We start from the raw sequence: 72,089 nt of genomic DNA on the forward strand, positions 1-72,089 counted from the left end.
GTGCTCCGGTGGAGCTTGGGGAATTCGGCTAAGGTATGGTTTCGGTTTCCCGTATCTAATATGTAATGTGGTAGGAAATACTTAGGCTAGAGGCCCTAAGATAGGCATTAAATTATTGATGTTGTTGAATGATTGAGATATATGATGTGGTCATATATGTGATGATGATTATTGATGCCTTGGTGGTATGATGTATGAGAAATATGCATGTTGTGATATATGCTTGATGATTGGTTATGGTTGAATTGTGGATTGAACCATGTTGATGGTGAGTATGATGTTGATTGTGTACAATAATGATTTATTGGAATTGGTGTTGTTGAGAATTGGCATGAGGAATAGTATATGATATGTCAATGTGTTTGAGTTTGAGCCACTTGGGTGAAGTGGGGTAACATGATGAGATTGTGATTTTGGTAAGTTGTGGTAATGTGTCAATGTGTGAGTTGAGGAGGCTTGATGTTGAATTTGATATATTTTGATTGATTTCAAAGAAAAGGGATGAAGTTGGCATGTTTTGATAGATTTTGAAAAGAGTTGGAAATGGCTTGTTTTGAAAATGGCACTTTGTGGTTTTGTATGAAAAATATGGTTTTTGGGCATACTTTGACGGGACATAACTTGGACTACGGATCTCTGTTTTGTACCAAATCTGTTTAGAAATGAAATTTGATCCGGGATGTCCATGCCGTTCGAAGAACGGGTGAAAAACGATTTAAAATGAGGAAGTTATGTCCGTTGGAAGATCGGGGTTTAAATCTGTGAATTCTGCAACTTTTAACATAGAAAATTTTTAGCAGGATGACCCCTTGCGCGTGGGCGCACTTGGCGCGTACGCGCCGATCTTCCAGAAAACGCCATCCACGCGTGCGCGTGGTGTGCGCGGGCGCACCGATGGTGCTGCACCCAATGCCCAGACATTTTCCAGAGAGTTATGCCAGAATTGTGCCGGTGTTGTGCCTGGGGCACGAGAACACCCGCGCGTACGCGTGGTTGACGCGTGCGCGTCGATTGGCAAATTTGTAATCCACGCGTTAGCGTGCATGACGCTTGCGCGTCGATGAGTTTTTGAGGCCATCCACGCGTGCGCGTACGCGTGGCCCTGTTTTCATCCCAAAGTTGATTTTTGAGTTTTAAAAGCCAAATCTCATACTTCTAAGCCTCCGATCTCACCATTTATGTCTTAAATCATTATGGCATGCCTAGCTATTAAAAAGGGGCTAGTGAATGAGGTAACTTGCAAGTGAAGCAAGGGAAAATGAATGATCAATGAGGATCAAAGATGATTAAGTGAGATGCGGAGGATGGTGGTGGAAGTGCTTGTTATGCCATTGGCCGAAGGGCCATGATTATTTGTGAATTGGCTGGTTCTGGATTGAACCATGAGCCGGAATAGCTGTGTATGCTATGAATATTGGCTGGTTATGGATTTAACCATGAGCCGGAATGGCTGATATGGATGTTGATCCATGGATGAGAATTCATGCATGTTTATGCTGAATTATTGATAATTGAGATTTGCACTTCCACTATCAGAGGCACGAGATCCCTGGGAGAAAGCAGTGGCTAGCCACCACGTGCTCCAGGTGGAGGCTCGAGACTCTGTTGACCCTATGTCGTAAGTGTGGCCGGGCACTGTGAAAGACCCGGATGAGCTCGCCCCCGAAATATTCACCAGTGAGGGTGATGGATATGGATCATGTTTATGATCAAGTTTATAACGAGTATAACTCGAGTTGGGGATGCGTGACAGAGGGACAGTCCAATGGTTAGCGACCAGGACTTGTCGGGTTGGCTCTATAACCGACAAGATGATATCATCAGCCACTAGGAACAGGCATTCATCATATGCATACTATGTGAATTGTTTGAGATTGCCTATTTGACTGCATATTACTTGCTAATTGTCTAAATGCCTTATCTGCTCCTATTTGTATATTCCTTGTTTGATATAATTGTGTTTGCTACTTTATACTCTTGCTGGTGGTTGGGAGGTTTGAAGGAATTGGAAAGGGAAGTATTAGTTAGACTGAAGAATCTTTAGTCAGATGCCCTTATACGGTTTAGCTTGTTTATAAGCTTGATATTATCTGGAGGAAGTTCTAGGATTGCCTTTGGCTTTCCTCTATTATTATATATTATATATGTGGAAGCTGTTACCATGCTGGGGACCTTTGGTTCTCACCCATGCGGATTTTGTGGTTTTCAGATGCAGGACGTACGGTTTCCCGCTGAAGCATGCTGGAGACTTCTAGTTTCGCGAAGATTCCTTGTTCTTGGGGACTCTGTTTAGTTTATATGTTTTGCTTAGATACTTTTATCTCCAATAAATAATACATGCTGTGATGACTCCTCTTATGGGAGATTTTTGGAGAATAGGTTTTATGTATTTGTGTCCCTTTGGGTTTCCTTTGGGGTTTTCCTTATTTTATCATATGTATATATTGTTATGCTCGGACCGGTTATCTTCGCAGCTGGATTTTGAGCCTTGATATTCCTGTTTTTGACACTCTCTTGTATATATATAATCTCGCGGTTTTTGTTTACCCCTTTTTCTACAAAGGCTCCTAGTTATAATCAATCATTCACACTACTATACGTACTAAATTTTTATTTTAGATGTCGTAATACCTTGCCATCTCTGAATTATGACTTAAGCATAAGACTCTGTATGGTAGGGTGTTACAGTTATTGTCATCATCACCAATAACACCAACATTTTGTTAATATTTTTATTGGTTCTAATTATCTCTGGTGCCATCATTAAATAATTTCAGTTCATTTTTTAGTTTATTTCAATTCATTTTTGTGTTAATTGAGGTTCATTTAATGTTACTGATAAGTATTAACTAAATTTTTTATTTCTTAAGTAATTTTGGTTCATTCCTTAGTTTAATTGAAGTTCATTTTGATCCAAAAATAAAATTGATGTGTGTTATGTTGATAATTGAGTCTTTTTGACTACTTGTTTAAAATTGAACTAATTTCAGTTCATTTATGTATTAATTGAGGTCCACTTGATGCTGTTGATAAGTATTGACTAAATTTTTTAACAAAGAAGAATGAAATTATTCATTATCACTTTATTCAATTGCATTAGATTCCATTTCATTCTATTCAATTAGTTCAGTTTTGAACAAGCAGTCAAAAAGACTCAATCATCAACAAAAATACATCGAATTTTTATCCAAATGAATCTCAAATAAACTAATAAATGAACCAAAATTACTCAAGAAATAAAAAATTCGGTCAATACTTAACAACGGCATCAAGTAAACTTTAATTAACACACAAATGAACGGAAATTAGTTCAATTTTGAACAAGTAGTAAAAAAGACTCAATTATCAACAAAAACACATCCAATCTATTTCTGGATCCAAATGAACCTCAATTAAACTAAGAAATGAACCGAAATTACTTTTAAGGAATACAAAATTTAGTTAATACTTATCAGTAGTATCAGGTGAACCTCAATTAACACACAAATGAGTTGAAATTAGTTTAGTTTTGAACAAGCAATAAAAAAGACTCAATCATCAACAGAAATATATCGAATTCATTTCTGAATCCATATGAATTTCAATTAAAGTAAGGAGGAAAAGAAAAAAATGTAGCAACATATAATAGCAGTAATAAAAGAATAACGATTGAGAGAAAATACGTGAAGAAGAAAAAAGAAGGCAGTGAAAAAAGAGGTGGAATGCAGAGAAGAATGAGGAATAACACAAAGAAGAAGAAAGATATGATTGCATACGTGAAACGCGTATGTACATATTGGTGTAATAAAAGTGACTTTTCTTGAGTTTAGGCCAACTTAATTAGATTTAATTATCAAAAAATTTGGATGTGTAATTGATCTGTTTTATCCCTTTGTTTTTTTATTTTTTTTATTATGGATTATATTCTTAAAAGATATAAATATTTATATCCGTCTTGTTATTAACTTAATTTTTTAGAATTAGTAATTTTATGATATAATATTTAAAAAATCTATAATTTGAAGGTTTAGACGTTAATTTTTGTAATTCTCAACAAAAAAATTAAGACAAAAGGCTAATAATAAAAAGAACGTCTATACAAAAAGATATATATATATATATATAAACTTAGAAAGAGATTTTTTTGTGAGAGAATATATTATAAATATAATTTTTTATGTATATTTTTTTATTAATTTAAATTTTTTAAATAAATAATTTTATAATATGATATCAGAATTCTATAACTTAAAAGATTTTAGAATTCAATTCTTAGTTAATAAAAAAAATATAAAACAAATAAGAAAAACACATACAAAAAATTCATAACCCCATAAATGCCATTAAAAGAAAAGGAAAGAGTAACACATAGGTACGGGTTCTGTTTTAACTTTTAAATACAGAATATACATACAATAAATATGTAAGAACTAAGAAGAATGGTGGATGAATGAAACAGTACAGTCGCTGTGAAATGAAGAAGGTAGCCAGCTATGGTATGATTAGTATTATGAAGCAAGAAGTCAGGGAAGTTGAGAAGATATAATAGTTTTGAGAATATCAAAGCAACGTGGAATCTGGACGAGGACAAATAAACAAACAGGAAAGGAAGTTGCTGCATAAAGCGGAATCAAGAAGGAGCGACCATGGTGACTAAGGAGAGAGTATTGGCTGGAGCTGAAGGAAATAATCATTGCTGCAACTGAGAGGAACAGGAAGATTAAACCCAGAAGAAGTTTCAGTGGCAAGGATCTCCGAAAATCGTCGGCTAGTTTTCGAGAATTGTAAAGAGAAAGGAACATTATGATTGAAGATACGGACAAGCAAAGCCCAACAAGAGAAGCAACGGCCAGTGTATCGTCGGACTCGAGTTTGCCTACTTCCAGTCCTTTGTTGTCGCTACCGTTACCGCCGCCGCCGCTGGTGCTGCTGGTGGAAGCAAAGGCAACACTGGCAATGATACCAGCTACAGCACTACAAGCTACTGATGTCTCCTTCAGCTCTGTGATACTATTCTTAATAAGATCTCTGTGTGATTTGATGAAGATTTGCTTTGCTGTTTTCCTATGGTGATTGATTCTCAAGTAGTTCTCCTCAGGCATTATGCCCCTAATATACTGCAACCACAAGCACGCAAAATTATTATATTTATTAGAGTAATGTTAGGAAATTGTTATTTTTTAATTAATTCATTTTTCTTAAATTTTGGATTTTAAATTTTAAACTTATCTGTTGTTCTTCATCCAAAGTTTATATTCTTGCATGCCAGATGTTGGTTTGTTACGTGGTTACTAGTATAGAAGTTAGTTGTCAGTTTGAACATTATTATTGATTTCAAATGGTACAACATCCAAGAACCGACATGCTTCGGTGCTTGTTCTACAAGGAAATGGGGAGTTGTTAATATCGGATAATTTGAAGTTTAGTATTTAAAATTTATGAGTAACTAAGGTTGAATATTTAATATTTAGAATTTAAATTTGAAATAAAAATAATTTAAAAAATGATTTATATTAAATTAAAAGAAGTTTTCTGTAATTATTTTTTTATTGAAATTTTAGAAAGCCAAAGAGATCAGTGCACAGTGCACGTATATGTGGAGTGTACATATCAAGATGAGTGTAATTTGGTCAAACTTCAATAAAATTAAAATAAGTGTAATTTTTTTTTAAATTAAAAGTTTCCGTACCTCATGCCATTTCGTATCCCACATCATTTGCAAGGTCGAGTTAGCTATGGTCCAAGAGTTCACTTCTAAAGCAGCTGCTGCCAAGTGCAACATTGTGTTCTCCTCATCATCTGTCGCTCCCACCATGTTCTTCCAAATGTTTGGTTTCAAAGGCCATATTATCTTCCTCAATTTCTCAATAACAAGGGGTTGCCTATTTATCACTGCCACCAGCAACACGTTTTGCTTCTTTGAGTTGGTGTTGTAGATGGCACTTGGTATCCTGGACTGAATCTCTTCCACCAATTCAACTATGCCATACTTTGCTGCCACTAAGAACGGTGTCATTTTCTCCTGCTCATCGTCGTCATCATCATCATCATGTTCATGGGCTTCGGTTTTCTTCTTTGATGACGAGTCCTTTTCATTATCGGAAGCCATCTCTGTTTTTTGGTTATTAGATTGGTTATCAGCTGATGAATAAATTGAAATAAAATAAATCGGTATGAATGCTATCAATTATATATCGTCATAAAATTAAAATACTTGTAGAATAAATTTTTGGAAAAAAAAAACATAATATGTATACAACAGAGTATAAATTATAACTATTTCTTAATAAAAAAATAAAAATTTTGACTATGTGTTTGTGCTTGCAACTTTTAAAAGATGAAGTACTTTTGAAAGCACTTAAAATAGAACTTTTTAAATTTAAAAGTCTAATATAATCTTATATGTTAACTAATTTTTAAATTTAATGTTTACATTTATATCTATTATAGTATTTTTAAATTTTAAAAACTATTTTACCAAATACCATTGATGTTGCTTATGTTTATTAAAAGTTATTTTTTATTTGATTTACCAATTAACTTTTATAAGCTACTTTTAAAAAATAAAAATTTTATCAAACTAAACCTAAGTGACACTCAAGTATATACCTAAAAGTTTTAATTGATTATTAATATAATAAATGTTGGTGGGTCTCTAACCAAGTGGGCCATGAACTTAAGAAAGTGGGGTACAGGTTACGAGAGAGGATGAGAAGCTTTCTTTGAAATTCCAAAAAGAAAGCATCGAAGAAAACAAGGTTTCCGCGTCGAGAGAAGAAGAAAATTGGAGGAAAAGAGCATTGTCATTTTGATTACATTGATCTGGTAAATTCGCTCTATTTCTTATAAAATTTTAGTATGTTATTCCTGATGTAGAGATGAACATTAGGATATAACTTGCTAGTTATATTACATTCTCTTTTGCCTGATTTGAGATGCCCACTTTGTGGAGGGTTTATATTAATTCCATCAGTTTTGATGATGTATTTTGTTGATTGTTGAGATGCCCTAGTGTCACTAGGAAGACTGTTTGTGTACCCATTATTCTGATAGTGGAAGATTTTACTGGATTAGGTCCCGTGGGTTTTTGTTCCTCTTTTGGGAGTTTTTCCACATTAAAATTCTGGTGTCTGATTATTTAATTTCTGCCATTATATTTGCTGCTTGGAGTATCTTTGGTATTGCCCATTTAATTACACAGGTTGTGGAAAAATTATTTTTGGTGCTTTCGCTGTTAGACAGGTTCTTGTTTTTTAACCTTTATTGAGTTTTTCCCAACAAAGTGGTATCAGAGCCTGGTTGTTTATCTCTGTGCTGATTAAATGGAGGAAAATACTCATAGACCGAATATGGCCAAATTAAATTCCTAAAATTATTCAATTTGGAAGACCCTCATGGAAGATATATTGTATAGCAAGGACTTGTATAATCCTGTGGAGGGAGATAAATCCAAATGTATTAAATCTGATGCTGAATGAAAGAAGCTGAATCGAAAGGCAGTTGCTTTGATTAGGCAATGGCTTGATCTTAGCATGTATCCACATGTTGACACTGAAATGAATACCGAGAAGATGTGAAAGAAATTGAAGGAGTTATATGAGAGAAAGAATGTGCAAAATAAAGCATTCTTGATTAGGAAGCTTGTCAATATGAAGTATGTTGAAGGTAAATCAATACCGGAGCACTTGAGCATAGACGGTAAACCAACTGACAAATAATGAAATCACTTTGAATGATGAGTTGCAAGCCTTGTTGTTGATGAGCTCTTTGCCTAATAGTTGGGAAGTTCTGGTTGTAACACTGACTAACTCAGCTCCAAATGGAAAGTTGACGTTAGCAATGGTTAAAGAGAGCATGTTGAATGAAGAAGCCAGAAGAAGAGAGCGAGGTTTGACTAATGCCTCCTCCCAGTCAGAAGCACTTGTTTCAGAGTCACGGGAGAGAAGTCAAAGTAGAAAACCTCACAGTTCTGACAGGTCAGAGAGTCAAAGCAAGTCAAGAGGAAAGTACAAGCCAAGAAAAGAGTTCATTTGTCACCATTGTGGCAAGTTGGGGCATATCAAGAGGTATTGTAGGTTCTTGAAAAGAGAACAATCAAGGGAAAGAAATGAAGACAAAAGTAAAGATAGTGATAAAGAAACTACTGCTATTGTTTATGAAGATGTTCTTATCACATATGATAAAAATTATGTGAATCTTGTCTGTGATTATTTCACTTGGATTATGGATTCTGGTGCCTCATGTCATGTCACTCCGAAGCGTAAAATTTTCACTTCCTATACTGATGGAAATTTTGGCAAGATCAAATTGGGAGATAAAGGAGTGTGTGATATCATTGATATGTGTGATATGTGGCTTGAAACCAACATGGGATGCAAGTTGCAGTTGAAAAATGTTAGGCATGCGCCAGATATGCAGTTCAATCTCATTTTAGTGAAGGCATTGGATCTAGAGGGGTATTGTACTTCCTTTGGTAGTGAAAAATGCAAGATTAACAAAGGGGCTCTCATTGTTGCTAGAGAAGATAATAGTCTCACTACTCTCTATCGGTTGCAAGCAAAGTTGTGCAAAGAAGATGCAAATGTAGCTGATGATTCTTCTTCTAATTTGTGGCACATATGTCTTGGTCACTTGAGCGAGAAAGGACTAAGCGTCTTGGCCAAGAAGCACTCACTTCTAGTGAAAGGTACAACTTTAAATACTTGTACTCATTATTTTGTTGGAAAGCATCTAGAGTATCATTTCATAATTCGGGACCTCATAGGAGATCACATGTTCTAGATTTAGTTCACACTGATGTTTACACTATGGATGCTAAGACATTAGGTGGTGCATCATATTTTGTTACTTTTATTGATGATTATTCTCGAAAAGTGTGGGCTTTTGTTTTGAAATCTAAAGACCAGGTGCTCAGTATCTTCAAACACTTTCATGCAAGTGTTGAAAGAGAAACAGGAAAAAAATTGAAATGTGTTCGAGTAGATAATAGTGGTGAATACAGGGGTCCGTTTGAAGAGTATTTTAAAGAATATGGGATCAAGCTTGAGAAGACGGTTCCTAAGACTCCTCAACATAATGGAGTTGCAAAGAGAATGAATCGCACTATCAATGATAGAGTCAGGTGTATGCTCTCTCATGCAAAGTTGCCTAAATCCTTTTGGGGTGAAGCGATGAGGACTGAAGTAGATCTGATCAATCTTTCTCCTTCAGTTCCACTAAATGGTGATGTTCCAGAGAAATTTTGGAGAGGGAAAGATGTCTCCTATAGTCACTTGCGAGTGTTCGGCTGCATGGCTTTTGTTCACATTCCAAGAGATGAAAGGTCTAAACTCGATAAAAAGTCAAAGCAGTGTATCTTCATGGGTTATGGTTACAAAGACTTTGGTTACAGATTATGGATCCGGTGAGCAAGAAGATAATTAGAAGCCGAGATGTAATTTTTCTTGAAGACCAAACTATTAAAGATCTTGAGAAGACAAATAAGCCAACAATAATTGTTAGACGTTCTGCTAATGATGAACCTGGTCCTTCCACTAGACCTTCTGTTTATGGGGGAGATGTACAAGTTGATAATGATGGTGATGATTTACATGATGAACCTACCCATCAATCTGAGGTGCCAGATGCAAAAATTTCACCAGATGTTGAGGTTTCACCTGAACCACCAGTTGAGCCTAAATTGAGAAGATCTACTAGAGAGCGTCATCTTTCTCAAAAATACTCTCCTCAAGAGTATATGATGAACACTGATACTAGGGAGCCAGAGAGCTACCAGGAAGCTATATCTGATGAGTATAAGAAAGATTGGTTGAAGGCCATGCAAGAAGAAATGAAATCCTTGCATGAGAATCATACTTTTGAATTGGTGAAGTTGCCGAATGGTAAGAGAGCATTCAAGAATAAATGGGTGTTCAAATTGAAAGCGGATGAAAATATCTCACGGACAAGGTACAAAACTCGATTGGTTGTGAAAGATTTTGAGCAAAAGAAAGGTATTGATTTTGAGGAGATTTTCTCTCCAGTTGTGAAGATGTCCTCTATTCGAGTTGTGTTTGGATTGGTGGCTAGCTTGAATTTAGAGGTTGAGCAGCTTGATATGAAGATTACATTCCTTCACGGTGACATAGATAAAGACATCTATATGGAGCAACCAGAGGGTTTTGAGGTCAAAGGAAATTAGCACCTTGTATGCAAGTTGAAGAAGAGCTTATATGGGTTGAAGCAAGTGCCAAGGCAGTGGTACACAAAGTTTGATTCCTTCATGGAAGGTCATGGGTATAGTAAGACTTCTTCTGATTATTGTGTGTATATTAAGAAATTCTCTGATGGTGATTTTATAATTCTCTTGTTTTATGTTGATAACATGTTGATTGTTGGTCATGACACTAAGAAGATTGAAAGTCTTAAGAAAGACTTGAACATATCCTTTGCTATGAAGGATTTGGGTCCTACAAAGAAAATCCTTGGCATGAGTATCACTCGTGACAGGAAGAATGAAAAACTGTGGTTGTCGCAGCAGAAGTACATTGAGAAGGTTTTAAAGAGGTTTAGCATGAGTAGTTCCAAACCTATTAGTACTCCACTTGCTAGTCATTTCAAGTTGAGTTCGCAGCAATGTCCTACAAGTGAGAAAGAGAAAGCAGAAATGAAGAAGATTTCATATGCATCTGCAGTTGGCAGTTTGATGTATGCTATGGTTTGCACCAGGCCGGATATTGCTCATGCCGTTAGAGTTGTTAGTCGGTTTCTCTCTGATCTTGTCAAGGAATACTGGTAAGTAGTGAAGTGGATTCTCAGATACCTTAATGGTACTTCCAGAGTTTGTTTAGGCTTTGGAAGTGGCCAACCTATGTTGGATGGTTACACAGATGCGGATATGTCTGGGGATCTTGATTCAAGGAAGTCTACTTTTGGTTATATGATGACTTTTGCAGGGGGAGCTGTGTCGTGGTAATCTCGACTTCAGAAATGTGTTGCTTTATCTACTATAGAGGCAGAATACATTGCTGTTGTTGAAGCTTCTAAGGAACTCTTGTGGATGAAAAAATTTCTACAAGAGTTAGGCATCAATCAAGAGAAGTTTGTGTTATTCTGTGACAGTCAGAGTACTATTCATCTCAGCAAGAATCCAATGTTTCATTCCAGATCAAAGCACATAGAGGTAAGGTATCATTGGATATGTCAAGTGCTTTAGATGAAGTCATATGTACTTGAGAAGATCTATACTGATGATAATGGTTCAAATATGATGACTAAGAATTTACCTGCAGTGAAGTTTGATTCCTATAAAGAGAAGACAGGTTTGGTGAAGCCGCCTATCCCTATTTGAGTTGGTGAAGGAAAGATTTGTTGGTGGATCCTCAACCAAATGGGACCCACAAACTTTAAAAAAATAAATAAAAAGAATGAAAAAAGTGGCGTACAGGCCACAAGAGAGGATGAGAAGCTTTCTTTTAAACTAGCGTGATAACCCGTGCAATGCACGGGATTCACGAAATTTAAACTTTTTTAAAAAGAAATACTAAGAATATAATTAAAATATATTCTATACAAATAGATATGTTGTATTAAATTTGAATAATTACAAAATTATTATTAGACTAAAATAAAAAATAGATTACAACAATTATTCAATATGTCAATAAATATATAACATATTTTGTAAGATAATAAAAGTTAATAAAATATTCAAACAATTTCTAAACACTAAAAAACAGAACAGAAAAAAAAAAGTACAATAGAGATGTAGTTTACTATTACATATTATCTTAAGAACAAATAACATTAGGATACTTACTATTACCAAAACAAAATATATATAACATATATAAATTTGTTCATTAAACAAAAAATAAAATATCTTCAAGACAACTTAACATATAATTTACAATATCCATCAAATAGAGTTATACATAGGAGGCCTAACAACGCTGAATCGATAACTCTATCTGGCGGTTAGCTATCGAGCTAAGTTTCAAAGTAATGGTATCACCTTCCTTTAAATTATATGTTCTACAACATTCACTCCACCCGACCCCAAATTTCCATTCTGTACGTCTTCCTCGACTCTTCAGTAAGTGAAAAAAAAACTCATTCTTCTCAACATTGGAATCTGGACCAATGATCGTCCAAATCGAACCATCTCCATATGGTTTAAGATACACAGCAAATTTTGAAGCCAAATACTGCAACAAATAATTCATAGTTAACATAAACATAATATTTTTATACACAATGAATAACAGATTTAGGAAGAACATCCAATAAGTTTGTAGAAAAAAAAAGAAAACACTCTTTAACATCAACTTACCAATCTAGACTGTCCAACATCCCAAACTGTGATCTTCTTTTCATAAGAAATCTCTGGAGCATATCTAATTCAAGATAATATGAACTTAATCATGAGAGTAAAAAATAAAAAGTTATCAAATGATATTAAAATACAAAAGAAAGGAAAATAGTTACATGTACCATTACCTAGGATCAGGCAATTGGTTTGACACATTAATGTGTTCATCAACTTCCAATGATAAACTGCTGCCACTAGACAAATTTATGGCATTATCTGGATTATCCCCAACCAGTGACCCATGTTGATCATTGTCTTCATCACCATCCGATGAAAACCGTTCATCCGATGGTTCAGACCCAGACAGAACAATGACATCAGCTGATGAGTCTTCTTCCATCCTGGTATACTTTATGTGGAAGACTCTTGACACATTATCAAGTGTCTCAGGGTCCATTAGCTCAGGAACATAGCAATCAGCATCAAGGTGAACTTGGATGGGTTGGTTGTCTTTATCAAACAATGAAATAAAAAAAATTCCAAAACCAACGTACCTAAATTGAACACATGCCGGTTTATCGCTAAGATAGAAAGTTCTAATCATTTCAAATGAGTACTCAGTTATCAGCAACTGATCATTCTTTTTGATCACCTCCAAGGACAAACAATTATCTAACTCGTCAACCACATAGAATATTGGCCCGAATCCTTTCCCATTAGTTGAAACAAAATTTGAGGGAAGAGCTCTATCACCCTATATTCAAATTTGTTAACAAAGTTAACTCTTGTAACTAAACATGCTAAAAAAGCTTCACATAATCTTACCTAATTATTTAGCAAATAGAGGTATTTTAAATCTACTATTATTACCAACTGAGCAACACAAGAGTGGCATTTGGAATTTCAAGAGTGGCAAGTATAGGAAGCACTTAATTCACCAACCAATACATGAATGAAAAATAAGAATTAAGGAAAGTGAATTTAAATTAATGAATCAATTAATTTTAATAGAAAAAAAAGAGCATGGACAGCAACACATGCATGCCTAATACCTTTAACTTTTAACGCGTATGTAATTATAAGTGCAGTCAGCCTTATATTATAGGACCACTTCCAAAAGCAACTACTCCCTTCTCCAACACTCAATTTCATTATGATTCCTTCCCTTTTCTTCTAACTTCTAACTCTCAGCCATTTATATATAAGTTTTAACATCCATAGGTATATAAAGTTAAAACAAAAAATGGTCCAACATGATGAAATTTATATTACATCTTTTCTAACATGTGTTTGCTAGAATATATATTACGAAAATTTGTGGGAACTGTTAATTAAATAAAATGAAGTGATGATAAGGGTATAGATGGCCATTCTTTAAAAAGTCTATAGCTTGTGAATTAAAAAAAGAAATATGAAAATATTTAGTAATTAAAATAAATTAACCAACAAAATTATGAATGAAAAGTTCAAAAAAATTTAGTGCTGATTATTATCTCATTAAGTCATTAAGATTAATATGACACTCAACTAAATTCAAAACCATCGATTTAAAAATAAAGAACCTTTTTTTGTCTACTGTATTTTTTAGTTCATCCGATTAAAAATTAATTCATTATGAATTTAAATTTTATTTAAGAATTGACCATTAATCAATAAATTATTATATACACAGAAAAAATCAAATTCTAGTTCAGTAAATGAACTAACATTATAATGAGAAGAAAACTTTAGAATAAATAATTGAGTAAATTCTAGTTCAGTAAATATCTCAATGAATTTAAAAAAAAATACATAGAAAAACAACAAAGGGGCAAAGCAATCAGTCTCACAAATGAAGAAAAGAATAGAAAATAACAAATTAAAGAACATAAAACCAAATCAGTAATCTAATTAATTGAGATTGACACTACTCTACAAAACTGCACATTGGCCATTATATCTCATTACCTGCTGATTGAGATCACAAAATCTGAAAACCAGTTCTTTTTCGCTAGGCCAATATACCTGGGTTGCTAAAAACCTCCTATTAACATATAAAGGCACGATTAGAATTTAAGACTGAGACTTATAACCAAGAAAACAACTAACTAAGTATAGAAAAAAAATTGTAACAAACTAAAAGCACAATAATGAAAAATACCCAAGAGACCACATTAGAAAACTAACAAAGATATTGTATAAATTACAACAACTTCTGAAATCTAGCCCACATACAAATGAGAGGCCAATAAAATTAAATTAAAACATGAAAAATATCTGAATAAGAATTTAAAAAAAAACACTATAGATGGCATTACATCGATATTGAATTCACATTAAAATTTTCATAACTTAATATGAAATATATTTAATGGAAAAACAAATGAGAGTTCAATTGAATTGAAAATGCAGCAAAGAGAACATCTTCTCTAATGCTCAGCACCATACCTGTTTGGATCTTCTCTATTAGCATCCATGGCCATTCAGACTTGTCAAATAGAGAGGCTTGATATAAAGATTTAAGAAGAAATAAAGGACCCTGTCTCGTACTACAAAAGAGAGCATTATAATAAAGTAAACCCTAACAGAAAATTTCAACAAATTCAAGAAAAACAAGCGATAAAATTGAATAAAGAAACTTAAAGAACAAAACATAAAGCATGTCATTTGTAGCACCTTAAATCATGTAGGAAAGTGAAGATATTTAAGAATTTTCACATAGAAACAAAAGCCACAATAAAACATTAAAACTGATAACAAATAAGACAAGAAAATAGCAACACTAACACTCAGGACATGCGAATTACTAAACTCAATTTATGTTTCTAGTCAACATCATATAAAACTTTTAATTTAAGCAAAGTTCAAAAAGCATCTAAACCAGCATGATTAAATTTATCCATTGAACAGTTAAATCCAAGCAATCAAGCATTGTCTGGGCATTCGAGCAAAAGAAAGAATCAAAAAGAACATTTAAATCACACCAACAACACAATAACACCAATTGAAACATTTAAAAAGAAAACAACCAAAAAGAATATCTAAAAATCACCAAGGCTGAAAACAATAATTTGATATCAACGAATTAAAAGATAAGGTTTCAGGAAAGTGAAAAATACCCAAACCAAAGAACATTCAATCACAGTTTAAACCAAAATTCAGAATCTCCTCAAATTGAAGCGACAAGCACCCTAAAAATCAAAGAACCAAAAAATAATTTTCAAATAAAGATTCAGATCAGTTGAATCAGTGTTCACAGAGGTTCACTATTTCAGTAACACAGTTTCACTATATAAGAGTTAACAGAGTTTCACTATACCAGACTTCAATCATAAATTGATAGTTAACAAAAAAAGCTTACCTAGAGAACATGCAAGAGACTGTGGTCGCGGAGAGAGAGAGAGACACCGAGAGACAGAGACAGAGACACCGAGTGACCAAGGGAGACAGAAACACCGAGGTAGACAGAGCATGCAAGAGTGCTCGAGTAGACGATGGCTTCGAAAGTTACGATGGCTACCGCGCGATCGAGGCTTCCAAGGTTGCGATGGCTGCTTCGCGATCGAGGGGAAGTGAGCCCGCAGACGGTAGCTGTTCGAACGAACAATGGCGGCGGCAGGAGGTGGTTGCTGAACGAAGCTGAGGGGCTCTCTGGAGCTCGATGAGATTGAAACGGCGCCCTGGACTCTGGAATGCTAGGTCTTGGACGGGAGCATGAAGTTAGGGCTTGCTACTTGTCTCATTGAGTAGAACGGCAGCGTTTTGCTGCCTAGAAAGTTTTATCCTTTTTTTTTATGAAAAAAATATCTAACTATACACTATTAAAGTACTAACATAGATAATTTAGATATATCAATAAAAAATTAATAAAACCAACTAAGTATTTGAGTATTGGATCACTACTAAATCGAAAAAATAAAAAAGGATGAATAACATATTTTTATTTACTTTTTAGTAGAGTTGATATATTTTAAATAATAAAAGTAAAATTACTAAAGAATTCATTAGATTTTTTTTTTTAATAATTGAAATTTATGTTTTAAAATTTTGTTTGAAATATATATTTTCACATGATAAATAAATAAAAAATACACATAACCAATTTCACTAAAAAATATCCTTTTACATGAGATATCTAAATCTAAATATAAAATTATAACACAATTTAAAAAAATACATTTTTAAATGATTTTGGAATTCATTATCTAAATTATGGAATACATTTTAATAAGTTGTAACAACATATATATATATATATATATATACACCAAACAAACCCCACATCTATATACAATAACGATACATACAAATTTAAGCACAAGAAAGAGAACAATACCTTTTATAAATATCACAACTCCAAAGAATGAGTTGATAATTACATACCAAAATAGATCCATTGACAATATAGTTTACCAATTTCCCAAGTACTTAACACAACTAAGCAAAATTATAACAATTCTTCAGAGTCTTGCAATGATATTATAGATATCTATATAATTATATATTGTAATGTAAGAAACAATTAGCCACTACACTCATCCATCCTTTCCACAGCATCGCTAGTATTTTCACAATCTCCAAACGCCCTCCGAAGCTCCTCCCTAATAGTGAGAGGCTGATGATTGCCAACTAAATTGGAACCTTGTGAGGAGCAGATTCTTGCATGAAAAGCATGGTTAACAGTCTACAGAGAACACAGCAAAATATAAGAACAATAATAACACAGAAAAAAAAAAAAAAAAAATAAATAAATAAATAAAACAAATTGAGATAATAAAGAAATCAGGTATGATAAAAATTTGGAAAGTAATAACAGAGATATTAAACAAATAAAGAAACCAAAGGTAACCAACATACATGTATCCATATATGTATTAGTGTAAACATAGTTTACTAATAGATAAAGAATCAAAGCCCATTAGATAAAGAAATACCCAACAATTCCAGTTCAGAACGGAAATCGGTGAAGCATGATGCACTGGAGCACCTGAGCTCGAGGAACATTGAACGGTTGCATTGGAGTGAAACTCAACAGGATTCTTAAATTCGAAAGGAAAATGAGGAACAAAGGGATCGAGAGGAAATTTCTAAATGGAACAAGAGAGAAATAACATCAGTAACACTTAATACATCGCCCATGAAAAAACACATAACAATATAGGCAATTGAGGCTAACTTGAAAAAAAAAAAAAAGAGACTGGACTAACGCAACATCAGATTGACATAACAATGGTACCACCTGCTGTTGATTATCATGGATGGAGTCCTCCAAAAAGCTCACAATATCAACATCATCACATATTGCACGAACAACATGAAGAGATTTATTCAAATCATATCCAATGGGTCTAGGATCCACTATGAAGACAATTTTCTTGTTCATCAACTGAGAAATCATGGTATTCGGAATAGTGTAATCATCCGTTGACTAAGAAAAAGGAAAAAAAATAGGTACATTAGCAAAATTCACATACCTGAACCATAAACAGTCAACTGAAAACAAGGACAATTAAATTAAATTAAAAACAAAATGATTACTTGGGACGAATTTACTTGGTCCATCAAAAAATCTATGCAACTCTTTTTCAGTATTTGCATCACCTCATCATCTTCAAGTATGAAAATATTGCTCCCATTTGAATGGGAAACAATAATTTTGATGCGATACCTAAATAATGTAAACAAAAGAAAAAATATACACTAAGAGACAGTTGTAGAAGATGAAATTAAACAAAAAGAAAAACTGGTACCAAGAACTCCAAGAGATAAAATAGATACCTTCTTATGACATCAAAACACTCAACTTTACACAGATAACAATAAAATAAATTTCCAACATGAGAAACAGGTGCATTACACAAACAGCAATAGTACCACCACTTCTGATGTTTTGGCACATCAATAATTTCACCGATCAAAATACAAATCTGATCCTGTAGAGAAACAGTAATTGGCATATTATGATACATGTTTCTATCATACTACACATGTTGAAATACATTTGAGACGGTTGAAAACATAAACATAAATACTAACATTTCTTGATGCAGAAGAATATATTTTAGCACAAAGAATGTCAGCAAGCATCTCTTTAACACTATGCAGTTCTATTGGAACACCAGAAACAACTTGGTTGTGATAACTTCTAAGCTGTCCACACTGAGAGAAGTCTTCAACTATTGGGCTAAAGCCCGAATCAGAAGTAACATCCTTAAAGTTTGGAAACAAAAACATGAATCACAAATGGAAGCCAACTTTGTAAAGTATGCGGCAAAATCATATTGGCATGTAAAGGATAGCATTCAAAAGAACAGCCAAAGAATTAGAAACTGGCGATCAGGAAACTATATCTGAAAACAACTCCTCTAATTCACTAGTATCTAACTTAAAGAGACCGCACTAACCTTGATGCAATGATCAGACTGAACTTTCCTGAAAAAACGTGCATCACTAATGACATTGATGATTTTAAAGGTACCACAATAACCGGGACTGTTAATCCGCTTTGCCTGAACATTGAAAACAATCTCTTTCCCAATGAGTTGATGAAAAAATTTTGGACAGTATGGGTGCTCAATTTTCTGACATAGATATTCAAAAATGATCACTAATTAATGAATGAAATTGAAGAATAACAAATACTTATTGATAAAGTATACAGAAATAAAACTTAAGAACATTAACCATACCTCCATTCCATCTTCTAACAACAAAAACACATCAGAACAGGTTCTCCCTAATAGCTTAGTCGCCGCACTGTCTAACAACACAAACATTCCACAAGAAGTACCATCTTCAACAAGTATCTTAATCCTGTAACTATAACCAAGAAACTAAACATCAGATTAATCTATTTGTGAGAGTCACAAGAAGGTGATAAGTGAAGCTAACTTATATTATTGAATCATAACAGATCGAAAAAAGTTTTCTAAATCATAAACTGGATTTACCTGGTCATAAAATGCAGGACCTCTTTGCTGCACAGCTGACAATGAAACACATTATCATCACCAACAATTGGATGACCACAAACACAACAAAAGACCCACCACTCTGGATCTTCAACAATCTCTTTAATTTTTCCAACCACAAAGAATTGTCCATCCTATTAAAATAAAAAATTTCAGAATCGAATGCACAAGCCCTGTCTACAACATCGAAAAATCAATTAACGTGAGTACTTCTTACATAGCCCTAGAACATGTAAAAAACCTAATAGTACACACCTCATTGTTTCCTTTAAGATTAGCAATAGTCCGCATTAGCTTCCAGTCAAAAGATTCATCATCGATTACACATACTAAATCCCCATTCTCATCACTACACAGTCTACTGAAATCATGGCTTGCGATATGGTATCTATGAAAAAAAATATATTACAGTAAAACGATTTCAGAAAAACACATATAGAGACAGAGTGAGAAAGACAGAGAGAAAGAGAAAAAGAGAGAGAGGAACAGAGTGAGTGAGAAATATAGAGAAAGAGCGAGAATAAGAAACTGAGAAATAGCGAGACAGAGTAAGCGACTGAGGGATAGAGACAAAGACAGAAATTGTCAGTTGATTGGGACAAAATTTCACGAGTTTGAATGCAACTAACCCATTCAGAAAATCCACTGTTTCCTGCATATCACGGTTGATTGAAACCCGAGAAACATTGATGACATTTTGAAGACTAACTTTATCTAAAAAATCATGAAACACAATAAGAAGAAACTAAGTGAGAAAGAAACAATTAATTGGTAAACAAAAATATATCAAGAAATCAAACTCAGACATATGTGCAACATGGACAACTTCTCACCTCCATTGACTTGGATCTTGAAAGATTCCAGAATAAGAACTGGTGCTCTCTGATACTTTTTCAAACTATTGATATCCAAAAGAGCAGAACACTCACCAACAAGAATACAGGGGATTTTCTTCCTGTGTAATCATTATAAAAAATGAGCAACAACAATAGAATAATCCAACAATAATAAAAGATATGAAAAACAGGCATAACATGATTTAAAAATAGAATAGAATAAAAAAAAGAAAGGGAAGCGATACCCATCTGCAAAAACTGCAAGGACAATAACTCTGAATATCTTTCCATTAAACTCAACATCACATTTCCTTTTCAATCCGCACAGAACACCAACAAAATCTGTTTAGTCATAATATAGCAGAAAGGATTCAACCACAGGATACAATAACACAAGACATTTTATTCAGCTGTTATTAATCTCACTTTAAAACACCTTTATTCCAGCTCAGATCTCAAAAAGGGAAACTTACCTATTAGGTACTCATAATCAGAGCGCTTTTGAAGAATCTCGTCCACAGAGGTTAAACATAAACCAGGATTAGGTATGTCTCTATCTTCAGCTGCAACAACAGAGGTACTACACTTGAAAAGGATCCGGAATCGATGTCTTGTAACCCTAACCAATCCACCATTAGGTATCACTTTGAAATCAGAAATAATGAATACATGTCCTTCTTTTAACTGATGAATAAAAGTTGTGATCAAATCATGGTCAACAGTTGCTTGAACCTTGTGGTGCTGCAAATTAAAAAAGAGGAAAAAGATCACATCACCATTTCTAAATATCATACCATGACATGTTACATCCTAAAACTGATCAGATACACGATTTACTTAAGTAAAAACTGATTTTTTGATACAACATCGGGACACACAAACACACATACACAGGATATTTAAAATACAATACTGACCTGCTTATCCATCAACACCATATGTAACATTTTCTGCATATTTTTCTTAACAATGCTAGCATCTTCCCAAATGGTCAAGATCTTAGCCTCAATACTCCAAGTTTCCTTCCATGGAGAGATTTTCTGAACAGGATCAATAGGAAGATTCATCTTATCTTATCAAATAAATAAATAAATACTAAAGATCAAAGAATGTGGATGAAAAAAAAGAAATTAAAGAACAAAATAGCAGCAACAGAAAACTGTGTGGGATCTCAGATTTATCTCAAGAGAAAGGAATGCAAGAGAAAAAAGACAAGTAAGGAACAAGTGATAGCCCTTGAAAAATCAACACAATACTCCATCACCTCATTACTACTTATACAAGAGGAATGACCAAGTTTCCAAGGCAAAGCTTGTAGAATACGTTTCTCTTACACTCCTTGGCTACATTGATTGATTGATTGACATATGACATTCAATGTGTCCATAGGTAATTAAATTAGATTTACCCATACCTCTATATAATATAGATAGATATCTCATATCAACTTATCTATGAATCTATATACATCGATCTACCTATCTATCTATATATCTATAAATCTATAAAGAAACCATACCTACTGATTGATCCTATCTTTGACTATATAATAATACTATTCCCAATAAGTATGACTGCTAAAATAGAAGACATGTATACTTATTCCCATCAGAAACATAGATTCCATAATTGAAACTGAAAATTGATAATCAACCGTTGAGCCGAATCATTAAATGAAGAAGAACACAATAACAAACTAAGAAGATTAGCTCAGATAAAGAACAAAAGTAAAATATTTTTTCCAAACCAAATAATTAAACCTACAAAATGACACCAAATTAGCACTGAATTAGAGAATCTACAAAATTAACTAACAGGTCCGACGTACAACCATAAGTAATTGGAACATTAGGAATTTCACAAACCGTAGAGAATAAAATGTGCATTAACCATATAACAGATACCAGTAATCATCAGAATTTGAAAAATTAGGGATTTCAGAAACCATAGACAAAATCATCAGAATTTGAAAAATTAGGGATTTCAGAAACCATAGACAAAATCATCAGAATTTGAAAAATTAGGGATTTCAGAAACCATAAACAATAAAACCCATGCCTAAAGTGGAACAAAATTTGAAAGATTAAGAATTTCACAAAGCCTAGAGAATAAAATGCCGCTTAACGACAGAAGAGAAACCAAAAAACCTCAGAATTTGTTCAATTAAGGATTTCAGAAACAATAGACAATAAAACCTGGTTCAATCGCGGAACAGATGCCAAAATTCATCACAAGAATCTGAGATGGTGAATCTGAGCAGAAAATTGAGAAATCCATAAATAAGATGAACGGCGAGGAACAAACTCCCAGGAGAACACGGCTCGTAGAAACAGTTTGGTAGGGAACACGAAACGAAACTCGGAGAAGAAAGCAAAGATCCTAGGGTTGAAATAAATCAGTAGCGTTCCGAGCTCTGGGTAGTTCGCTTTCTGATTCTGGAAACGGCGAGCAAGAGGAGCGATTGATCAGCTGACGGAAAGGAATTCCGGTTTCATAGCGAGAAAGAAAAGGAGAAGAAAGAACCCGTAAATGAACAAAATTAAGAAAAGGGACAACATGAGTTATGTGTTAATGGGAGTATGGCACCGTTGAATTGACATTTTTTGGCCAAAAAAGAAAATTAAAAATATTGATAAGATATATATCTTTTAATAACAATTAAATTGAATGTTAGCTTATATATACTTAATAATAGTCATGAAAACAACTTTATTGACCAGTATATTTTTCTATTTATCATTTCTTTTAATATTGATTAATAATAATTTTATTATTTCATCCGTTTATTTGAAACTGGTAAAATAAACGCATATTATTTTTTTTGAAATTAAAAAGGAATTTGATTAAATACAAAAAAAAAGAGAGATATATTTTTTAATAACAATTAAATTCAACTTTAGCTTGAATAAATTTAAATCGTAATGAAAAGCAATGTATTAAAAACTATCTATTTTTTTTTCACAATTATCATTTCTTTTTTAATACTGATTAATAATTGATTAATTATTTCACCAGATTATTTGAAACTCATAAAAAAAACACATTTTTTCTGCTGTAATTAAAAAATGAATTTCATTAAATATATAAATATCACAGATATATCCATATTGGAATTGAGAAAAGACTACCATTATATTACAAATTAAACAACAATTTAAAGTAGTATCTGAGCATAATACACTAAAAAGCATCAAGATCATGCATAACAACAACTCAAACTACTATCTTAACATATTAAACTAAAATGCATCTAGATCTTCAACAGCCTCATGATCACTTCCACATTGGCTAAAAGCATCTTCAATCTCAGGGATAGAATCAACCAGAACATGAATCTGAAAAAAATTGAAAACCTCTAAGTTATTGATATTTTTAAATACTAATAATTGAACAAATTACAAAAACTATGCAACCAAACCTTATGCTCATTCATCTCAGCAGCGGACTCAAAAACATTAATAACAGAGGCATCATCCCAGATTTGTTGAACAATATACACAGATCGATTCATCTCATAACCCACAGGCCTAGCATCAACCATGAACACAACTTTTTTGTGCAAAAGACTTGAAATGAGTTTCAATGGAACAACTTTGCAATAAGATTCCTAAAAACAAAAAAAAATAAAAAATAGGATAATAATAATTGAGGCTTTCTTTAAGAATGCCAATAAATACAAACTAACTGTATCTATATCTATATCTATATACTAATTAAAACCACAGCTAGATAACAACCTGATTCAACTCTGGGTGTCTATCCAAAAAGCTGGAGCATCTTGTCTTTATCAGTTGCACAACCTCACGATCTTTGAGAACAAATATATTGTTGCCATTTGCATGAGAAGCTACAATCTTCAAGCAGAATCTTGAAAACCAAGAAAAAACAAGGAAAATTTGAGTTAACATGAAATGATAATCAGTTAGGAAAACAGAACAAAACTAAAGAACAAAACACCTTGGAACAGCATCAATGCATTGAAGCTGACATAGATCACATGATAAAATTTGTTTATTAGTTGACACAAGAGAACCACATAAACAAGTTGAGAACCACCACTTATGATTCTTGAAAACAGATGATATAGTTCCAAGAATGAAAACAAAACCACCCTGCCAGCAAAGAAAAAATTAATACAGCATTTCAAATTTCAAATAATTTACAAAACTATCAATTACTGACTTTTTAGCAAAAAATGTAAGAAGAATAACAAAAAGAAATAACCAACAGATTTTATAAGAAATGAGGCAAAAAAAACATACATTCTCAACATCAGAATAACAGCGATTAGGTGAAATAAGATCAGTAATAATATCTTCAATAGCTTCTGATTGAATAGAATTATCACAAACTACTTGAGTCTTGTAATCTTCCCCAATTCCATACTGCAAACAGGCATCGTAGATTGGTGGAAAAATCGGATCATGAAGCCTTGCCTGGGATAATTTGGTTAGAATAAGCATCGAATCCATTGATTCAGAAAAAAGAAAAATGAATGAACATGTTGTAACATAGAGTGAGAAATCATACATTCATATAATCATCACTTGTAGCTGGTTCCGAATTATCACTAAACACATTTACAATTTTAAAGGACCCGGAGTAATCTGGATCAACCGCAGGAAGAATTTCAACCTTGAAAACTTTATGCTCTCCAACAACATCACCAAACATTTGTGGAGAATATGACCGACAGACCTTGAGAGTTCAGTATAAAAGAGTCAATAAACTTGAAAAAAAAATATATAATAAGTATTAAATGAGGTTCAATATGAAGGAGTTGATACTGCAAGCACACTAGGATCAAGAGGGAATTCTTCGTCTATCCCGAGAAATGCTTCAGAACAGGTTTTTCCAAATAGTTTTGTTGCCGCATTATCAAGCAGAACAAACAAAACATCACACCCAGCATGGTGAATCTTTACCCGAATCCTATACCTAACACAATTAACAACCAAGAATGATAACTAAAACCAATAAATTAAAGCTGCTTAACAACACATAGAATGACACATAAGAGAAAACCAACCAAAAATCCAAAAGATTCAGAATTAATGCATTGAATAGTAGAGTTACATATGAACCTTACTTGAGCATAACATGTTCAACACATGAACAACAAGCATCACAAAGGTAGAGATCCTCATGGTCAACAACAGGATGACCACATACACATGAGTAGTACCACCAATCTGGTTCATCCATAACTTCCTTAATTGTCCCCATTACAAAGTAATGAGCATCCTGTAAAATTAAAAAAACAATTATATAAACACAAACACACATCTTTAAGAAATTGAAGTTTAAGTATTAAATGCAGAGTTTGCCAATCTAAAACAGTACCCTGTTATCTACATCAAGATCTTGAATACTACTGATCTCTTTGGGATTGAAATAATCACCATCAACTTTAGAAATTAAGTATCCAAGGTCATTGGTCACAAGTCTTGAGAATCCATAACTGGCTACACTAAATCTACATAAAAGACACAATAACTAATATTCATAACACAAAACATATACATGAATACCAACTAAATAACCAAAGCAGCTTGTAGATCTACAAAACTCTTATCAAAACTAACCTGCTTAGGAACTCAACAGACTCAGGAATGTCTGGATTAATGAATAATCTAGAGATATTGATCACATTCTGTAGAATTACTCCACCTGCATTAAAGAATACTACTCTATTAGCCTCAAACCATATTAAGCTGAAAACATCAGATTTCAGAAAAGTAAATATTAGAGTAAAAATTCCCTGAATATGCCTGAAACTAACCTTCAATTGCTTTGATTTTAAAGGACTCAAGGACAATCAGTGGAGATCTTGGATATTTTTGTAAGTTTTCATATTCCAAGAGATCACAAGCATTTCCAAACACATTGCATTGGACCTTTTTCCTAGAGAAATAACTCTCAAAAGATCAAAAGGATGTAACTATATATTTATTGTTATAAACATAAAGCCTGGAACACAAAAAAAAAAAAAATTGAATGCATAGAACATAACTACTGATATAGGAGAAACTCAAAGACATATTACCCATGACTAAAAACTTCTAGCACAACTGCTTTGATGAGCTTCCCATATGATGCTACATCTCTTTCTTTTCGAACACCAGTAATGATCCCAACAAAGTCTAATAATTAAATTGAAATATATACAATTTTGAATCAGAAAGCACACTTGCTAAAACAGAATACTATCATACTAAAAGAGTAGAGCAAGAAACTTGTACAAACCAATAAGGAAATTGTGGTCCTTTGTCATTTGATCAATTTCATCTATTGATGTAAAACACAACCCGGAATGAGTTATCCTTGGAGACACCACAGAAACAACAGAGGTCTTGTATTGGAACAAAAGCCTGAACCGATGTTTGGTAACTCTGTTCAAACCACTGTTTGGCAAAACTGTAAAATTGGTTATCAAATACAGATCACCTTCATTTAGAGACACAGCAAACTTTGGTATAAGCTCATCTCTAATGGTAGCTTGGATCTTGTGTAACTGCAATTAAAAAAAAATGGTTATTATTTTGAATTTATTAACAAATTTCAGTATACGAACAGCATACTAAGAATTCATAAAAAAATTAAAACAAGAAAAACATATCAGTTTGCAACAAAGAATAAAAATTCCCTTCAACATAACTAAAAAAAAATGAAAAGAGCATAGTAACAATTCATAAAAAATTTAAAACAACAAAAACATATCAGTTTGCAACAAAGAATAAAAATTCCCTTCAGCATATTTAAAAAAAATGAAAACTGGCAACAACTTAAGGAAACCCTAAAATAAAATAAAACTGACCTTCTCATCCATTAAGACCATATGCAACAGATTTTGAGAAGGATCCAAAGCAGTATTCTTCTGGTACCACAACTTCACAACTTTAACATGCACCTTCCATGATTCCCTCCAGGGAGTGATTTTCTCCACCAAATCAACAGGATTATTCATTCCCAACATATATAGAACAACAACACCAAAAGAAGAAAATATAAAGAGAGGTTTTCAGAACCAACACTACAAGAAAAAGTCACATTTGTAACAAAAAATATTGTTACAAAACGTCGAAATTTTGAAACAAAAGTTTTTTGTAACAAAAAAAGGGTCCATTGCAGTAAGTCCCGTTACAAAAAATTTTTGTAACGAAAAATAGAACTGTTACAATTCAATACCATATTTTGTAACAATTTTTTCTGATACAAAAAACCAGAAGCCGTTACAAAAGTGGTAACAAATTTTGATCTTGAAGGTATTTTTCGTGACAGTCAATTTTTTTTCCTATCAAAAGATTTTGTTACAAAATGTAACATGATTTTGTAACATTTTTTTTCTTTAGTTACGAAAGCAAATTAATTTGTAACAACTTTTTTTAATTACAAATTACATGCATAATTTACTAAATTATTTTTTAAATTAACTAATATATTAACGATTTTAATAAGCAAGTTTACATGTATATAATATGCAAAAACATACATAAGTCAAACAAGATCCTTTTAGCTAAAATTGTCTTGAAACAAAATAACATTAACTAGTGAGTACATTAAGTAGTTCAACCAAAACATAAAAGTTCAACCAAAAGTTAAAAGTTCTAACATAGATTAGTGTCACTATGAATCAAAATATTCTTGAACTCTCAAAGTAGCATGTGGTCACCATTTCAGCACTCCTGTAAATAAGAAAACCGAAACAAAAAGTTAGGTGCATAGTCAAAAGTTCCTTAAGTTCAAAAAGTTTCTAAATTTTCAAAACAAGCAAGTTTGTATTCACTTCTCAACAATTCAAAATGCCGAAACAAGTGATACACATGTATGTGTAGAGCACATAATCAAGTAAATATGAATCACAAGTAAGTGGCATAAATTAAAGGGTTTGTTCATCAAGTAACGCAAGATAAATCATAAATGTGATGTGATGACTAGTTTCATGAAACTGCACTAGGAATCACAAGATATTATATGCGAACAGTAGCATGCCTCCAAAAAGTAGAAAAGCAAGCAAGCCCTTAATAGTGTGATACAAATTTACTAAGTCTAAATCCCAGTATATACCCGTGTAGCCCCATCAACCAGGTATATTTGTAACTAATCTGTCACGGGGAAAAAACTGCGGCTTTTAGACTTGCCACTGGTTTGGCAGACTTCATTAGGACCTGCAAGTGATCAATTACATCTTACAAGACCATGAATCAAAATAGTTACCTATATATGCATACCACAAAATGAATCATATCTTAGAGCAGTTTAGAAACAAAACACCAACTTGTAAGTTCTAGACCCTTTGTATTCACTTTTTATATATCTAACAGGCCAGATAGTAATAGCATACTGAAAAAAGGAAGCATTTCTATTACTTATCAACTAACGGGAATATATTATCATCCATTGCTGTACCTCAGACCAAAATGGGACAGCCAACACTCTGTAGTAGAATAAGAAATTATCCATCTGAAACCAGCGGTAAATTAGGTGATAGATGACTTGCACACCGGGCATGATGTTTTCCTATGGAGCCAAGGATCGATACACTGCACATCACAGGTTTAGGACAGATTAGCATTTGAGATTGATAGGGTCCAGCAGAAAATAGGAAATTTTCACAATCCCTTATTGAAGTACACTGTTGGATCACACCTATTCATTCCACTATGTTGACAATGCAGAGAACAGAAACAATTCCTTACACAGCTCCCAGTAAGCCAATTAGCAAACAAATCATGCTTTATCTTACATTTCAAAACTGACAGTGAGGAGTCACTTGCACTAAAACCACAACACAGCACTTGAAATAATTTATTTTGATATTTGTATTGTATAATGTCATCAATTTCATTTCTGTCTTCTAAACATTTATTTCTTTGTTTTAAATTAGGTTCAAACTCATACACTGATTAAATATCAGGTCAACAAATCTGAACCAGACATCTTTCATGTTACCATCAAGTTGTGCCCAGGTATTAAAAAATGGCTTCATAAGAAAAGATTGGGCCAGGTTTGAATCTAGCTCATCCATCCCAACCAACCCATACCATCTACACCCATAAATGGAAGAGAGAGTGAACTGAGACAGAGGAATGCCACTTGAAAGGATGCCATAATGATAAACTCTAATTGGTAACTATATTCAAATTAAAATTGACATGAAACAAGATTAGAAGGTTTGATCTAACTAACATACGTAGCATTACGATATCGAAGTGATAACCAAGAAGAGTATTCAAACTCAGTACAGGACTCTAGCAAAGTGCTCCAAAATCTAAACTCCAGTCCTAGTAAACCAAAACAAAGGATGCATGCGACAATGATATGCAGAGGGAACAACAAGGATAGTGCTTCTTACCCCCACCAACCAAAAATAAACAAATAAACAAAAATGATGAAAAATTTGTTTTGTATTTCAGTGATAGTTGATGTGGCATTGTAAGAGAACTAAATCCTATTATTTTAAGTACAGTGTATCGTTCAATTTACCTTAAAACACAATAAAGATAAGAATAGAACAATGCACAGTGACTAGGGATACCATCTCTTCGTGGTAGCATAACAAAGTTTAATGGTACTCAGTGGCACGTTAACTAATTTTCAATTTCACGATAATCTTGGCTAGTTGGCTTCAGTTTTCTTAAGCATGAAAACTTGAAGCTAAAACTAGTTACTTGGACATTATTCATGTGTGTTCAGAATTATATACCAAGCAATAATGATACAACTTTGCTGTTTATGGCAGTGACCATCCCTCTCTAAACTTTATTTCCATTAAATCAAATCATCACAATGCTTCTTTCAGTTTCTAATTCTTGATAACCTTCTTTCTTTCTATTATTTTTCTTCTAGGAGATAAGAAAGGGAACACTTTTGTTCAAAACAAACTCAAATGCACCTGATAATCATATAAAATAATTCGTGCGTACGGTGTGCCTGGGATTATGGCAACACTAATAATTAGCTAGCGATCATGTTTGAGGTCCTCCCATCCAAATACATGAACCCCAAATATGATAAATTACATCAATAACCTGCTAAACTAGCTTAAAGGAGCTAACCAGCAGCCAACCAGCAACAATTATGAACTAAGTAGTGAAAGCAGTGAAAATTCTTTTTATCTACTCCTTACCTCTCCTCCTATAGACCAATCAAAACCTGTTCTTATCAGAGATCTATCAGAAACCAATAATTTCTCAAATTAACATATCCAGTAACCAATAATTTCTCAAACAATCTTGCAACAATATCCACCATCATCAAATAAATCTCAATTTCACAACTAAATCAAGAAATCAGTGTAACCAGGAATTCGAGTAATTAGTCACTTTCAAACAATTAAATCATTATTCACAAATCACAGCCTCAAATCAAAATAGTCTCAACACCACACCAATCATATTTTCACAACCTCAATCCAAGCTTAAATCTACCAATTAATCTCTCATAACAACAAAATCAGTCACATTCACAGCAATAATCCAAACTTAATAACATTACGATTATTAATAACAGCAAAATGGAGAATTCAAACTCAATGGAATCGAAAACAGAAATGAATTCAATGGAACTGAAAACAGAGATCGCTTACGATAAAAGAACGAAGCAGCAGCAATAGGAGAGGCAACCCCTTTTCTCTAGTCCGTGATTCCAGTGACAAGAGGCACGTCGGTAGTTCCCCAGTGACAATCGACGGCGGCGGCTCCGCGGAAGGCAGCTGGGCACAGCAACTCGAACAGCGCCTCTTTCTTCTCCATGCATCTTCCTCCCTCTATGCGTCTGCTCGCGATTCTCGGCAGCGGCAGAAGCTTCATTGACGGTGACTTGGCAGAGGCTTGAACGGAGAACAGCGGCGACTGGGTGACATTGGCTCCGACGGTGCACGGGTCTCCTTCCTCCTCCTCTCTTCAATGTGTTACTCCCTCTCTTCGCGGTGACAACGCCTGCGGCAGTTCGATGGCAGACCGGCAGCAAGGTGCAGCTCCAAGGAGTGGCGATGCGTGCGACAGCGGCGGCGGCGAGGCAGCAGCCCTCTACCTTCTCCTCTGTTCTCTCGGATCCTCACTATCTCTTTCTCTCTTCTCCGCTGTAAGGGTTATGTGTGTTGAAGGTTGTTATGCGAAGCCGAAAGGGGGATTTTAGGGTTAAGTTTCTTAATTTGAGAATTAGGTTTCTAATTTTTAATTTGGAAATTAGGATTAGAAATTAGAAATTTTATAAAAGAATAAAGGATAGATATGAATAGATATTTTGATAAAATTAAAGAGTAGAAATGTAGAATAATTTTTAAAATAAAATATAATTTTATAAAAGAATAAAAGATAGATATAAATAAATATTTTAATAAAATTAGAGGATAGAATAATTTTAAAATTAAATATACTCTATTAAAAATATTTAAGAACATTATTTATCAACATATTGTTAAGTTCAATTAATTATTTTTAATTTAAATTATAAAATAAACATATTATCATATTTTATAAAATATAATTTAAACTCAAAATATTATTTATTCCAATTAAATAATATAACTTTTTATTATTTTTCTATAACTGAAACTTTAATTTCAATTTATAAAATAACTAATTATAATAAAAATTACATATAAATATTAATTGACTTAAACTTAAAATATTTATAAAAATTAATCTAATCATTTCTAATAAATTAATCTCTAAGAGTGTAAATGAATAAAATAAAACATAATTTATTTATAATAGAAATTACTTAAATTGAATGGTACAATTCTTTTTTATTTTTCAATTACAAAAAAGATAATTTCTCCTAATTATTTTTAACTTCAAAGTATCATAAAGTTTTTATTTAATTACTTTCAATAAAATAATTTTTTTAAAATAAAATCATCAACAAATATAATAAATTTAATTATCCAAAAACTCGGGATGTTAGGGAATGGAGTATGTGAGTTGTATTACAATTAGGGATTGGGTAATTTAAGTATTTTCAATAAAAATAAAGGTAGTATAATAACTGAAAATTAATTTTAATTTAATAATTATATACAGATATTATTTAACTATAAATTTTTAAATTATTTTTAAATAAATATTTTAATTTTAAAAATTATAGTAATTAAATTAATTATTCTTAAAATATTATTTTATTATTATTTTATAATTATTTTTAAATAATTACTAATTAAGATAAAATTACAGATAATCAAATTAATTTTTTTATTCATAAAATTTAAATTATTAAATGCAAAAATCTTAAACATTTAAATTAAATTATATAAAATTTTTATATTTTTTTTAATTACTAAAATTTTAAATTATAAATAAGAAAATATTATATTTAATATATAAATCTCTAAAAATTTATTTTGAATAAATATAATAAATCATAAATGACTTATTATTTAATTTTTAAAATAATTTTAAATTTAAAGTATCATTAATTTGACTTAAATATTTTTAGTAAAATAAATTTTTGAATATAAAATATTAAATAAATATAATAAATTATTATATTAATTTATAAAAATTTGAAATCTTACATTTAATATGTTGAAACAAAATTTTTTATCAGTTACAAAAAATCTTTGAATTTTGTGACAAATAAATAACTTGTTACAAAAATATAGTATTTTGTGACAAATTAATTTTTTGTTACAAAATATTTAGAGCTTTTGAAATATATAGATATTTTGTTACAAAATGTTATGAATTTTTGCAACAATATAATCTTTTGTTACAAAATATTATAACATTTTGCAACAAAACAACGATTTGATACGAAAGCCAACATAATTTGTAACAAAAGAAATCACGTTGTTACAAAATATTGAAATATTTTGTAACAAATTTTTTTGTGGTTACAAAATATTGTTATTTTGTAACAATAATTAATTATTGTTACGAAAAAACTATAATTTGTAACAATTTTAAATTTGATACAAATTTTTTGTTACAAATGTTCCATTTTCTTGTAGTGCAATAAGAGAAGATAAACACAGGAGTTGGAGTTATAAACTCCCAAAGTTAACAAACACTAAAGCTTACAATGAAAGCTTCACATATGGGACAGAGATAGACTAATAGGCATATATAGATTGATATCCCTACACACATCATTTAAGACGATATCACAAGTAACCAAATACTGATAGGAAAAGAGCAAAAACAATGTGGGAAGAGACATTTTACAAATTAGCAAGTACCTACCACATATTGCTGATTTGACAATTCACAATAAAGCAAGAACAGAATTTCAGGAGTCAAGTATACCTAACACTACAGTAAACTTCAGTCCAATAGAAGTAAGAACATCATATAAATTATACTCAGCAAAACCCCCAAGAAAAAATTTATTTTCCCGAAACACGAAACCCACAAACATATGACAGAACCGTTGATTTGAAAAAAAAAAGTAACAATCACCATGATTATATCAGAAACCAAACAACTAAAAAACTAAACGATGCATAAGAAAAACAGTAACAATTATCAGGAAAAAAGGAATTGAAACTGGAGAAGGAAACCCTAACGCTTCAAAAGGAGGAGAATAGAATCTAGACGACATATACCTCTTGAATCGCGGTGCCGACATCTGCTATCTAAATCAAAGAAATGGAGTAGGAGAAATGCCGTATGACCAAGACAGAGACAGAAAGAGGAACCTTGGGGAGAGAGAAGACACGCAACCGACACAAGAACACCTTCATGGTAGAATAGAATGGAATCGCAGAGATATCCATACCTTCCCTGCATGTCGCCAAAACCCACGAGAGAAGAAGAAACCTCAGCGACGGAACCCACAGTGAAATGATCCCACGGATGCACTCAGCTTAGGAATGAAGACAATGCGTTGAGCTCCAAGGCCTTTTAGCGAGAAAGTGATGAATTTGGGGAAAAAAAAATTAACCAAAGTCACATTATCTAACTTTAGTTAGGGTTATGGCTAAATTGAGAGGATTGTATTAATAAAAACATAATCCTCAAACCAAGTATGTTAAGAGGCACTAAGAAAAAATTCACATATGACATTATAAAAAATTCATTACTAATAATATATTTATTACTTAAATATATTTGTTAGAAACATCAAAATTAAAATAATATATTTATTACTTAAATATATATGTTAGAAATATAAAAAATTTATTGATTTTTAGATCTTGATAAAAAATAAATTGATTAAATTTTATCTGATGTTCTTATGTCTAAGTAGTCATATAGTCCATCAAAATTGTTTAGTGTTAGAGAATATACACCATTCTCATCATAAAACAATTTTGTTTGGTTAGATCCCATTGTCACATAAATGTTATGATCAATTTACTTTATGAAGTTATTTTTTTATATTTATTTTAAAGATATATTTTTTTGCTTTCTTTTCACATTTCAAATCTGGTATTAACTATTATAAAATATTTTTTTTTCAACAAAAATGATTAAGTAAAATAATTGATATATTAACAATATAGTTTCTTTCAATTTATTTGGAAAAGACAATATTAGATTTAAAAAAACAAATAATCAAGTTTTTCAATAAATTTTAATACCATCAAATCCACGTAATAAATTGAGATGAGGATATTTTTTAAATCAGCACGACAATTATGTGCTAATAGAATATCTCATATTTATATAGACCATTTTATTATATTGTATAGAAATCAAACTTTAATATAAAAGAAGAACATTCATAAACTCTAATAAATTTATAACATTTTAGTGCAAGACTTACTACTTTAAATTTCGATAGCCTAATACAAAATATTTCCTAATATAAATAATTTGTATCAAATTTAACAGTGAAATAATATTAAACGCAAGAAAAATTATTCTGCACTAAAATAAAAGATTTAAAATATCAAACATCAAAATACAACTTGACATAAATATTAGAAACAAAATAATAAAAAAAATAGAAGAGAGAAACCACCAAAGAATTTTTATTCTAACAAAAGATATAATCTACATTAAAATCAAATTTTATTGACAAATTTAAAATCAAATTTATATTGATATGATTTGACTTTTCCCTATAAGAAAAGATAAGTAATTATTTTTATTAATAAAACGCTCATATTTTATTTTTATAATAGTCTCGTAAAAAAATTTATTAGTCATATTAGTATTTAAAATATATAATATAAATTAAATCAATTTTTTATCAATTAAATGATGATATATCACATTAATTATTAAATGATATAATAATATGACAGATGAATATTACACATTATAAACCCTAAACCCTAAACCCTAAACCCTAAACCTTAAAAAAAGTAATTAAGTAATTTTTTTAATAAAATTGAATATTTTCAAAAGCATGAAATGAAATAACTTTTTCATATGAAAAAAATAACTATATTTGAAAAAATCGCTTTTTAAACTAAAAAAAAAATCAAAATAAAATATGAAGATATCAATCATCAAAGTTATCCACTAAAAAAGATAGTATATTTTAAATGAGCAGAACAATTATCTATTTATACAATATCCCGCATTTATATAGACCATTTGATTACATTATATAGAAATCAAAGGATAATATAAAAAAAGAACACAGATGAACCATAATAAATGCATAACATTTTATTACATAATTAAATACTTTAAATCTGAATACTCTAATACAAAATATTTCCTAATATATAAAATTTGTACCAATTTTAACATTGAAATAATACTAAAATGGTGTAAAATTATTTTGCACTAAAATAAAAGATTTAAAATATTAAAAATGAAATTAGAATTTGACCTAATTATTAAAACGAAAACAATAATAAAAAAAATAGAAGAGAGAAACCACAAAGAAATTTTTTTCGTAACAAAATATATAATTAGATTATAATTGAATAATTTCAAAACCACATAATGAAATACATTTTTCATATCTTTTTCATATCAAATAAAATAACTGTATTTAAAAAATAGCTTTTCCAAATAAAAAAAAAAACAAAATATGAACATATAAATCATCAAATTTATCCAAAAAAGCACAATTATCTACTTATACAGTATCACATAATTATAAATACAATATATATTATGCAATTTAAACCAGTTATTCCGATACTAATGATTAATCGCGTGAAATTTATTGATTCAGAGTACTCTTTCTTTTTTTTCTTTTAAATACAGTATATATTATGCAATTTATTTATTTATATATTTATTGGTAACGTATACTTATTTTTCTCCAACTAATATATTCTATATTTATAAAAGGTATGAATACTTTTCCTTCACAACATCATTTAACTTTTTTTTAATAGAAACTAATGGTTCATAAACAATAATGCATCTAGTGCACACGAAATGCTTGAGACAATTTTAAAAATACCCCAAAGAAGATGTCCCTCTACAAAGAACATATACACAAAATCAAAACTATAAATTACACAGTTAAAACTGAATCATATAACAAAAAAATACATTATATCTTATCAAAAACTTCCTTAAATACAACGTTTTCAGTCTTCGCAGCATCAACTAATCCCTCATCACAAAGTAAAATCTTAAGACCATTTCTATTCCTAACTCGGGAAACAGCTACATAAAGCTGACCGTGAGAAAACACAGGACGACGCAAGAACAAACCGACTGTTGATAATGTCTGACCCTGACTTTTGTTGATTGTCATTGCAAACGACAAAGAAACCGGAAATTGACGACGTTGGAATTTAAACGGTATAACCGTATCACTAGGAATCATATTCATTCTAGTGATAAAAACTTTATCCCCAACATTGCTACCAGAAACAATATCGGCACCAATCACATTTGTCCCTAGATCTCGCACGACAAGTCGAGTCCCATTACACAAACCCCCAGCCGGATCAATATTCCTCAACAAAATAATAGGCACGCCTATTTTCAACTTCAACAAATGATTAGGTAGACCAGAACACCTAATCTGATTCAAGAATTCAACAGTTATCCAATCAACATCAACATCAGAATAAGCATCGCTACCACATATCGAATCAGCACTGAGGTAACTTTTCTCCTCACCGGGCAACAGGTCAACTATATAATTGTTTATCTCTTCAACATTTTCGACAGTCGGAGCAAGTATTGCCCTATCTTGGAAAAAACTTGGATCACAAAAATTCTGAACCAAATTTGGATAGATTGTATTTACAATATCTTCCACTGGATTTTCCAAGACAGGAATGATTAGATCAGAAGGAATATCAACAAAAAGTTTATCATTAACCACTGCTCCACATCGACCTTCACCGATTTGAAGTATCCAATCTGAAAACGACCTTAACTCCTGAGCAGTTGATTGTTCCGATCCGGTTGCTAACCTCATATTTGTTGTCAATCGCAAAACTTCGCAGTATTTCCAAATGATAGAAGAATTTATGGAAGCCATGACAATCTCAGCACGCGAACCTTTTGGAATAACTGGCAACACCTGCCTGAAATCACCACCCAGAACAACCACCTTGCCACCAAAAGGTAAATCTTTATTCCTATCAGAGACTGAAACCATTATATCACGCAACGTCCTGTCGAGCGCTTCAAATGCTAATTTGTTAGTCATCGGTGCCTCATCCCAAATAATCAAATCGGCCAAGCGAAATACCTCAGCTTTTGGACTATCTTTCTTAATCCGGCAAACAGTATCTTCAGTCAGATCAACAGGAATATTGAACATAGAATGAGCCGTCTTACCACCAGGTAACAACAGAGAAGCAATACCACTAGAAGCAACATTGATAACAATCTTTTTCTCAGATCGCAATCTAGCTGACAAAACTCTGTATAAAAAAGTTTTTCCAGTGCCACCAAACCCGTACACAAAAAAGAACCCATCCTTCTTATTCGAAACACAGTCAATAATTTTATCGTAGACCACCCTCTGTTCTTCATTTAACTTTAAGATATCTGCATCATGCTCACGAGACAAAGAAACAGTATCATACTGCAACTCACGCACCAGCATCAAATTGCTAAATTGAGAGACTAAAGAGTTATTAGGAACGGGCATGCCAGCATAATTTCTCAATGATTTTCCATTACTCTGCAATAGTCTCTCAACTTCCAACAAACAAAATGTCTGTAACTCGTCTTGACTCATAGTAAGATCTACGTTCAACAATAATTAATAAATATTAGCACCATAATATAACTTCTCTACTGTGTCGATGCGTGTGTGCCTACCTATCTTGTAATAAATTCACAACAAACAAAAATCTTACCAGGATATCGCAGCTCGTGTCTTCTACGGTAAAGAATATCATCAGACAAATAAGTCCAAGTTTGCTCCCAAACTAACAGAGGTCTTCCCATGGAACCAGATAACAGCAACATCACAAAAAGCCTCCTTAGCTGCGCAGCCGACGCTAACTCAGCGACTTCTTTAATAGCAGAAACATACTCATTATCATCTATCAAGAATCCCATAGCGGAACATGCCTCTTGAAATGTATCATATGTAACACCATTCACGGTTCTTATACTTCGAAAGCTAGTACAACCTCTCTGGACATTCAAAAGCATCCGCATGTAGAAAAGTTCACCAGATGAAGGATGAGCAAAACTCAATCTTCCAATTGAAAATCCCCTTTGTCTTGGCTTCCACTCCCTACTCCTCAAACAATAGACAAATTTGCCTGGATATTCAACATATGTTAGAGACCGCCCCTCCGAGAACCGCCTGTTGGCCATCATCCAACCCGTAAACATCGTCAACAAATCTTTATTGCGCAAATAAACATGAGTAGTGATGTCAGCATCATCGAATACAACATGTTGCTGGTTGGGCAAGTGAAAAGTCAACCTCTGTACCGACGGCCATCTTTGATGAATATCATAAGCAAAAATTCTCCACATGGATTCAGACGGTGACAAATAACGACAATCATAATACTGTTTGATCTCATCAACCACTTGAGAAGATTGACCAACATCATATCTCTCTCCAACAGTTGCGGTCACCCGATCTGGACCCTTGTTAACATATTTAAATAGATACTTGATAACGTTTGACTTGTTACAGAACTCGAGATTTATGTGAGCTTGGTATTTCATTAACAACAGTGGATTATAGGGCACAACAAATCTATTGTCGATATCGACATCATTGATCTTCACTGTGACACCCATATTACGACGTCTATATATTGGATAGCCATCTTCATCAAAGCTCGTTTGGTCAACAAATTTTTTCGGATAAAATTTTGAGCACTTACCATCTTTCATGCAAGGAGAACTCGGTCTAAGTGGACCACAGGGACCATGGATCATGTACTTGGTGACAACATTATAAAGAGATGGAAATTTCTGGGGATTGGGTAGCTCGGCACAGATGAATTCATCAACAATTTCAACACTTTGTAAGTTGCTTTCCGCATTAAGCCACAGTAGCATGTGTGCATGCGGTAGACCCCTTTTTTGAAACTCAATAGTATACATACCTAAAATATACAAAAAACATTCTGAATAAGCCAAACAACTACATCCCAAACACGACTAACAGAAATTGAAATCCTAACCGAGAAAAGAACTTACCTGCATTAAGTGGACCAAAAAACACACCTTCCTTGAGATCATTAAGGAGGCACTTCAACTTGGCATGAAAGACACGACAAGAGATATCAGGACGATCAGCAATCGGAATTCGCTCCCGCTCCGTGAACCGCTGAAACTCAGGCCAATTTGGATTACACGTAATAGTGAGGAACAAATCTGGATACCCAAAATGTTTGCAAATCGCCATGGCATCCTGACAACGGTTAAACATGTAACGTCTACCACCAGTGAATGAGGAAGGCAAAATGATTCGTGTCCCAATTGAAGAAGCCTCATCATCGCCACGACGCATAGCCTCCTCTATTCCTTGAAGGACTTCTCCTCTAATTGTACTTTGCTTCATTCTAATCTCATACAACCTCTGCGACTCAATCATCGTGAAACAATCAACAACAAATTGTTGAAACAACCGCCTAGACTTGTGAATAATTCCATCTTCGTGCTCCCTAATCTGGAGACGAAAACATATGAATTCCCTGAGGGAAACTCTTGTTCTCCTTCCAGGAACATATCCGAGCTGTTGACCACGATAACCAATGTTAGGCTGATAACCATCCTCGCCATACGGAAACAACAGAGGATACTGTAAGGGCCAATACAGAGCATGAGTTTCATATATACGTTGCAACCGACCACCAGTAGATCGAACAATAATGTCACGACCATGGTCCGACGAATCAAAATCTCCAACAATCAAAGCAGCAACTTCATCGCAAGAGGGAGCACTGTACATTCTTCGATCAACGTTCCGTTGCGAATACAACTTCAATGAGAAAATCTCAGATGGATGACACTCATATAATTCTCTAACTCTTCGAAAAGACTGTGCTATGACATTATGAGTATCGATCATTTGCAACAACTCAGTTATCAACTCTTTATCTATCTCAGATGTTTGCCTAAAACAAAAATATATTAACCAGAAAAAATATATTTAAAAACCACACAGAAATACCATTGTAACATACTTTGATATTAAAAATCTTTTATTAGCAAAAAATAACTAATAGCATATTATAACAGGAACAAAACACAGTATATATATGAAGTCACAACTATAAACCTAATTCACAATACAAATAACAATAAAACACCAGTAAAACACAACAAAAACACTAAACAACAAAGTTTCAAAAACACATACCCAAAAATTCGCTGCCTATGCATTATCTCATGTTGAGTGTCGTATACGTATAACTGTGCAAATTTGGGCTTCTCACCAGCAACTGGGAGCAAACTTCCAATCCGATGATAATTTTGACCACTTATTATAAACTGTGGTGGACCCCTCCCATCATTCACAGAATCCATTACCTTACCGCCAAGAGACGTGAAGGCAAACATACTGTTATAAGATCGAATATTTTTTTGGAAATACAAACTCTTCCTATCATGTCCATTGATCAAATCATATAACAGATCTGGGGGCTTTTGAAGATAAGGTAACTGGATTTTTCCCTTTGAGCAACAAACAGTAAAAACAGGACGATTAACTGTAGACTCTCTTTCAACACGTTCTAATAACCAGAAACACGCGCCACAAATTGAACATTCATAGTTAGGGTCACCAACATCAAGGCAACCTGGTACATATAAAATTGAGAAAAATATACACAACAATAAAAGAACCTCATCTGAATTATATGACACGAAATAGATTCAACACAACATGAATAAACCATTAGCATAAAGATATTATATAGACTAAATACTTGACTCATTTGAATCTTGTGAGGACAATATATCACAAAACACTATTTTTATTTTACAGTTACTGAATAACATCTCACGACATAATCACAGTCAGATATTTTAACAATAAATAAATAAACAGTCTATTTTACTATTCTTCAATAATATATGATTTAAGAAAGAGAGCATACCTTGTATCTCACTTTGCAAGAACAGAGGATGATCAATAACAGAACCAACTTGACTGAATGAATTTATCGAAGGATCATATATTTCTGATTGGTCTATATCATCCATTTTGATTTAAAATAAGACAAAGTTATGCAAAGATATATTCAACAACCAAATATAGAAAAGAAAATATTCATGTAATAAAAATTCAATTAATTATTTAAGAATGAACATGTAAGGTAAACATTACAAATATAATAAAGTATGTAAATGAACAAAACAATTTCCCATATATTGTTTTTAACTTGAATTCAGTAATTGCACAATTTTTTCTCTTAATTCGCTACCAAGCCTTTCTTTTTTTCTGACTTCAATCCATGCATGACAGTATTAATTATATTTACTACATACAATGATATTAATTATATTTACTACATACAACAGATGGTCAGGCTTACAGTAGCTAATCTAATTACCTTCAATGACTGTGAGCTTTGAATCAACTATTAGGTACTTCAATAACTTTCAACCATGTAAACAAGAACTAAACAATTTCACGATTACATTACCTAATTTAATAAAAACTTATCACAATTTACGGTTATTATAATTACCTTACATCACGTTTAATTATACAAAATATTAATTGAGTTGTCAAATTAAAAAGAGACTCAGTACAAAAGTCTAGACATATGTTTAATTAGTAACTCTCTGGCCTACTAATAGTTAAAATAACCCTTTTGGGTTTAAAAGCATAAAAAAACAATAATAAATGACTTAAATACATTTGCTATTACATATAAACCAAAGAAACTTAAAACATAATTTAACAGAAAAGAATCAAAATGGGATAAAATACTTAAATATATTATTATACCTGACAAAGTCAAATGTGAACTCTGATTAACATTCTGGGACACGTCAAATAAATTTTCTAAAACATAAGAAGAAATAAAGACATTGAAAACATATAAAAAAATAGATTATTAGAAACAAAAAGATTAAATACAAAAATATAAAGAGAGCAATAAAAATTACCCATATAATCATTCAAAGAGAAAACAGGCACCGAGGAATCAAGGACCTCTAAAGCATTACAAAAGAAAACAAAAAAATTACAAACATTCGCATATATATCAAATCAATAAAAATTGGAGTATAAACCACTAAAAAATATCATGAATCTCAATCCAAAACTAACCTCTCGCATTTCGATGATGAGTTTGTGTTCGCTTTCTTTTTAAACAATTTCGCCTATACTCTCTAGCACGAACTGAGTTATGAGACATCTTTGTTACTCAAACTAAACAGAAAAAAAGGTTGAAATCTGAAAAGCAAGGAGTAAAACTAATTCATTGAAAAGAGAGATGCACACACTTAAGTTTCTATAAGCAACAAATGGAAAAAAAATAACAAAAAAAAGGGGAAGGAGTAGGGGAATGAACCGGGGCAAAATATTTGAAACACACCAACAAAAAACTGATACAACCATGCACACCTTTGATAAGAGACAAAATGAAGGAAAATAAACCTTTATAACTAACACTAATAACTAAGGGGCATCAACATTAACATGAAAAGCAAAAATTGTACAACAATAAACAAATAAACAAATACAAAAGAAGAACTGCTGCATTTCATTAAACTTTGACTGATAGTGATCAAAACAAATACATATCGCTATCTCCCCTATGATAAGGAGGATTCCAACATCTGGCTACATATTATAGTATGTAACCTAAAGAGTCATCAACATTGAAAATGTGTCCAATCCCTAGCAAAGTCACTATTACAAAAAGGAGGAGTTCAGAATAGACATACTTGGCACATTACACGAGCAATCACAAAAGCAAAACCCCTATATCTAACAATGCTATTTGTTGGACACAATCCAAAAAAGTCAAATCAAAATACCATCAAGCCAGCATGATTACATGTCCATGTATTTGGAACCACAAGCCTTCCTAAATACTTATAGATAAACTATATAAGACACCTACACCTACACACAGCAGCTCAATTCCACACCTTCAATCAAACTCCATTAACCTTAGCAACCTTCAACCCACGCCCATCTGCATCAACAGCAACCTCTTCAAACTGAGGATTCAAATTTCTCTTACTCTTGGAGGTGACAACATGATTTTCATGGGTAAGCTTCTCTCCATTTTGGGAAGGTGCTTCAAGAACATGGGACAACAGCTCCTATGAGAAAGAAATTGAAAAAACATATGAATCTCACTGAAGAATCCAAAATACAATTAGAAACAACACACATAAGAATGAGGAATAAAATATTATACATCAGCACCTGAGTTTCTTTTTCCGTTGAGCTAAGCAATATATCGATTTCAGCAGAAAGATCATCACTAAGAGTATCATTGCTGGGAGTTTTCTCTTCCTTTCCATGCTCACCATCAATTAACCCAACAAATTCACTCCCCACAGAAATAACAGGCTATTTTTCAGCCAAAAAATCTATAAGAACTGGGGATTTACACAACATCCCAGCACAATCACCAACATCTTTCTCAGTTTTGATAAAACTATCAGAAGACTCCTTCTTAATACCAACATCAGCTTTTCCAGCAGGAACAGATTTGTGTAAGTCATGCTCCTATTCATATGCAATAAGAGTTTAAATAGGTAACGATCATAACAGAAATTGACAACAGCACAATAAAGAAACAAAAAATATGAAATTAATGATGAATTAACAGGATCTAAAAACATTTGCATGTATATCTAACCTTTTTGGGAGAAGACTCATCATCAGCATCATAATTGGGAAGTTCAAACATCGCAATGATGGTGCAATCATCACAAATTCTCGTAACTCGGAAAGTCCCATAAAATGTATCATGTGGGACACCTTTGGTATCAACCTTGAGCAGCAACTTCTTTCCAATCAGCCCTTGGAATATGGGAGGATAAGTATCCCCACATATAACCTATTTTGAAAGTAACACATATAAGAAATATTGTTTGAATAAGGAACATGCCATCCCATAAAGTGAAAACACATGGAAAAAAACTAACAACATACACTTGCATCTCTTTGAACTTCAGTAAACAAATCAGCACATGATTTCTTAAGCAAATAGGAAGCCTCACGATCAAAGAGAAGGAAAATACCCTCCCCAGTATGATCTTCAACTGTCACTTTAATTTTAAATCTGGAGAGAGAAGAACAAAGGGGGAAGACAATCATTCAAATACATAATACCAAGAAACCTTATTTTTATAAACAGTCCACTCTACAAAATGAGAACACATTTTTCAATAAAAATTCTGACCTTGGAGTAACATTAGTTATGTGCTTCAAACAAAAATCACAGTAATAGGCACCATTTTGAGGATGGATACCCTTTCCACACACACAAGCAGAATACCACCAACCTCCATCCTCAACAATACCTTGGATTGCTCCAAAGATGATAAAAGAACCCTCCTATTTTTTAGGCATTTCAAAGTTAATTAACAACAGGAATGGAAAAACAGATCTGGAAATCCTTGTTTCATTTTCTTTTTCGCTCACTTGTGTATAAAACAAACAAAAACACAACTAACTCAAAAGAAGACAACCTGATTGTTATCTTGAAGCTCTTCAATAGTGCACTTTCTAGTTAGACGCATGAAGTCATCTTCCAAGGAGAGAACCTTACCCTCATTTGCAATAAACAGTGGCTGGGTACCACTGCCACCTTGCTCAATCATACTAAAAGAAAATTAATGCAAATATTTGTAATTGTTACTCCAGATTCCTAGTAAAAAAAATACAATAAACATAAACATCAACAAAAGAAAGCATGCTAACCTCTGCCTGAAGTCAACAACTTCAGGAATATCAGGATTAAATAACATTTGTGTCGCATACATGACATTTTGAAGACCAACTTGACCTACAGAGAAACAAAGAAAGAGTATAGCAAAACTTTCTTGGAGAAAACACTACATCAGCCATGAGATGTGCAGAAAAAAAAAACAACATACCCCGAAAGAACTTGACTTTTGCAAGTTGAATAACTACAACAGGCTGCTCCACATACCCAGAGGCAAGGAAATGATTTACTTGATTAACATAATCCCCAAACAATGCACATCTCACTGTAAGACTGAAACTCAAAAGATCACAAAGAATCAAACAGAAAACAAGCAAAAAAGATATTTAAAAGATAAAGAGAAAGCAGCAGAAATGACTTAAGAAACATACTCTTTTGAAGTTAATTCCAATGCAATCATTTTCACAATTTTTTCCTCTCTTGCATATTCTTTCTCTTCTCCAACTGAAGTTAAAAGTCCAATGACATCTATTCCAAATAAACACAACCTATTAACTATTAAAAGGATTTGTTTAAAAAACTTAAATAACAGAACAGCAGCAAGATATACACACCAACTAAAAAATCATAATCTTGGGTCATGTTCAGCAGCTCAGAAAAAGGAAACATGTTGAAACAAGTCTTAGGGATAACATCTTCATCAACAGCTACAACAGTGGTTCGGTGAAGGAAAACCAATTTGAATTCATGGGAAGTTGCTCTATAACTACCATGATTTGACACAACACTAAAATATGCCATTCTATAAACTTGTCCTTCAACTATATGATCCCTAAACCTATTAAGGAGTGGTTTCTTGACAGTAGCTTGAATTTTTCCACACTATAAATGGAACAAAACAACAAATCAGATTAATGAAACACATAATTTTAATTTGAAAACTTAAAAAACAGCAAGTAAGACCGTATTTAAAAGAGAAACTAATAGGGGCTAACATGTTCATCAAGGAGAATCATCTCCATTGAGTTAGGAACCTCATGGTTACCAAAAGAGGGTACAACCCAAAGCCTTAGAACCCTAACTTTCAGCCTCCAAGCCTCTCTAGGAGGATGCATCTTAGAAATCATATCAAATGGTGGAGGCATTGCAGTAAAAAGAAAGGAGATAAACAGACTTGATGAAATATATGTAAATGTAAACACTTCAAATCTGAATTAATTTCAGGTTAGGAGCAAACACAAGAAATCAGAATGTTTGTGCATTCAATGTGCTTCACCAACCATCCTTTTATAGAAAAAATCCAGGATACAATCTCACCTTTTTGAATTCAAATCAAATTGAGGAGGGAAATGCAGGGTAGTGGAGTTGAATAACCAAATTTTTCATTTAATGAGAAAGAAGAAATGAATGAATTGATATCAATCACATCACCACTAACCAAATAGGTTACATAGAAAGCACATACCATGTTGTAGGCATTCCCACATTCTCATCCCCGTTTAATGGAAGATAGACAACTAATGATAACACCAAAAGCTGAAACAACACAAAAACAGGAAAAAGTAGTGATACTTTCGAGAAACAATAAAATAGGCAGTCACCAACTACAATCAACAATGACTCTAATGATGGCAATTAGAGTTGGTAAATGTCTTAGGTAGGGATACATTGGAAAAAGCAGCTAAATGGGAACAAAAGTATAAACAAACATGAATAAAAATCTGTCAATCACATCAACTTTTTTCTTTGTGTAATGACACATGGTAGTTAGATCCACAATAACATGAACCAATTCTACTTGCACAAGAGCATTCTTTTCTTAATGAACCTCTTAACTTCAGCACAAGGAGGTATCCAACAGCTGAGATACGAAACACATTTAACACAATCAACAGAAAAATGTAATCAAATTCATTTGAACTTAAAAAGAAATAAAAAAACAACAGGATAAACATCAATATTTGTGATTCACATCACCACTAATAGAATAGATTAGTTACGAAACCCATTCTTTCATAATCATGGAGACAATCCACATGCAACCAGTAACACAAATAGCAGAGTATCCCATATTTTTTTCTGTAATACTCAGTAGAAAATAGGCATCGAAAAAATTGTGAAAATCAGTTAAACTTTGGGGCAGTTCTAGTAACACAAAGACTAACGTGATACCATCTTAGTCTAAGAAAGCCACTTCCTCTGTGAATCACATCTCAAATTCAGCAGAAAAATTGCATGTCTTTTCAAGAGATGAAACACAAAACAATTTTTATATAAATAAATAATTAAAAAAATATACAATGAATTTGAATTGAAGTTCCAAATCTTTCATTCAATCAGGAAAAAGCTATTAATCAATTCATATCAATCACATCACCACTCACCAAATAGGTTAGATAGAAAGCCCATACCTTGATAGGCACTCCCACATTATCATCTCCATTCAATGGCATTGAGACAATTAATCATAGGAGCAAAACCTGAACCAACAAAAAAACAGTAAAAAAAAACCAACCTTTCAAGAAATCAAGAAATAGGGTTGACAAATTGAGATATGAGACCACAACTACTACAGTAAACATACAGCTCATAACACCATAGGGAAGGCAGTAATCATATACCAGAAACAATGATTCCACTAATGACAATCAGAATTGGTATAAATTGGTTAGATAAGGATACTTTCAAAACACTATACAGAAACATGAGTAAAAATCGGTCAATGACATAAACATTCATGCAAGGGATGAAATTGAAACCTCATACCTTGATAATGATTCACAAATTTCGAATTATCAAATGAAGAATATACACCACAACCTTATTATGTATCCATACCACATTTTCACGCGAATACTACATCAAACATACATAATGGGACATGTTTCTATATACAAAAAACAGTTTAAAAACAAAAGGGATTTGTTCAACAAACAAGAACTAAAAAATTAAAAAACATATTCATGAAAAAAACAAAACACCTGCAACAAACAATATAACAGGTAACAAAATAAAGATGTGATAATGAGATAAAAATGAAACCTAACACGAACTCCCAAAAATTGTAACCAACAAGATAAACCCACAAAAGAATTGAATAACCAAATCTTTCATTTAATGAGAAAGAAGCTATGAACCAATTCAATTCAATCACATCACGTGTCACCAAATAGGTCAAACAGAAAGCCCATACCCTGTTAGCCTTTCCCACATTCTCATCAACATTCAATAGCACATAGACAACTAATGATAGGAGCAAAAGCTGAACCAACACAAAAACAGGAAAAATAACTGAACCTTTGGAGAAATATAAAAATAGGGGAAAAAATGACATATTACACCTCACGTACTACAATCCAGCTACATGTCACTAGACCACATGGAAGGCACTCACCAACTACCCCAAACAATAATTCTAGCGATAGCAATAAGAGTTGGTAAATCTATTAGGTAGGGATACATTCAAAGCAGCAGACAAAACGGAACAAAAGCATAGAGCAACATGAATAAAAATCAGTCAATCACATCAACATTCATGAAAAGGATGAGACTGAAACCTCATACCTTGATAATGATTCCAAAATTTCCAATTTCCAATAAAAAATATATAACAGAACCTTATTAGGTGTAGAGAACACAGTTTCATGGGAAGACGAACTGCTGGATACTTTCTTCTTTGGCTAAACACATGTGCTAGTTAGAAAAAGAACACCATGAAGCCATTTTACTGACACAAGGGCATTCTTTTCTGAATTAACCTCTTAACTTGGGGCCAAGGATGTGTATATCCATCCAACAGCTGAAATATAAACAGATTTAACACAATCAACAGAATTTTTACATAAAAAATAAAAAAAAACTGACAATGCAGTTGACTTGAGATAAATAATCTTTCTTTCAATGAGGAAAATGCTATGAATCAATTCATATCAATCACATCAATAGTCACCAAATGGGTTAAATAGAAAACCCATACCTTGATAGGCGGCATTCCCACATTCTGATATCCTTGAAATGACACACAGACAACTAATAATAGGATCAAAACAAGAACCAACACAAAGAAACTGAAAACAAGTGAAACTTTCAATAAATGAAGAAAATCAATTCATATCAATCACATCAATAGTCACCATATGGGTTAAATAGAAAACCCATAACTTGATAGGCACTCCCACATTATCATCTCCATTCAATGGCATAGAGACAACTAATAATAGGAGCAAAACATGAACCAACACAAAAGCACAGAAAACAAGTGAAACTTTCAATAAATAAAAAAATACTGACCAGAAACTGACATATGAGAGCATACCAACTACAATACATCTACACGCCACAGGGAACCCATTAATCAAGTACCCAAACAATCATTCTACTGATGACTATAACAGTTGGCAAATATGTTAGGTAAAGATATATTGAAAACAGCAGATGGGTTGAAAAAAAAAAGTATATAGAAACATGAGTAAAAATCTATCAATGACATCAACATGCAAGAAAACCATGAGATTGAATGTACAGAAACTAAAAAATTAAAAATAAATTAATAAAAACAGAACAGTCATGCTACAAAGAAATGAACAGGTAACAAAAGAACATCTGATAATGAGTTCAAAATGAAAGTTAACAGCAAATCCCAAAAAATGTAACCAAGTACATGAACCCACAAAAAGAAAACAATATCAGAAACAGAATTTGAAATTAGAAATTTCACAAACCCTACACACAACATGTGCCTAAAACATGGAACAGATACCCAATCACAAATTGGAACATTAGGAATTTCACAAACCCTAGATAAGAAAATGTCCCTTACCCATATAACAGATACCAGTAATCATCAGAATTTGCAAAATTTGGGATTTCAGAAACCATAGACAAAATCATCAGAATTTGCAAAATTAGGGATTTCAGATACCATAGACAATAAAACCAGTGTAAATCGCGGATCAAAATTTGAAAGAGAATTTGCAAAATTAGGGAAGAAACCATTCACAAAATCATCAATATTTGCAAAATTAGGGATTTCAGATACCATATACAATAAAATCAGTGTAGATCGCGGAACAAAATCTGAAAGATTAGGAATTTCACAAACCCTAAAAAATAAAATCTCGCTTAGCCATTGAACAGAAACCGGAAAACATCAAAATTTGCACAATTAGAGATTTCAGAAACAATAGACAATAAAACCTGGTTCAATCGCGGAACAGATACCAAAATCCATCACAGGGATCTGAGATATTGAATCTGAGCGGAAAATTGGGAAATCTGGAAACCAGATGAACGGCGAGGAACAAACTCCCAGGAGAACACGGCTCCTAGAAACCGTATGGTACGGAACACAAAACGAAACTTGGAGACGAGAGCAAAGCTCCTAGGGTTGAAAGAAATCATTACCTACCGAAACAGATCCATCAAGAACGAAGGTTGCCTCAGCGATTCGGTGAAAAGTATGGGAGGTTGCGTGAGAGAAGAGCACAAATGGATACGTGACGACTGGTGTCAGAGCAGCACATGCACCGTCGGAAAAATGGGGCCAGGTGGAGGAGGTGCCACGGTGGAAGGGACCGTCCACCTCGGAGTGGAACCGGCGTGAGTCGCGGGGAGCTCTCCAGCTCGGAAACGAAACCACGCGTATCTAGTGTTTAATGATTCCAAAAAGAAAGCATTGAAGAAAACTGACGGTTTCTGCATCGAGAGAAGAAGAAAATTGGGGAAAAAGAGCATTGTCATTTTGATTACATTGATATGGTAAATTCGCTCCATTTTTTATAAAATTTTAGTATGTTATTCCTGGTGTAGAGATGAACATTAGGATATAACTTGCTAGTTGTATTGCCTTCTCTTTTGCCTGATTTGAGATACCTACTTTGTGGAGGGTTTATGTTGATTCCATCAGTTTTGATGATGTATTTTGTTGATTGTTGAGATACCCTAGTGTCACTAGCTAGGAAGACTGTTTGTGTACCCATTATTCTGATAGTGGAAGATTTTACTGGACTAGGTTCCGTGAGTTTTTTGTCCCTCTTTTAAGGGTTTTCCCATGTTAAAATTCTGGTGTCTAATTATTTAATTTCTGCCATTATATTTGCTGGTTGGAGTATCTTTGGTATTGCCTATTTAATTGCACAGGTTGTGAGAAAATTATTTTTGGTGTTTTCGCTGTTAGACAGGTTCTTGTTTTTGAACTTTTATTGAGTTTTTTCCAACAATAAACTTATGAAATTAGATATCAAATTAAAACTTAATTGAGAGAAAAATTTAAAACATTGTTATCTCTTAATTTAAAGTTGATTTGATATAATTTTATATATATAGATTATCAAGGCTCAAGTAATAAATATTTATGTAACTAATAATTATTAAATCATTTCTTTTGTCCACAATAGTACGAAGATACCTTCCGGCGGGTTCTGCCCTTGTGTAAAAACATCATTTATTTCCTCGAAGTCACCTTTCCAATCATCATCAGATGGTATACCGCCAGTTCCAGTGAATGCCTCATAAGCGTTTTTCATGAGTGCCTTCAACAGTTGATTACTCCATTGGTGATTCTTCTTTGTCTTCCTTACCTTATTTAACACTTAACAAGCATATGCAATAATTATTTTAACCAATATATCGTAATAATAATCATTTCAATGTAGTCAAAGTGTTCTATAATCACCATCAACATCTCCAACCACCCAAGCCTAGCTACGCGAATGACGAAGAAATCAAGAAAACGGGTAGGAATAACAGCTCTTCCTTTGTAATAATGCATAAGTGTGAAATTTGAATTTTTTAAAGTAAAAAAGTTGGTAAAGTAAATGGTTAATTATAAGGATACTACTCGCATAAAGATGATAAAAATAAATTTTTTTTAGGTTGTTTATTTATCCACATTTAAAAATATGTTCTAAGAAATATAAATTAATAATAAAAATATAAATTATGAATAGGATTAAATCAACAAGTAAATTAAAAGATCTAAGAAAAGAAATAATTATATTAATGATTTTAAGTAATATCAATTCAAATGACATTAGATTTTTTAAATTAATACAAAATAATATTTTTCAAAATTTGAATTTCACAATAAATTTTTATTCAAGAAATTTAAAAATAGATAATAATTACTAGACTAAAAATAGAATAATTAGTAGATTAAAATATAAATTTTTAAAAATAAAAAAATAAAAAATTATTAAAAAATTATAAATTTTTTTAAAATAAAAACTTAACTCGTAAAAATTTATTAAATTCTCAAAATAAAAAAGTATTAAAATGATAATGAAATAAAAAAAAACATAATATTATAAAATTTATAAAAAATAACAAAAAAAATAATTCTCTAATAAATTTTTTGTTAAAAATTTAAATTTTAAACAAATTAAAAAATTGACATAAAAATAAAAATAACAATTTTAATAATATCGCAACACTTTTTAATAAAAATATCACTTTAATCTATGTCATATCTCAAAAATCTAATACATGATAATTTATTCAATAGACGAAATCAAATATTTTTATGTAAAGATGTTTTGAGCATCTTTACCTAAGTGTCCACCAAATCATAATTAATCTTGTAATTTCTATAAAATATGTTCATTATTATCTTAATTTAAGAGTAATTAATCTCACTTTATCACTTTACTAACTTTCTTATTTTAAAAAATCTTGATCCAAAAGTGTGAATGGACCTCTCATATTTCCTCGCGCAATAGTCTTTTTTACACTTATATAGTAAAGTTTTTTTTATCTTTGGTTATGAAAGCTCACACACTTATATCAACACACTTTAAGTTGAAAAGTCTAAATAAATAATTCTAAGTGACCAATATTTTGTTTTTCTTGTTTTTGTCTTACTTTTGAATCAACATTTTTTCATTTTACTCTAATCCCTTGAGAGTTGAGAGTTATATCTATAACATTCTTTTTGTTATGCTTATATGTAAGTGTTGATGGTGTGTTTAAAGAGTTAACAAGCAATAACATATACCTTGTCCAGAAACACCAACAGAATACACGTATGCAGTTTTGATAGATTGGCAAATCACAGCATAGTTTGGTGGAAAGAATCCATCATATTTTTCTGATCTCTTTGATGGGTTTTCTTCATCGACCTTGTCCTTTGATGGGTTTTCTTCATCGACCTTGTCATCACTTCCCCAAGTAAAAAAAAGTTTGCCTGCACATAAACACAAGCATGTGTTTGCATTGCAATATAATTCTCTGATCTCTAAATGTTTTTTACCGTGTTAATTAATTATTAGGAAGTATTATATACAAAAAATCAGTCACATCTGATGTCACCGGTGAAGCATATTTCATATATTGAATTGGTTCAAGTACACACCAGAGAGAAAGAGAAGGGATAGAATGAAAATGTATTCACATACCAACAACAGAAATTAGTGATTTTGAGGATTTGTATAATGTGGTGTAATTCTCTGGAAGCAATTCTTCGGGTTCAGTTTTGTTCATCTTTTCCAAATACTTTTTCATTTTACTTTTGACATCCAATGGTTCTACAAGTATACCTTTAAAAAATGAAAAAAAGAATTAGTAGATGAAATCAATCATTTTAAGAAAATAAATTATATTTAATTTAAACTTCATTTGAGAAAGAGTAAATAAATAAATATATACTCTAAACAAAAATAAAAAATAAAAATATTATATAAATATTGAGTGTAGTTAGCCTTATGTGAAGTTGATAGATAAGAATCATTAGATGATAATTTAGTTAAACATGTTAAATCATTTAATAACTTTTAACTATTAACTTTAATTTCACATCAAATTAACTGCACATAAATTTTCATCTACAAATATTTGCAATTCTATAAGTGATAAGTAATTAGTATGTTCATACTGCACAAAAAATAAAACATTAATAAAACATAGCATATAATAATAAATGTAGCTTTCAAAATATACAACCATATACTTACAGTGATAAAGGATTAATTTCCACCATGAAAATTTGATTCCACTTCGAAAGGCCAATGGCCTAGTAGCAAAGATTTTTAAAGGGGTGAGTCCTTTCTTGTTGCGGAGTGTAGCAAGTACAGGAAAACAATGCACTATTATGACTGCTAAATCTGTTCCACCATAACATAAATATATATATATATGAAAACAAATTAGTAATGTATATATTGATTATTAAAAATACTATTTGTATACTATAATCAGTAACTAATATATGTATAAATATATATGTAATTTAATTTATTTTTAACGTGTATTTATATTTTAACATATATTTTATACTAGAGACTGATTTTGATTACTAATTTTAAAATACACGTATAGCATAGTCGATATCCTATAATAATTAAGCAATGAAGGTAGCTTACCAAAATGCTCCCTCCTAATAGCACAGTGGAGAATGCTATCTCCGTCATGGTCGCGGACAAGCTCCGGAAAAGTGATGGGGCGGCTCTTATCGGTATCATAGAGGTAAGCGAAGGCTTCCTTGTGCCAATTAAGAGCAGCAAGAAACAATGGTGTCTCCCCTTTCTTGTTCTTCAATGTCCTCAATTCTATCCTCTCCGCTATGATGCACTTGCACAGTTTCGCAAACCCCCTTGACGCCGCCACATGGAGAGGCGTGTCGCCGTGCTCATTCCCTTTCTCCAGAGCACCAGTGTTATGCGCCATGATTTCATACACAAGATCTTTAACAACTTCTCCTTCGTCCAAATCCACGGCCACGTGCAAAGCCGTATCCTTAGAATCGTTAACCGTTATGGTGTGTGCCTTTGGCTTTGAGTCGTACATCTTCCTTACTTCATCCCACCTGCCTTCTAATGTGTAATGCGCTAGCTTTTTACGCAATTCATCTTCTTCTGTCTCAACTTCGAATATTTCTTTCTTTGGTGATGAACTCATCATAGGGTACGACATTTTTTGCCAAATATTGCAAATTCTATGGCTTTCGGGCTTATGTTATACTTAGTATAGTTCACATCTTATATATACTATTTGCATTCCGATCCTCGAATCTAATGCTTTTAGCTTTATCTAGATCACAAGGGAAGAATAATATATTATTATAACTTTTGAGTCAAGCTCCTTCATGTAATCAACACTCTCATAAATACTCAAATGAGAATATCTTTATATAAAACGTGATAGCTAATAATTATTAACTAATTAACATAATATAAATCAAAATTTTAGGTAACACCTTAATTTCTTTTCTTCTTCCGAGAATAATCTCTGCATACAAGCGATTAACGCTTACAAGTCTTACAAGTCTTTTACTCTTAAACGTGCCTCTTGTGGCATGTGTGTTTCACGCGCCCCTTAACAGACTTTTAGATAACGCGCGAATATATAACTTCCTTTTTTTAAAGGATTTCGTTTTCTTTTTTCTATTTCTTGCCTTCTTTGTTCGATCTCGTTCGTGCGTTTTTCTTTGCCTTTTCATTCGTTCTTTACGTGCGTTTCTCACTGGTTTCTCCCTCGTCATTTACGTGTGTTTCTCTCTCTGTTTTCTTGCTTTATTTTTCTCGATTTTCATGATATCTGAAATCAAGCTTTGAAATCATTTTGAAAATAATAGATGATTCAACTTTAGATTGTTAGCTGAACCAGGGCGAAGTAGATTTTGAATTTGAATCAAATGAAGTTCCTGAGGTGTGATTTAGTTTCAATTAATTATTGAATCTGAATTTGATGCAGTTAGTCATTTATGATTGTCTAGCTAAATAATGCGTAAACATTGACTGTGAAATTAATGCGTGAACATTGACTGTGAATTGAATCTAATGTACTAGTAGCTTTGATTAATTTTGTGCATTTTATACCAGACGTTCGGGTGTAAATCAGAATTATTTGGGTGTATTTTAGAAAAGTTTGGGTGTATTTACAGTTTATGGCTTTTCTTATTATTTTAGTTGAGTTGTTGTTGTTCGGGTGTAGTTCAAAAATATTTGGGTGTATTTTAGTTGATTTGTTATTTTTATGACGTGCAGAAACTCTATAGTATATCCTTATTTTTAACATGGTGTATTTTTGGGTGTATTTTGCAGTCCCTCTGTGTTGTTGATGACCAGTTTGTTCCCAAGGTTGGAATGACTTTTAACACCCTTGAAGATGCTGCAAAATTTTACAAGGACTATGCGAAGGCTGCAGGTTTTTCTACAAGAGTTCGAAACACAAATAAGAAGGGAAACGAAATTAAGAATCAATTGATTACATGTAGCAGAGAGGAAAAATGGAAATCTAAAGTATCTCCGACCGAGAAGACAAATCTCACAGCTGGTTTAAATTGTCCTGCAAGAATTTATATACACACATTGAAGAATGTTAGTGCTTTGATCATTTCGAAGGTCGTGTTGCATCATTCACATCCTTTGCTGTCCAACTCAAGCAGAGATGCTCAAACAGTACAAAGAACTAAGCATGTCCGTCCGTCGTACAATAGAGAATAACAAGGAAGCTGGTATCAGACCAAGCAAAACTTACCAATCATTTGTTGCGGCAGCCGGGGGTCACCGTGAGTTAAATTTTATCGAAAATGACGTGAGAAATTACATCACGAGAGAGTGCGGAATGTTTCGGAATAAGAAGATGCAAAAGAATTCGGAAAATACTTATTACGAATGAAAGAGAAGAATCAAAATTTTTTTTTCGAGCTCGAACTCGAGGACGATCAGTCGATTAAGCTTGCTTTTTGGACCGATGCAAAGAGCAGAGCTGCCTTTGAGTATTTCGGAGATGTTATTTCATTTGACATCACCTACAATACAAACAGGTAATATACTGTTCTTGCTTATGATGCTAAATTAATGTTGTTTTATGAATATGCTGCAGAGGTGTATATTGGATGTTTTTGGGTGTATAAAATCATTATTTGGGTGTATTTAATGATTTGAATTCTGTTTTATGTGTTCTTTTATGAATCTGCTGTAGAGGTGTATATTGGGTGTTTTTAGGTGTATAAAATCATTATTTGGGTATATGTAATGATTTTAATTCTGTTTTCTCGTAATTTGTTTTAGGTATAATTTGGTTTGTGGTTCTTTAATTTTGTCGGGGTGAATCACCACAGTCGGTCAATACTTCTTGGATGCGCTTTGATGAAAAATGAAGATATTGAATCATTCAAATGGTTATTTCAATATTGGCTTCGTTGCATGGATAGAAATGCTCCGAAAGGAATTCTCACCGATCAATGCGTGTCAATGAAAAGGGCTATAGAGGCTTGTATGCCTACAATAATTCACCGTTGGTGTATTTGGCACATCACGAAAAAGATTCCAAGCAAATTAAACGGCCTTAAGGGACACGCAAAAATCGAACAAGAAATGAGCCAAGTTGTTTGGAACTCTCATAGCAAAAACTCATTTCATAGGAATTGGAATGATTTGCTACTAAGTATGGTCTTATGGACAACAAGTGATTTTCAGGTAATGATGTTTAAATTCTGCAGCAGAGGTGTAAATTACATGTTTTTGGGTGTAATATAGTCTGATTTGGGTGTATTATGCAGGTCTTTACGAAGACCGTCATATATGGGTTCCAATTTATCTGGATCACCACTTCTGGGCCGGGATGAGAAGCACACAAAGGAGCGAGAGCATGCATTCATTTTTTAACAATTTCATTACCCGGAACAACTCACTTATCTAATTTTTCAAATAATACGATAATTGTCTCGAAAGTAGGGAGCAAAGAGACAAAGAATCCGATGCTACAGATTTTCACACCGTCATACCGTGTGCAACAAAATCCTCCATTGAAGCTCAGTTTCAACATGTGTACACTCACCAAAAGTTTAGGGAAGTCCAAGCACAATTCAGAAGGAAGGCAAATTGCATTACAAGATTAACGAACTCCACTCTAGGCTATTCAGTATACGAAGTTGGAGAACAAGTTTTCAGCTCAATATTCAACAAGTTTGTGGTTACTTATGACTCAGTAGCAGCCCAAGTAAAATGCCAATGCTTATTATTCGAGTCAAGAGAGATATTGTGTCGTCACGCCCTAAGCGTGTTAAGCTTTGAACGAGTAACCCAAGTCTCGCCGAGATATATATTGGAACGATGGAGCAAGAAGGTAAAGAGGCGACACACACACATCAAGAGTAGCCACGATGAGCCACTGTTGGAGCCAAGAAGTAAGAGGTTTGACGAATTGGTGTTTCGTTCACAAAATATATGCGAATTTGCATCAGAATCCGAGGAGCTGACTGCCATTCTGCACCGTGCCTACAATAACTTCATGCTTGAGTTGGAACAACTGAAAGCCAAAGGTAAGGGGACATGTTCGTTATCTCTCGAAGATGCCAACTTGGAATCCATTAACGAGCTTCAAAGCCCTCCAAGGGTTCGAACAAGAGGACATCCAAAAAATAGGCTATGTTTAAAGTTGGACAAACAGATTGTAAATGCCTCAAAGAAGAAGAAAACAAAAGCTCTAAGCGAGGTAAAAGTGATGTTCTTTAAATAGGTGGTGATTGAGTTTAATTTTCTTGTTAATAGTTTTGCTAATATATGAGTTTATTATTTCCAGTTAATCCTTTTTGATGCTACATCAGTGCTGCAACCAAATTCCAGCCAATATCACGGACATGTTATGAATTATCAGTTCAGAGTATTAGCAACAATGGATAGTTTTTTAGGTGTATAGTTACAGGATATTGGTGTAACGCTCAGTTTTTTTGGTATATTTCTGAATATTCTTGTGTTTGACATTTTAATTTTATATTTTTCAGATGCTACTGTTTATGTTAAAAATGATTATTTTGTTTAGTTTTTATGGTTTAGGATTTAGGGTTTAGGGTTTAAGATTTTAGGGTTTAGGGTATTAGGGTTTAGGGATCCAGCATCAGGGGATAGAATTTTGGGTGTATATTGAAATTATTTGGGTGTAAAATTTAATTTTTTGGGTGTATAGTAGGTTTGGTGTTTATGGTTTAGGGTTTATGGTTTAGGAGTTTAGGGTTTTAGGGTTTTAGGGGTTTAGGATTTAGGGTTTAGGGTTTTAGGGGTTTAGTGTTTTAGGGTTTTAGGGTTTAAGAGATCCAGCATCAGGGGATAGAATTTTGGGTATATATTCAAATTATTTGGGAGTAAAATTCAATTTTTTGGGTGTATAGTAGTATTGGTATTTATGGTTTAGGGTTTATGGTTTAGGATTTAGGGTTTATGGTTTAGGGTTTAGGATTTAGGGTTTTAGGATTTTAGGGTTTAGGGTTTATGATTTAGAGTTTAAGGTTTAGGGTTTTAGGGTTTTAGGGTTTAGAGTTTAGGGTTTAGGTTTAAGTGTTTAGGGTTTAAGGTTTAGGATTTTAGGTTTTAGGGGTTTAGGATTTAGGGTTTAGGAATTTAGGGTTTAAGGGATCCAGTATCAGGGGATAGAATTTTGGGTGTATATTCAAATTATTTGGGTGTAAAATTTAATTTTTTAGGTGTATAGTAGATTTGGTGTTGTTTTCCTTCATTTTTTAAAACCTGTAATTTAGAGCTTTTGAATATAAGAGAGACAGTTTAATTATGGAAAAAAATTTATAATAAAACTGGATTATATTCTCAATATTTTACAACAAGTGTTCAAACTATTCCAAGAATACATAACACTGAGATTAATCACTATCAATATCATAAGAATCTATCTGACAATATGGACTCAACAACAGTGAGGATGGCTTGGACAATCTTACTGCATCACTTTTCCTAATGGCTTCAGCTCTGTCTTGATTCATTTTATTGAATAGAATCCGGGAAGCAAATTCTACTCTAAAGTGGTCCACCTCCTCCTACAGTTTAAAAGAATATTCTTTTTAATCAACTATATTAATTTAGTAAAGTAATAGAGAGTTATATAGTTTTAAACACAATTATCTGAGTCCAATTGTCCCACTCATACTTTCCTCTTTTAATGTTTTCAGGCTGAATTATTTCAAGTCATTTCATTACATAAATAGCACAATTATAGGTGAAAAATAAAAAATAAAATAGCAAATTAATATAGGAAAGATTAATTTTTAGAGTGAAGGATTTATACCTTATTTCTTGGCCTGAGATGTTAATGTATGGTGGTTCAATTTCCTGATCCTTTTTCCTGAGAGGTGCCCCCAGCATATACTCTCATTCTCGAAATTACATATCCCTAAAAAGAAAAAATAAAGCAAAATATAAGAATAAATTTAATAAAGAAATACACCCAAAGGATCACAAACTACACCTTATTTTGAACAGAAATACACCCAAATATTAAAATACAAAATACAGAAACAACTTACAACGAATTTATTTAGCTTCATTCTAGCTTCGGAGGGACATGTCTTGTGATACGGATGATGATTGAATTTTTGACGGTTTAGAATTCACAAATGAATTCTCGTTGCAAGTATAGTTTCTAAACCAATCACTAATCCTTTCATACAAAAATTTGTTTGTCACAAGTACAAACCCCTAAAATCTATAAACCGAAGTATTTAAACCTCGGGTCGTCTCTCAAAGGACTTGCAGGGTAGTGTTCTTGTTATTGGTTATGGACTTGTTTATTTTGGGGTTTTGGATGAGAAATATGAATAGTAAATGGTAAGAAAACTTTATTAACAAAATGGTCTTGGCAAGGTTTGGTTGTCAAGGGTCTTCATCATTATCACTAGCCACAAGTATGGTAGTTGCAAGGATTAATCCCACTTAGTCATCCTTAAATCAATTAACAAAGGAAAGTCAAGTGAGTTATATCAATCCTAGTCCATAAATCCTAGCTTTCCACTAATTGGATTAATGAAGGCTAGAGTTAATGGCTATCAACTATCAATCAATTGGACACTAGTGACTCAAGAAATCCTAAGTTACCTTCTCAAGCCAAGAACATAAAATTCTAGTCTAACATTCTTCCAAGCATTTAATCAAACACTTGGAAGGCACAAAAGAAAAGTATAGTAAATCACAACAAGAATGAATTCTAACTACACTTGATTACAAAGAATTAACAACAACAATCAAGGAAATCACAATTATCATGAATTACCTCAAATTGCATTATTAAAAGAAAACAAAGAGAACAAGAGTATCTCAATTACAAAACCTAGAAATAAAATAAGAGAAATTACAACAAGAGGATAGGGATAGAAAGAAGAACCAAAGTGTAGCAATCATCAATTGAAGGTAGAAGTAGAAGGAGACTTGAATTAAACCTAGAACTATGAGATCCTAATCTAACCCTAATTCCTAATCCTAATTCTAGAGAGAAGAGAGAGCTTCTCTCTCTAACTCTAACTACTTCTAAAACTAAACTATGACTAATGATCAAAAGTATGTAAAGTATGTTGATTCCTCTTCAATCCTTGGCTTAAATAGCATCAGAAATGAGTTGGATTGGGCCCACAAGGCTTCTAAAATCGCTGGCCACGTGTTACATTAAGTGGGTCATGTGCCACCATCGGCGCGTCCGCGTACCGTGCGCGTGCGTGCCCCTATGCGCGATGCAACTATGGCAAATCTTATATCGTTTCGAAGCCCCGGATGTTAGCTTTCCAACCCAACTGAAACTGCATCATTTGGACCTCTGTAGCTCAAGTTATGGTCATTTAAGTGCAAAGAGGTCGGCTTGCCAGCTTTCCAGTTCTTTCATTTCTTCATGAGTTCTCCAACTTTTCATGCTTTCTTTCTTCATTCCCTTGATCCAATCTTTGCCTCCTAAGCCTTAAATCACTTAACAAACATATCAAGGCATCTAATGGAATCAAGGTGAATTAAATTTATTTATTTTAAGACCTAAAAAGCATGTTTTCACTCTTAAGCACAATTAAAGGAGAATATACAAAACCATGCTATTTCATTGCATAAATGTGGGTAAAAGGTTATAAAATCCCCTAAATCAAGCATAAGATAAACCCTACAAATGGGGTTTATCAACCTCCCCACACTTAAACCAAGCATGTCCTCATGCTTAAGCCAAGAGAAAGCAAAGGGCATCAACATTTATTCCATGTAACCTATCTATATGCATCCTATCTACATGAATGCAACTAGATGCAAAATGGTTTTACCTACTTGGTTAAAAATAAATCAATCCTCCAAGTCATACATGCACAAGTAGGGTCAAGATCATATAACGATTCATGAATCCTACCAATTCAAATATAAAAATTGAAGTTCAAATAGACTTGCAAGAAGAAAGCTTATGAAGGATGGGAATCACGGAATTGAGCATCGAACCCTCACCGGAAGTGTTTGCACTCTAGTCGCTCAAGTGTTTGGGGTTGATTCACTCAATTCTCCCCTAATCATGCTTTCCAAGATTTGTTTTTCTTCTAACAATCAACAATTATTCAATGCATGCATACATGTATCATGAGGTCTTTTCTTTAGGTTGTAATGGGGTTAATGTCAAGGTAGGATCATATATGGCTAGTGGACTTAGGATTTGAATCTTTGAATAACTTAAACTTTCCCACCTAACCTATATAATGACCTATACAATTAAGTACTAATCTAACTACCCATTCCTCACTTTTTCACATACTCATGCATTTTCTTTTCATTTCACAACACTTATGCATTGATTCCTTTTTATTGACTTCACTTTGGGGCATTTTGTCCCCTTTATTGCTTTTCTTTTTTTTCTTTCTTTTTTTATATACATTTTTTTTCTTTTCTTTTTTTTTTCTTTTTCACTTTTATTTCTTTTTCTTTTCATCATTTTTTTTCTTTCAAACTATATACAAGAACATCAATTCATAAGGTCTATACATTTAATCAATACATGAGTATGTACCCAATTTTCCAATATAAAAATACAAAACACAAACACCCTTTTATCCCAACCAATGTCCCAAAGTTTTCCCATTCTTGAATGACACTCACACTCACTAGCCTAAGCCAATCAAAGATCTAAATAAAGGACATTCATTGTTTTCCGCTTTAAGGCTTGTAATGTGCTAAAATAAGAACAAGTGGGTTAAGCGTAGGCTCAAAATCGGCTAACAAAGGAGAGTAAAAGGTCAGGCTATCTGGATAAGTGAGCTAATGAAATGATGGTCTCAATCATATAAATGCATGAATACAAGGAATAATGGGACATATAGACTCAAACAAATCAAAGATTACAATCATAGAAAGAGAACAATACACACAAGAATGGAAAATAAGTGGTTATAAGATGTAACCACACAATTAGGCTCAAAACTCACATGCTTGTGTTCTTAGCTCAAAAACCATGTTCCAAAATAAATTCATTCAAGCAAGTTCCATAAATTTCCTTTTTCAAATTGGTAGGGTGCCCTAAAACAGTTTCTTGGAAAGGAAATCATCACCCTAACCAAGTAGTCCTAATAAGAAAGAAGTGGTAAAAATATGTACAAATTCTAACTAACATGCAACCTATCATGCAGATGCAACAACTAACTAACATTGGTGTTGAAAAAGAAAATTGTTACCCATGGAGATCGGTCGACGACCTCCCCACACTTGAAGATTGCACCGTCCTCGGTGCATGCAAAGAAGAGCAGGGTGGACGGGTTGCTACAATTGATGAGCTCCTTCAAAAGGTTGTGCGGATGACTTGTTTGTTGCCCCATTTTGAAACTTTCCTTTCCTTCCTTAGCTTATTGGTGGCCAACCTAAAAGGAAAGAAAAAGAAAGAAAGTTAAGCCTATAACAAAGATATCAAAGCAAATAGAATATAGGCGGGGGCTAATGCCAAATAAAGGTATGGTTCTCTACTACATGATAGCAAAGCAGGTAAAAGAGAAAACAATATAAGCCACGGCATATCAATTAACACTTGATGCAAGAGTAAAGTTAAAGTATGAAAAACATATTGAGCATCAAGATCAAATAAGAATTGACACAAACAAGATTAGTGATATGCATGAGGGCATTTGGTCCCAACCTAACTCAATGATGATGAAGCATAAAAACAAAGGATAATGAGTTAGGAAGGACTAAAGCACTACCTTGTGTGTGGAACAAACATTTCAATTAATGTTAAACAGGTCACAAAACACCAAGATAAAGCAAGAGAGTCTCAATAATTGAGTATAAGAATTCAACACCATTATTGAAATGACACTTAGAAAAAAACTGAAAACATGCTATAGAAACAAAATGAAAATGGAAAGAGTAGAAGTATGCGAATGTAATGAACAAAAGAAAATGGAAGATGAGAAAAAAAAACTCTTTTTTTTTACCGACGCGTGCGCGTCATGCACGTTTACGCGTCAATGGGTATATTGGTCGAAGGACGCGTACGCGCCAAATGCGCGCACGCGTGTGTCGAGTTAGGCGAGAGGCATAATGTTGGCCCAAAAGTGGCACAACTCTCTGGTAAAAGTACCAGGAGTGTGGATCGTGCAATCGACGCGCGTGCGCACAGCGTGCGTGCGCGTGCATTGCGAACTTAAGATCGTGTGCGCGTACGCGCCAAGTGTGCGCACGCGTGCATAGACTTGTACCTTTGGCCCAATGTTCGTACAGCGCAGGCCTAACTCTCGGGTTTTTGGCTGGGGTAGAATTTTTTGCATCCACGCGTACGCGTACAGTGCGCGTGCGCGTGGATTGGTGTTCTATTTTTCAAAATTTTTTTTTTCAAGTTCTTGCACCTATTCAAGCCTTCCAAACCTCCAAACAGCTACCAAAACACCCTAGAACCTTATTCAACATACTATACTACTAACTAAACTCAATAAAACAATAAAAACAAGAAATTAAACTAATTCTACCAATATTTACAAAAGATAAAAATGAAAATGAGAATCTACCTACAATGGCAACTCAATTCACTTATTAACAAAACTAAAAGAGTATGAAAAGAGTTTACCATGGTGGGGTGTCTCCCACCTAGCACTTTTATTTATTGTCCTTAAGTTGGACTTATGTGGAGCTTCTTATCAAGGTGGCTTGTGCTTGAATTCTTCTTGGAACTCCCACCAATGCTTGGACTTCCAATAAGCTTCATTCTTCAATTTCAATGTCTTCAAGCTTTGATGGAGTTCTCCACAAACCATGAGCTCCCAAATTTGATTTTCATTGTGCGATCTGGGATCCCACACTTTGTTTTGACACCCGTCCTTAAATTGATCATCATTATTCCATCCGGGTGGTATGGCCTTGGAATTCTCAAAGAAGCTTCCAAACAACTTCCTAGACCCATGCCATTTTGTTCCACACCAACCATTGCTCTTGAATTTTGAGCTTGCAACCGTCATGAGCTTAAAATGACGTTTCCAATCACTACACAATTCTTTCCTACTCTTAACCCCACAAAGAGCTCTAAGTTGACCATCATTTTCAATTAAACCATATTCAAGCGAGAAAGTAAAGCTTAGGGATAAGAATTTTACCCACTTGAATGTTGTGTTGGATGGTGACTTGGGGAGGGAGACCTCCCCACACTTAGACAATGCAAGGTCTACTTCTTTAGGCTCTTCTTTAGTTGTTTCCACCTCTTCGCAAGCTTCTTCAATTTCAACCTTTTCCCCTTTTTCACTTGGCTTGGTGTTGTCTTCAAGAACTTCATCTTGCCCAATGGGAGGTGATTTAATTTTGGATAGGAATTCATTGATGAATGAATCCATCTCTTGATCAACCTCTTCATATTCTTCAATTTCAATATACACCATGCCAACTTTTTCCTCTTGGTAGCTCTCTTTTGATTCACTCTCTTCTTCATTGTTCACCAAGGGTATGGGAGGTTGTGCACACTCTTCTATAATTTCAACTCCATGTCCAATGGGAGAGGATTCCATTGTAGAGAGAAATCCATCCATGATTGAATCCATCTCTTGATAAGCCTCTTCCAAGTCTCCAACGATGATATGCCTTGGAGGTTGCACACCCTCTTCAACATCAATATCAAGCTTCTTGGAGGAGTGCTCCATGATGCTACATCCCCTTGGACTTTCAACATCTCCTAAATCGTCAACCACTTCTTCCTTTTCTTCAATGATCATAGGCTCCTCCAAATGTTCTAACACAAAATTTGATTCCTCCTTCTCCACCGAATTTTCCAATTTCTCCTTCATGCTTTACTCTTCTTTTGACTTTTCACATGTGGTCACGGAAGTACCTTGAGTATTCAAGCATTGGTGGGCTAAAGTGTGCACCACCTTGGTCAAATTGGTCACAAACTCGAGTGTATCCCGCTTCATGGCTTCTTGTCCTTGGAGTAACAAAGTGAGAGGATCGTCTATTGGGGCTTGGGGTGAATAGGAAGGTTCATTGTATTGGAGAGAGGGTTCATAGTAGGAAGGTGGTTCTTCTTGGTACGATTGTGGAGATTCTAAAGGTTCTTGCTCATAATGGCCATAAGAATATGGTATGGATGATTGGTGATATGGTGAATATGGATCATAGGGCGGTGTTTGGTAATGAAAGGCTTGTGAGAATGGTTGAGGTTCATGTTGAGGATGAGATTCATAGGCATATGATGGTGGTTCTTGAAAGTCACAAGGAAATTCACCATAGCCATTGGATTGATATGCATCATGGAATGACTCTTCTTCATAGTGCATTGGTGGAGGTTGTTGCCATGAAGATTGATCATATGCATATGGCTCCTCCCACCTTTGAGTGTCCCATCCTTGATACATATCCTCATTGAAGCTCTCATCACCTACACCATAATTAGAACCAAACTCATAGCCAAAGTGAGAATTCATAATGAAAGAAAAACAAAATAAAACTAACAAAATCTAGTAAACAAGCAAAAGACAAACTATTTACACTATTCACATATGTACAATAACCAATAACATAACACCATTGCACATCCCCGGCAACGGCGCCATTTTGATGATTGGATTTTTGACGGTTTAGAATTCACAAATGAATTCTCGTTGCAAGTATAGTTTCTAAACCAATCACTAATCCTTTCATACAAAAGTTTGTTTGTCACAAGTACAAACCCCTAAAATCTATAAACCAAAGTATTTAAACCTCGGGTCGTCTCTCAAAGGACTTGCAGGGTAGTGTTCTTGTTATTGGTTATGGACTTGTTTATTTTGGGGTTTTGGATGAGAAATATGAATAGTAAATGGTAAGAAAAATTTATTAACAAAATGGTCTTGGCAAGGTTTGGTTGTCAAGGGTCTTCATCATTATCACTAGCCACAAGTATGGTACTTGCAAGGATTAATCCCACTTAGTCATCCTTAAATCAATTAACAAAGGAAAGTCAAGTGAGTTATATCAATCCTAGTCCATAAATCCTAGCTTTCTACTAATTGGATTAATGAAGGCTAGAGTTAATGGCTATCAACTATCAATCAATTGGACACTAGTGATTCAAGAAATTCTAAGTTACCTTCTCAAGTCAAGAACATAAAATTCTAGTCTAACATTCTTCCAAGCATTTAATCAAACACTTGGAAGGCACAAAAGAAAAGTATAGTAAATCACACAAGAATGAATTCTAACTACACTTGATTACAAAGAATTAACAACAACAATCAAGGAAATCACAATTATCATGAATTACCTCAAATTGCATTATTAAAAGAAAACAAAGAGAACAAGAGTATCTCAATTACAAAACCTAGAAATAAAATAAAAGAAATTACAACAAGAGGATAGGGATAGAAAGAAGAACCAAAGTGTAGCAATCATCAATTAAAGGTAGAAGTAGAAGGAGACTTGAATTAAACCTAGAACTATGAGATTCTAATCTAACCCTAATTCCTAATCCTAATTCTAGAGAGAAGAGAGAGCTTCTCTCTCTAACTCTAACTACTTCTAAAACTAAACTATGACTAATGATCAAAAGTATGTAAAGTATGTTGATTCCTCTTCAATTCTTGGATTAAATAGCATCAGAAATGCGTTGGATTGGGCCCACAAGGCTTCTAAAATCGCTGGCCACGTGTTGCATTAAGTGGGTCATGTGCCACCATCGGCGCGTCCGCGTACCGTGCGCATGCGCGCCTCTATGCGCAATGAAACTATGGCAAATCTTATATCGTTTCGAAGCCCCGGATGTTATCTTTCCAACCCAACTAGAACTGCATCATTTGGACCTCTGTAGCTCAAGTTATGGTCATTTAAGTGCGAAGAGGTCGGCTTGACCGCTTTCCGGTTCTTTCATTTCTTCATGAGTTCTCCAACTTTTCATGCTTTCTTTCTTCATTCCCTTGATCCAATCTTTGCCTCCTAAGCCTTAAATCACTTAACAAACATATCAAGGCATCTAATGGAATCAAGGTGAATTAAATTTATTTATTTTAAGACCTAAAAAGCATGTTTTCACTCTTAAGCACAATTAAAGGAGAATATACAAAACCATGCTATTTCATTGCATAAATGCGGGTAAAAGGTTATAAAATCCCCTAAATCAAGCATAAGATAAGCCCTACAAATGGGGGTTTATCAACGGGTCAAGTATATAAAATTTTTTTCTTACATCAGCCACCCATATCCACCAATGCTCTGAATAGCAAACAGGTGCAAAAATCTGAAGCATAATAGTGTTTTAGTTTAATTGGCACATAAGCAAAGAATTGTGATAAGAAGTTTTAGAAACAAAAACTTACATATGGATTTGATGCTAATTTTTTGAGGTCCAAAAAGGGTATAAACATTGGGTAGTCTTCGACCTTAAATGACTTTTGGTTTTAGGCCGTAAGAATTCGCCAGCTGGATGATTTCCAATGGCCATGTTCTATAATATTTGTGAAACACCAATGAAATATTTAATACACCCTAAAGAATACATAAATACACCTAAATTTTATTGAAGTACACTTTACCACAATATCAGGGGGGAGACATATATTTCTTCTTGAAATCTTTTAATGTTTTGTTAGTTTAGGATCAGGCACATGGCAGTAACAATCTAGAAAAAAACCCAAATCAATTTACATGAATCAACGTTGCAGTTACATTTCATGATAAAATCATTAATGTTATTCTAATATTACCTCAGCTTCTATATGTGTAGCAACTTTCAGAGATGCAAAGTGGACTTTTGACAAAATGAATCGATCTTGGGCTTTGAGGGTGCACACTGGGTCATACTCATAAGTGCTCCCATCTCCATATGTCTTCACACGTGTGGCCCAGACATAGCATTTCTCTTTCATTTCAGTCGAAATCTCGTTGCTCTTCACAGGAGTTTCAAACTTTTCAAAAATTTCTTCACCACTCTGCTTTTCAATTAGTGGAGTTTTACCTTCTGCATAATTCAATGCTGTTTTCACCCCACTGTTTGCAATTTTTTCTACCAGTTTCTCTAATTGTTCGATTGGTTTTGGTGTTTCAGGACTTTTTGCCCTCTGCCCCTCTTGCGTCGGTACTTCTTCTTGGCTTGAATCAGTCAAGTCAAAGTTGAATGATGGAATTTGACCTTCTTTAGGTATATAGGATGCTGTCCGGGCCATCGTCATCAGTGCAGCAGCGTCTTCTGGGACCGGATTACTGCGCGATGACATATAACGTACTATAAGAAGAAGAATAGACGAATGATATTGAAAACCAAATTTTACTATGCTGAACTTACATTTTAGATGGAGCTGGTGGAACCGTAGGTGTGCTTTCATCAGGTTTCGGGGGTTGTGGAGTGCTGCAGGGTTAGATAAAACGAATCATATTATAAAAAAAACAGTTACAGATTAATTGTGAATATATACACCAAAATAAGAAAAATATACACCTAAATAATAATCAAATACACCCAAACACAAAGTAAGGACAATATACACCCAAATAATAACCAAATACACTCGAATATTATTCCTTATCTTTTTGTTCTTTCTTTACTATTTTTCTCTCTCGAAGACTTTGCAGGGGATGGTTCAATTTCTGGCATAGGGCTTGTCTGGGACAGAGGGACAAAAACTTGAATCGAAAGTCTAAACAAAACAAAAATAAAAAGTTAAGAAAGCTCGTGAAAATTCATGATTATAAGGTTGAAATTTAGTTGTAAAACGCATTGGAAGTGCTTCAGTTTGTGAATGTGTCTCCATCCGCACAACCATCATGTTCTATTGAGCTGGGTCATTGGCTGATTCTTTTACCAGACTCAACCTAAAATACACCCAAATAAAGTCAAAATACACCTGAAGCATTGAAAAGAAACACAGGCTTTGTTTTTTTAGAACTTACGTAGTTGCAGTTTTTGCTTTTTTTTTCCTGCTTTTTTTTTCTTGAATAAAACATTAAAAGGTTTTTTTCTAAAAAAATATATATACAGAATTAGAAGTAGAAGGTAAAAAAAGATAAAAGCAACCGGTATTAGAAACAGAAATTACATGCTATCCGCCGGTTTGTTTATGCTGCTTTGATCTGTTTGTCCTTGAGACAAAGGATCATTCTCACTTCCTAAGTTCACCTCCGGTATTCTAAGCATATAATAAATATCATTCAGTAAAAATACTATAACACCCTATCACACTGAGCTTTACGCTTAAGTCGTAAAACAGAGGTGGTGTGATATTACGACCTCTAAAATAAAATGTGTATATGTAATAGCAGAAAGATTGTGATATACTAGGATCCTTGAAGAATAGGGAAAATAAAAATCGCAAAATATAAGCGCAATGCTTAAGAAACGAGTTAACTTGCGTACTAAGAAAGCTATAACCATCAAACATAAGATTATAAAAATAGGAATAGAGGGCCAAAGATACAAAATAACAAGCTCCTAACTCAGCCCGCGAAGTCAAGACTGGCCGGAGAATATTTACACACATATATATACATATCCAAAACCCAAATATACATAAACAAAATCCTGCCTCTCCATAAACCTCTAAGAGGATCAAAAGGACAAGTTATGCGGAGAGAAAGAGAGCTAAGTACATATATACATCACTGTACAACAAAATAACCCAGTAACCACTTCGCCTCAGGGGTTCAGATGCCTAAAAAGATGCCTCTCGACCTGCATCTGAAAAATAACAACGTAGTATAGAATGAGAACCGGAGGTTCTCATTATGGTAAAGGTGCCACACACATAATATATAAGGTCCTGGGAATGCTAGAGGCAATCCTAGAATGCTGACACTTAGATTATAGAGCTTAAAGTATTAAACAGAAGGCATAAAAGGTGGTTTTCTAAGAGTATATAAGCCTAGCTTAACTTAACCTTAAATCTAAGTCCTATACTGCCATTCCTCCATACCTCCATCTCTGTCAGCATTTCACAGACAGATAAACAGATAAAGGCAAGCACAAAAAGGTTACAAATACTGCAGGTAACAAATATACATTTAACATGGCAAGTACACTTAGGCACACCCAGTTAATGTACAAACAAATAATTCAAGTAGTATGCATAAGATGCATGTCTGTTCTATGGCTGATGAGGCTCATCTTCGGTTATCCAGCCATCCCGACAAGTCCGAAAACCTTAGACTGTCCCTCGACGTACATCCCCAAGAGTCTATACATAGCTTTTTCTCAAATAATCAATATTGCTCAATGGGGTTAACATTCCCGGGAATTTATAAGTGTCCGGTCACCCTTACGTCGTAGGGTCAACAGAGTATCGAATTTTCAACCTGGTACACGTGGTGGCAAGCCACGATACTTTATCCATGGAATCTCGTATCTTAGATCATTTAATTATTCAAGCCAGGTATCATACATGATCATTCTTTTGATTATCAAGCCAAGTATCATACATGATCATTCGTAATATTTCATAGTCAATTCATCACTTTTCAACTTTACTTCATCTCTAAGTTATCCCCATTTCCTAACTTCGTCTGAATATCAGATTTAATACTATTATTAATGACTAAAGGAATGAAAATAGAGGTTTAGAGGTTTGAAATAAAGTTTAAAACTCCAAAAATCATGTTTGCTGAAACAGGGGCCACGCGTATGCGTGGCTCATGCATACGCGTAAGTGAGTACCTCATGTCACGCGTACGCGTGGGCCATGCGTACGTGTGGACATGCTTGCTGGTCCATCA

At 33.2% G+C, this 72,089-nt stretch overlaps 5 protein-coding genes across 5 annotated transcripts; all 5 read right to left on the reverse strand.

Moving 5' to 3' along the window:
- Positions 1-4,502: 4,502 nt before the first annotated feature.
- Positions 4,503-6,088, reverse strand: LOC130939341 (uncharacterized). The gene is made up of 2 exons (XM_057867449.1): positions 5,669-6,088; positions 4,503-5,096 (listed from the first exon to the last, which is right to left on the reverse strand). Exons 1-2 carry the CDS (start codon positions 6,086-6,088, stop codon positions 4,503-4,505), a joined length of 1,014 nt encoding a protein of 337 aa, XP_057723432.1.
- Positions 6,089-36,461: 30,373 nt separating this feature from the next.
- On the reverse strand, positions 36,462-38,114 carry LOC130939342 (uncharacterized). Its single transcript, XM_057867451.1, has one exon. It carries the CDS (start codon positions 38,112-38,114, stop codon positions 36,462-36,464), a length of 1,653 nt encoding a protein of 550 aa, XP_057723434.1.
- An 83-nt stretch (positions 38,115-38,197) lies between these two features.
- LOC130939343 (uncharacterized) lies at positions 38,198-41,557 on the reverse strand. Its single transcript, XM_057867452.1, has 4 exons — positions 41,452-41,557; positions 40,713-41,151; positions 39,548-40,467; positions 38,198-39,453 (listed from the first exon to the last, which is right to left on the reverse strand). Exons 1-4 carry the CDS (start codon positions 41,555-41,557, stop codon positions 38,198-38,200), a joined length of 2,721 nt encoding a protein of 906 aa, XP_057723435.1.
- Positions 41,558-43,182: 1,625 nt separating this feature from the next.
- Positions 43,183-50,254, reverse strand: LOC130939344 (uncharacterized). Its single transcript, XM_057867453.1, has 13 exons — positions 50,089-50,254; positions 49,368-49,423; positions 49,190-49,280; positions 48,407-48,510; positions 46,679-46,749; positions 45,425-45,546; positions 45,249-45,333; positions 45,017-45,149; positions 44,728-44,882; positions 44,478-44,607; positions 44,182-44,382; positions 43,743-44,048; positions 43,183-43,636 (listed from the first exon to the last, which is right to left on the reverse strand). The coding sequence occupies exons 1-12, from the start codon at positions 50,252-50,254 to the stop codon at positions 43,890-43,892; spliced, it is 1,473 nt and encodes a 490-aa protein (XP_057723436.1). The 3' UTR covers positions 43,183-43,636; positions 43,743-43,889.
- Positions 50,255-53,595: 3,341 nt separating this feature from the next.
- LOC130939345 (uncharacterized) lies at positions 53,596-55,116 on the reverse strand. Its single transcript, XM_057867454.1, has 3 exons — positions 54,567-55,116; positions 54,159-54,308; positions 53,596-53,744 (listed from the first exon to the last, which is right to left on the reverse strand). The coding sequence occupies exons 1-3, from the start codon at positions 55,114-55,116 to the stop codon at positions 53,596-53,598; spliced, it is 849 nt and encodes a 282-aa protein (XP_057723437.1).
- Between the last annotated feature and the right edge of the window lie 16,973 nt (positions 55,117-72,089).

The sequence above is a fragment of the Arachis stenosperma genome, chromosome 7 (genome assembly GCF_014773155.1).
Source record: "Arachis stenosperma cultivar V10309 chromosome 7, arast.V10309.gnm1.PFL2, whole genome shotgun sequence".
NCBI classification, from domain to species: Eukaryota; Viridiplantae; Streptophyta; class Magnoliopsida; order Fabales; family Fabaceae; genus Arachis; species Arachis stenosperma.

Bases quoted from the DNA above. Each gene is read 5' to 3' on its own strand.
- LOC130939341 (XM_057867449.1), bottom strand. From the start codon at position 6,088: ATGGCTTCCGATAATGAAAAGGACTCGTCATCAAAGAAGAAAACCGAA. The intron at 5,097-5,668 runs GTACGGAAACTT...TTGTGGTTGCAG, and splicing joins GGGATACGAAATGGCATGAG to TATATTAGGGGCATAATGCC.
- LOC130939342 (XM_057867451.1), bottom strand. From the start codon at position 38,114: ATGAGTCAAGACGAGTTACAGACATTTTGTTTGTTGGAAGTTGAGAGA.
- LOC130939343 (XM_057867452.1), bottom strand. From the start codon at position 41,557: ATGGATGATATAGACCAATCAGAAATATATGATCCTTCGATAAATTCA. The intron at 41,152-41,451 runs GTATGCTCTCTT...TATATGTACCAG, and splicing joins CTTGCAAAGTGAGATACAAG to GTTGCCTTGATGTTGGTGAC. The intron at 39,454-39,547 runs GTAAGTTCTTTT...TGTATATTTTAG, and splicing joins TTTTGGTCCACTTAATGCAG to GTATGTATACTATTGAGTTT.
- LOC130939344 (XM_057867453.1), bottom strand. From the start codon at position 50,254: ATGGTATCTGAAATCCCTAATTTTGCAAATATTGATGATTTTGTGAAT. The intron at 45,334-45,424 runs GTATGTTGTTTT...GTTTCTCTGTAG, and splicing joins AAAAGTCAAGTTCTTTCGGG to GTCAAGTTGGTCTTCAAAAT. The intron at 44,383-44,477 runs GTATGTTGTTAG...CTTTCAAAATAG, and splicing joins AAGTTCAAAGAGATGCAAGT to GTTATATGTGGGGATACTTA.
- LOC130939345 (XM_057867454.1), bottom strand. From the start codon at position 55,116: ATGTCGTACCCTATGATGAGTTCATCACCAAAGAAAGAAATATTCGAA. The intron at 54,309-54,566 runs GTAAGCTACCTT...ATGGTGGAACAG, and splicing joins TATTAGGAGGGAGCATTTTG to ATTTAGCAGTCATAATAGTG. The intron at 53,745-54,158 runs GTAAGTATATGG...CATTTTTTAAAG, and splicing joins GAAATTAATCCTTTATCACT to GTATACTTGTAGAACCATTG.